This window comes from Phaseolus vulgaris, chromosome 6, assembly GCF_000499845.2.
Source record: "Phaseolus vulgaris cultivar G19833 chromosome 6, P. vulgaris v2.0, whole genome shotgun sequence".
In the NCBI taxonomy this organism is placed as follows: domain Eukaryota; kingdom Viridiplantae; phylum Streptophyta; class Magnoliopsida; order Fabales; family Fabaceae; genus Phaseolus; species Phaseolus vulgaris.
The window spans coordinates 2,107,638-2,179,726 of record NC_023754.2 but is presented as its reverse complement, the minus strand read 5'-3'; the positions used below and the strand labels follow the sequence as shown (position 1 = coordinate 2,179,726).

At 39.6% G+C, this 72,089-nt stretch overlaps 2 protein-coding genes across 2 annotated transcripts; both read right to left on the bottom strand.

Annotated features, from left to right (window-relative positions):
• Positions 1-30,149: 30,149 nt before the first annotated feature.
• On the bottom strand, positions 30,150-30,729 carry LOC137833200 (uncharacterized). Its single transcript, XM_068641562.1, has 2 exons — positions 30,599-30,729; positions 30,150-30,456 (listed from the first exon to the last, which is right to left on the bottom strand). Exons 1-2 carry the CDS (start codon positions 30,727-30,729, stop codon positions 30,150-30,152), a joined length of 438 nt encoding a protein of 145 aa, XP_068497663.1.
• A 20,606-nt stretch (positions 30,730-51,335) lies between these two features.
• Positions 51,336-53,071, bottom strand: LOC137833004 (transcription factor MYC4-like). Its single transcript, XM_068641403.1, has one exon. It carries the CDS (start codon positions 52,769-52,771, stop codon positions 51,557-51,559), a length of 1,215 nt encoding a protein of 404 aa, XP_068497504.1. The 5' UTR covers positions 52,772-53,071; the 3' UTR covers positions 51,336-51,556.
• Positions 53,072-72,089: the final 19,018 nt, after the last annotated feature.

The following is a 72,089-nucleotide window of genomic DNA, read 5'->3' as shown; positions in this document are numbered from 1 at the left end:
CAAATTCAAGAGGGTGGTGGTGAGAGTCAGCACCAGGCTCCTTCAGCACCTCCACCAACAGCAGCTGCAAGCCTTCCCCCCTTGGTCAAAGAAGTCTGGGGGCCTTTCACAGCTAAGCTAAAGATGATGGCAGAGGACCTTCCCTCAATCATAACAAAGGCTGTGAAGAGCTCCAACAAAAAGCTTCAGGACGAGATCTCCACACTCCAGGAGGAGAATCGCCTGATAAGGATCGAGGCGGAAAAGCTGTCTTGCAACCTGATGATGGCAGAGATCGATCACTCAAGGGTGGAGGACGCCATGAGTGCCGAGTTGAGGGTTGCGCGCAAGGAGGCCTCCGATCTGCGCCAGAAACTGCACCTCCTAGCTCAAGAGAAAATCGAGTTGGAGAGCAAGCTGGTTCCCTATAGGCTTAAGGTGGCCAACTTGGAGGCATCGATGAAAGCGGATGCAGCCAAGGTAGAGAACCTTGAAAAGAGGTCGGCTGATCGGGAGGTTCTCCTTGGAAAGGTCGAGAAGGAGAGGGACGACGTCGTGGACGAGCTCGCCAAGGCTCGAGAGGAAAACGAGAAAATTGCTGCAGAGCTGGCCCAGGCGCGAGGCGAAGGCAAGAAGGTTGCTGATGACCTTGCTCAGGCTCGTGGGGAAACTGAAGAACTGAAGAAAGGAGCTGACGAGCTGAAGCAGCAAACCGAGGGGCTCAAATAACAAAACGAAGAGCTCGAACTAAGCTCCGCCCAAGTCCTTGCCGCCGGATTCGACGCCGCTCTAGAGCAAGTCGCCTGCCAGTACCCCGAGCTCGACCTCTCCATGGTGTCGATATGTAATGAAGTGGTGGATGGGAAGATCGTGCCTTCCGAAGATTAGTCGTCTCCCTCCATCACTTATTCCCTGGGAACTAATGCTTGTTCCTTTTTGCACAAACTTTACCTGTAATAATTTTTTCTTTTCTTCTTATGCATTCGAACTGATACCACCTTTATTATAACTTCTCCCGCTTCTGCACATGGTCTCTCTGTTTACTTTGCTTTTCCTTGTAAAAACCGCTTAAACAAATTAACTTAGCGATTCTGCGGGCTCAATCGTTTACTTACTGCTTCAAACTCGAGCAAACTATCAACTCTCAAACGATGGCATTTTAATAACTTGTGAACTTAAGGCAACTAACTTCAGCGTGGAACTACTTTCTAAACAGCAAGTTTCAATCCAACTGATAGTTTAAGATATAGTTCACCTGATCTGCTCCATCAAAATGGGCCCTTACTCTTGCCATCGCCTGGACTTCTTCTGATCGCCATAGGGTCCCGGCGATGTAAGCTTCCTTTTGCCTTCATAACTTGGCTATTGTTCCCTCATCTGGGGGTAGAGGCGCCTTTCGGATCCTTTTCTACCTCCTTGAGTTTCAGAACAATAAGCCGGATAGCTAGGCGTTCTCTTTGAACCTACCTTAGCCATCCTTTAAACTTCTTCCACCCTCCACACCATACCTGAACTCGTTCGAGACGAGAAGGATTTTATCTTGCCTGAACTCGCTCGACGGCGAGAAGGTCTTTATCTTGCCTGAACTCGCTCGACGGCGAGAAGGTCTTTATCTGGTGCCTCTACTTTGCCCAGGGATTACATCTCCTCTTCCCTGGATGCACTGAGGACTTTTAACTTGTTCTCGCCTGCACTCGCACAAAGTTGAGGAGGACTTTAATCTCTTTCTCGCCTCAGGACGCGCGAGGGCATTGAAGTCTTTTAAACGTTGCTGGTGCCTCCGATCGCCGAAAGACGATGAGGACTTTTAACTTTAACTGATGCCGCCAATCGCCGAAAAGCGATAGGGACTTTAAAACTTTTAGAAAGCATGCAGCATATCTTCAAACTTGCCTTAAATCACATACGAGTGACAAGGTCTTTTTCTAAAACTTTCGAAACAACAAGCATGCAATCTTAGAAACTTTAAACTTTGAAAACTCTTCTTTATCGGGTGGCCTCATTAAAAACCCTCCTTAGGGAAAAAAGAGTGCCCCCTTCAAATTGTTTTAACAGAAAGCTTGCAAATCTCTTCGTGTTTGTTTTTACTTACAAAGCTTCAATTGTAATATAACTTGAGGTGTGTGGCGTTCCAAGTGCGAGGAATTGCCCCTCCTTCCAATGTTTCTAAGCGGTAGGCGCCATTCCCGAGCGCCTCGGTTATTCTGAACGATCCCGTCCACTTAGGCGACAACTTGTTTTCCATCTCGTACTGGTGGGCCTTCCTCATCACCAGGTCGCCTTCTTTAAACTGCCTCGGCATCACCTTCGAGTTATACCTTCGTTCAATCCTCCTTTTCACTACCTCGGCTTTTACTCTCGCCTCCTCCCTGACCTCATCCAGTAAATCCAGATTCAACCTTCTTTCCTCATTCGAGTCTTTCGCTACAAAGTTCTGGAATCTCGGCGAGCTCTCCTGGATTTCCACTGGAATCATTGCGTCGCATCCATAGACCAGGCTAAACGGGGTCTCATGGGTTCCTGACTGCTCGGTGGTGTGGTATGCCCAAACTATGCGGGGTACCTCCTCAGCCCACAATCCCTTGGCTTTCTCCAGCCTCCTCTTCAAGCCTCTTAGCAATACCCGATTGGCGGACTCTACTTGGCCATTTGTCTGAGAGTGCTCGACGGATGCAAATACTTGTTGAATTCTCACCTCTTCGCACAGCTTCTTCAACAGGTGACTTGCAAACTGAGTCCCGTTGTCTGACACCAGGCGCTTAGGCACACCAAACCGGCACACGATGTTCTTCCACACAAAGCTCTCGATCTTGTGTGCGGTGATCTGGGCTACTGGTTCTGCTTCGATCCACTTGGTGAAATATTCAATTGCCACCACCAAGTACTTCATGTGCCTGATCGCCAATGGGAAAGGTCCCAGGATGTCGATTCCCCACGTATGAAACGGCCAAGGGCTGTAAATCGAATTTAACTCTTCTGGAGGCGCTTTGTGCCAATCGGTGTGCTGCTGACATTGCTTGCAACACTGTGCATACTTCTTGCAGTCCTCCCTCATTGTTGGCCAGTAGTAACCTGCACGGAGGGTTCTTGCGGCCAGAGCTCGACCCCCGATGTGAGTTCCGCATATCCCTTCATGGAGCTCGGCCATAATTCTTGTACATTTCTTTCCGTGCACACATTCCAGGAGTGGGTGTGTGAACCCAAACCTATACAACTCGCCATCAATCATTGTGAACTTGCTGGAGTTCTTCTTTATCTTCCTAGCTTCTGTCGGATCCAGCGGGAGAAGGCCATCTGCCAGGCATCGCTGGTATTGTGTTATCCATGTGTTTGGCTCATGCGTAGTGCAGACCTGTGTCATGTTCACCCTCTCCCCCCGACATGCTCTTATTCTCGGCGATCTCAAGGTTTCCTGAGTCAAAGACCTGTGACTCCTCACTGCTTTCTCCGTCGACTTGCTTATTTGAAGGACCATGTGGTCTGCCACAAATGCTCTAGGCGTCTTCAGAGTTTCTTGGATCACCGTCCTCTGCCTACCCCCCTTGCCCGAACTGGCGAGCTTAGCTAGCAAGTCTGCTCGGGCATTCTGCTCTCTGGGCACATGCACCACTTCAAAGGAGACAAAGGAAACCTTCAATTCCTGCACGTACGCTAAGTAAGCCGCCATTTGTGGATCCTTGGCCTGGAACTCGCCTGTTACTTGTCTCGTGACCAACAGCGAGTCACTCTTAGCCATCAGCACCCTAGCTCCCATCTCCTTGGCCAGCAAGATTCCAACGATCAGCGCCTCATATTCTGCTTGATTGTTGCTAGCTTTGAAGGCAAACCTCAGGGACTGTTCAATCAGCACACCGTTGGGCCCTTCCAGGATGACTCCAGCACCGCTACCCTGCTGGTTCGACGATCCGTCCACCGAGAGCACCCAACGAAAACCATCCCCTTCAACTCGTGCTGCCTCCGACGAGAGCTCGACCACGAAATCGGCGAAAACTTGCCCCTTGATCGGTCCTCGGGGCTCATACTTGATGTCGAACTCCGATAGCTCCACTGCCCATTTCACCATCCTCCCAGCTACATCAGGCTTCTTCAGGACTTTCTGGATGGGCAAGTCGGTCATCACCAGTACTGTAAAACTGTGAAAATAGAGGTGCAACCTCCTCGCCGAAAACACCACAGCCAGTGCAGCTTTCTCCAAGGCCTGATACCTCACCTCCGGGCCCTGCAACACCTTGCTGACGAAATAAATAGGCTTCTGAGCCTGGTCTTGGTCTTGGGCGAGCACCGCACTCACCGCCCTCTCAGTCACAGCAAAATACAACCTGAGAGGGGTTCCCACCAACGGTTTGCACAAAACCGGCGGGCTCGCCAGGTACTCTTTAAGCTTGACGAAGGCCTCTTCACACTCCCTCGTCTAGGCAAACTTATTGTTTCGCCTTAAACACTGGAAGTACGGATGGCCTTTCTCTTCGCTAGCCGACACGAAACGAGACAGGGCGGCCATCCGACCTGTAAGCTGCTGCACCTCCTTCACAGTAGCCGGACTCCTCATCGCCAAGATGGCAGCACACTTATCAGGATTTGCCTCTATTCCTCTTTCAGTTAAGAGGAATCCCAAGAACTTCCCTGCCTCCACACCAAAAATGCACTTCTCGGGATTCAGCTTTAACCTGAACTTGGCGATTGTGGTGAACAACTCCTCCAGGTCCGCAACGTGCTTGATCGTTTCCGGCGAGATCACGACCATATCATCCACATACGCTTGCACATTCCTTCCCAGCATTGGTGCAAGTACCCTATCCATCAATCTTTGGTACGTGGCCCCCGTGTTCTTCAGCCCAAAGGGCATCACTTTGTAGCAATAGCACGATCTCTCGGTCATGAAGGCGGTCTTCTCTTCGTCCATAGGATGCATTTTTATCTGGTTGTACCCCGAGAAGGCGTCCAGGAAACTCAGCAACTTACACCCTGCAGCACTGTCGACCAGGGCATCTATGCTTGGCAAAGGATACGAGTCCTTTGGGCAAGCCTTGTTCAGATCAGTGAAGTCGACGCACATGCGCCACTTCCCATTGCTTTTCTTCACCAGCACGACATTGGCCAACCACTCAGGGTATTGAACTTCCCTGATATGGCCTGCGGCGAGGAGCTTCTGTGTTTCATCCCTGATCGCCTGCCTCCTCTCCTCGTTAAACTTCCTTCTTCTCTGCCGCACTGGTCTGACCTGGTTGTCCATTGCTAGGCGATGGCACAAGAAGTCGGGGTCGATTCCCGGCATGTCTGAAGCAGACCATGCGAAAGCATCCAGATGCCGCTCTATCACCTTGGTGATCTGGTCTTGGAGTTCAGCCTCCAAAGATCTTCCCAGCTTGAATACTTTTCCCCCGATCTCCCTCTCGAGCCACTCCTCGACGGGTTTGGGTCGGGTTTCCCTGGCGATCACCGCCTTGGCGATTTCCAGTTCCCTCGCTTCCTCTGGGCGGTTCCTCGCCTCTTCTTCCTGATCGGCGTTCTCCCCCTTGCTTCAGCATCTATCATGACGACATCGCTACCTGCGGTCGCCTCCACCACCGTCGACCTGGGCTTCACACCGGGAGGCGGGGTGGTAGTGATGTAACTTACTAACCTCTTATTTTTCAGGCTATTCTCATAGCACTTCTTCGCTTCCTTCTGGTCAGATTTGATGGTGATCACCACCCCCTCCATAGACGGCAACTTCACCTTCATGTGCCTGGTCGAGGTCACAACTCCTATTCTGTTGAGTGTTGGTCTTCCCAACAGAATGTTATATGCTGAGGGAGCATTCACGACGAGGTACTTGATTTTCTCCGTCCTCGAGCCCGCCTCATCTGTGAAATTGGTTATGTGACCTGTAGGCAGGCTCACAAACCATTCCAGCGCTGTTCCCTAGAGCGTGCTCACAAACATTTTGCAATACACAGCATCCGAGCCTCCTGACAGCATCATCTGCGTGTGGAACGTGGTGAGATGTGCCTCAGGATCCTCCACGCCGGTGAAAGTAGCCTTCACGGGTACCACGCTCGCAGGGATAGGCGTGTCTGTGATCGCCTGAGCAAATGGCATAGAGAAAACGCGAGGTCGCGACGACAGTGCGACCTCTTCAGCGACTGGGCGGCCTCTCTGCTCCTGAAGAGCTTGGCGCAACTCCTCAGTCACTTTGTTGAGCTCTTCATTCCTGGCCTGAGAGGCAACTAGGTCCTCATGCATCTTTGCCTGCTCTACGCGCGAGGCCTCGATGTTCGCCTGTAGTGCACGCATGATCTCCATCATCTGCGCCATGGTCATGGCGCTTTCAGCAGCAATTGGCACAACTGGACTTGAACGGTTGCTTCTCATCTTTCTCATGAAAACTCAGCAAACCAAAGTTCGACGAACAAAATCTCCTTTAGCAACGATCGATCCAACGAACAACCGGCTAGAAGTCCCCAAACTCCCTAAGGCCTTCGCAAACACAACTACAACAACACGCCGATAGATTCGGACGTCGAAACCTTCGCAGAAACTTGCAACTTCACCTCAGATCCTCCACTTCTTCAACAAGCCCCCGATTCCCACCAGAAACGCAATCAAACAGAAACACACCGAACGGCCGATTGAACACCGCGCGAACGGCAAGAAACTCCAAGAAAAATGATCGAAAGCTTGAATGAACGGTGGAAAACCTCACTCCACCGATTAAAACTCAAACAACGGTAAAAACCTCGAATTCACCGGACAAGACTCAAAACGAGCGGTGAAAGACACGAGTTTACCGAACAACAACTTGAACGAACGGCGGAAAATGGTTGCACCAGCACACAACCACACAGAAACTACCGAAACTTCAAGAACTCACGCTGTGGATGGGGACAGGTTTTACACGGTCCCACGGTGAGCGCCTGTTGATCCTGCTTGTTGACCAGAACGCAAGAGCCTTGCCTCGTCAAATCTGGATCGACTTTGCACCGTGCTAGCTTCCGTCGTTCGCCTTGATTCACCTCAGGAACCTGCAAAAGACAGAACGGCGCCGCTGCGGCCGATCACACTTCGACGCCCAAGTCAGCGACTGAACCACCAAAATACTAAGAGAAAACTAAGAACTTCAGGAACCGTGCAATATTCTTTCTCAGCGTACTCCAGTTCTCGCAAGCGTAAAAGAAGTATTCTAAAACGCGCGTCCCTCAGAAGTTCGTTAGGATTCCTTATATACCTGTGCATTTTCTCTCTCCTAACAGTTACACATCTGGACACGTGGCTCGCATCCAGCTGTACACGTGTCACCATCTGGAGCATCATTGACTTGAGCGTCACCTCTTACTCTTCAGGCTTTTCGACTAAGTTACTTATGCAGGAAGCAACTCAGCGTATAACTGCCTTGGAGCGCGATCTCTTCTGCGTGGCGAGTACGGGTGTCTTCATACACACCTTCCCTGTGGTCTCGCCGGCCGCCATTATATTTTACTTTACTTACTTCACTGTGCATGCTCGGGTAAGCTGTTCCCCGACCTCAACCTCTGGCCAGCTAGGGAATGACCATCTGACGACTTCATCCTTTGCTTCGAAAGCCTGGAACAAGCTTTCCTGATCCTTCGGCGATGTCATCCTCTCGGCAATCTCCGATCGCCTTGTCACCTGGGTTCGCACCCGGCGACTACAACACAAACTTGGTGACCGCCATTTTAGGTATGCTAGAGATCGGGGCACGCCAACTTAACGACTGGCGATCACACGAGCCTCCCGATGTCCTTCCCTTCTACCAGCCAGGTGTCCCGTTCAACACGCCTATACTATTGCTTGCGGCCACGTCATCAATTCCGACTACCTGGGCGGTACATAAGGAAGCACATGAACTTAGCTCACTTGAACTGCATGAATCATCATCATCATCCTGAGCAACTAAGCAAATGTTGGCATTTTCATCTTCACTTGATGAAGAACTTGATGATGACACTTCATTTTCATCCCAAGCTATGTAGGCTCTTTTTGTTTTGCCTTTCTTCTCCTTGTAGCTTGTCTTTTTCTCTTTACTCTTGTTGGGACAATTAGCCTTTATGTGACCTTGCTCACCACAACCAAAACAAGTATAGTTATTTGAATTAAATTCATTGGGTTTCTTGTTTCCATACCTATCCTTGTTGTTGTCTTTGTTGCGGCTTCTCTTGAGGAATTTGCTGAATTTTCTTGATAGCAAACTTAGATTTTCCTCATCACTATCATCACTTGAATCTTGCTTTCCCTTATGTTTGGATGCTTTCAAGGCTATGCTCCTTGTGTGCTTATCTTCACTTTCTTGAACATTGAGTCTATTCATCTCTAGCTCATGTTCCCTAAGCTTTCCAAACAAAGAGGCAACACTTAATGATGTTAGATCTTTAGATTCAAAAATAGCAGTTACCTTTGGTTGCCATGCTCTATCAAGACATTTTAAGATCTTGATGTTCAGCTCCTCTTTATCAAACGTCTTGTCAAGGCTCATAAGGTGATTGATGATGTGTGTAAACCTTTTCTGCACTTCAGCTATGGTTTCACCTTTCAGCATTCTAAACATCTCATACTCTTGGATGAGAGCATGCTTTCTAGCCCTTTTCACCTCATTTGTTCCTTCATGAGTGACGTCCAAAGCATCCCACATTTCTTTTGATGATTTGCATTGTGAGACCCTGAAAAACTCATCAGAATTTAATGCAGAGGTTATAATACTTTTGGAAATGCAATCGAATTTGGCCTTTCTACTTTCTGCTTCAGTCCATTGAGACCATGGCTTCTCAATGACAGAACCATATTTTTCAAATGTTAGAATAAAAGGACCATTTTCAATTGCATCCCAAATTCCTTTGTCAAGAGATTCCATAAATATTTTCATTCTAACTTTCCAAAACTGGTAATTCAAACCACAAAACAAGGGTGGTCTGTTTATTGAGGTGATCCGATCGGTCATCGGTAGTCGATGACGTCAGCAGCAGAGAACCACGTGGACCACTCGCAGGGTGACATGTGGACCAGGTGGCAGAGAGGTCAAGGAGACGATCGCCAAGAGCGGTGATCGGTGGTCAGTGACCAAGTGACCACTGACAGATCAGGCGGAAGAGAGGTCGGGGGACAAATCATCCAGAATGGTGATCGGTGGTCAGTAGCCAAGTGGCCATCAACAGACCAGTTCTCAGACTAACGCCTGAAGGCAGAACGCGAGAAGCAAATAAACACTGATCAGTCATCGGGTGTATTGTCATCGGGGTCTCGTGTTACACGCAATTAAACTGGGACTGAGATTCCCAGCGAGAGCATTACGCATGGATCTCGCATGAGCACACCTCAGGGAATCATGCACGAGAGTGGCCTGAGGGAACTAGTAAACCAGTCAGTGATTGGTGATTCCCTCAACCCATTACGTGCGTGGCATCGTGAAGGGTGAGTCGCTTACGCAGAGAGCAACGTTTGGTGAGTGTGCCTAGACCAGCCACACCCGACGTTCTCCTAAGAGTATTCGATTTACCCAGATGAGAGAAAATATCCTAAGTTACTCCGCAAGGGCGTAACTTAGGCACACAAAGAGAAGCGCTAGAGCCCTTCCAGTAAATGACACGTGTGCGGTTAGATGTGAGTTGCAGGCCTCCACGTGTCACCATCTGAGAGGGGTGCGGTCCAGACAAAAGTGCACTCCGTACCATTAAGGGTACAGACAGGCGCAACCAAGCGCAGAGACGCGCAGACATGCACAGACTCTCACGCTCCCACTGCTGATTCTGAAGGTACACTTTCTCTGAAAAGCATCACAGGGTTCTGACATGTGCCAGAAAAGCATAACAGAATTCTGTTATGCCCAGAAGCAGGGAAAGAGACATAAGAGGGAGAATCAGGGTGAGAGTGGGGGAGGACGAAAAAACAGAGAGCAAGAGTTTTACACACACGCTACTAGTTTTCTCATTTGGTGGTTCTGTGGACTAACTTGATCGTCGGAGTGCAAACGGCCACCAGAGGCGCCGTCTGTGTGTTTTGCAGGGCACATTTGAAGATCCAAGAGAAGGCTCTGAGGGTGATTCTGCAGAAGACGCAGTCGCATAGGCAGGGCAGAGAGTGCTACGAAGCGATTCCTCCACGTTCGAGTTGCTGGCAGGATCATGAGGCATGATAGCTGTCGTTTTGCTGTCAAATTAATATGATTCTAGCGTAGACTTGTCTAACACTAGAGAGATGATAGTATAATTGTGGACAAATGTCCCCAAGTCGTCTCCCAACGAATCCAATAGTAAAATCAATTGATCAGAGTTTAAAATCTATCTGCAGGCAATAAAAGTTAGCAATAACAATAAAGATAAAAAGGGGGTTTGAGATAGTTGTGCAAAAAATATAAAAGAGATTAAAATAGCAAATAAAAAGCGGTTGATCCCTAGTTCTTCCACCATTGAATTCTTCACAGGTTCTCTAAAGATTAATCTTTTCTCAATCCTCCAACAGAGTTAAACCAGATTGAACATGCGCCAATCTGATTCAACTGAAACTCACCAGTAAAGCATGCGCCTACTAGTTTAATCAATACCCATTTTGTTCCATGCGTATACTCCATGGGAATGCTTACCTCCTCTCTCTTGAATCATGCGCCCAAGAAATTAATTAGAACAATGCGAACTAACTAAGAAACCAAAGTTTAAGATAAGGAAGACTCTCAATCATGCGTTCAAGTACAACCTCTCACAAAAACCAGTTTTCCAGGAGATTAGACAATAAAAGAAACTGCTATAGAGAATTAAAAATCGAAACTTTTATTGAACAAAACCTCAGAACTCAATGGGGAATTACAAAAGAATCAACCAAAAAGGTTTAGCCTTCCATGCGGAGGCAAAACAAAAGAATTACTAAGAAGAAAATAAACTAAGAAAACCCTATGAAGCTCTCTCTTTTCTCCTTTATGCTTGTGTCCTTTTATAGGCTTTTCTGCTCCAAGGATCTTGAGAGAATATTGTAGTTTATATTTTGTTAACCGTTTCCAAGTTTCTATCTTTCCAGAATTCTTGTATTTTGCAGAAGATTTGCTTCCAATTCTGTTTCTGAGATATTGTAGATTTTATTTTCTCTTTCTTCTCCTCAAAATTTGTTTTCTGTTTTGGTTCTAGAAGCAACTTGGACTTTTGCATATTTGGCCCATTCACAAAGGTAGATGCTTCCTCTGGATAATTTACTCTAAAAACACAAAATTAACAATAATAATAGTTAAGGCCCAAATAAACTCAATTATAAGAATATTAATTAAAACAATGGATTTATTATTATTATAGTCCAATAATCTATGAATAAGGCTAATAAGTGTGAATAAATATATGCTCATCAAGGCACCTTCCCCAAAAGGTAGTCTATCAGCCATTTTGAAAGATTTTAGGATCAACTTGATTGACTTACAAGAACCAAGCTCTTGATGCCAATTGTTAGAAAAGATGGCTTTAAACTAGAGGGCGGGGGAATGGTTTAAAGGGGTTTTCGCAAAATTTTCAAAGCTAGAATGAACTTATTTCAGAAACCAATTGATTCAGCAATTCAGTTAGCCAAAACAGCAAGCAAAACTGTAATACCAGAAAAAAACAATCGGTTGTTTATACCAGCAAACAACAAACAAACTGAAATTAAAGAGTTAGGGATAGAAAGATTGTACACAGCTGTTTATACTTGTTCACTCCAACCCAGAGCTACATCCAGTCTTCTCAGAAACCCTGAGGAAATCCACTAAGCAATCACCACTTGATCACCTACACCACAACCAAGAGAATGACCTTGAACACCTCAAGAAACACACTCTCCTTGGCCAACACTAAGATTGCTGATCTTGAACACCTCAAGAACACACAACCAATCTCAGCAACACACACAAACGAATTGTTCAGCAGTTTACAAAGATTACACTTGTTACAGATGAAAATATGAAATCAATACAAGAGAATCCTATTCAGCACCTTGATCAATCTCTCAACTTTTTTTTTGCAATCTCAGAATATTTTGAAAAACTCTTCTTGGATGAAAACTTTGTTTCAAGATTCTTAATATATCAAAAACTGTTTTCAGAATATATCTAAGAATATAGTTTTCTATCAAATCTTAACAAACTCTTAATTGCATTTAAAATAGATTGGTTAAAGCATTTAATGACTGGAGCGTATTCAGTTAAAGCATTTAAAGCTCAGTCAAAGAAAACAGTTTTTCTGTTATGGTTTTAAAACAAACAATTGATTGTTTCTTCGAATCAATCGGTTGTTTTGTTACTTAACAAAAACACCATTCAAAAACAGTTTTCAAACTTTCTCAAAACACCTAAGTGTAAACAATCGGTTGTTTCGAAAAAACAATCGGTTGTTTCAACTTAGTTTGAAAAACATTTTGCTTTGTTAAAATTGAGATGCTAATTGCTTTGAGATTTAATCTAAGTGTTGATTACAACATTGAACTACCCCAGAACAAGGCTAAAACAGCACAATAGCATCAAACACAGCTGAGGCTTCATCATCCTTCAAAGGGTTTGGATTCTTCAAAACATTGAACACCACTTGGTTCAACATATTCTGCTTCAGTGGTGGACAAAGCCGCAATGGCTTGAAGTGAAGAATATCAGCTGATAGCAGACCCACATGGGGTAAAAATGTAGGCTGAAAGTGACCTTCTCCGATCTAAATCACCACCATAGTCAGCATCAACATAGCCAACTGTTCCTCCGGGATCGGCTCTATGTTGATCAAATACCAAACCAGGATCTGGAGAACCTTTCAGATAACGAAGTATCCATTTAACGGCTTCCCAGTGTGCCTGGCCTGGATTATGCATGAACCTGCTAACAATGCTAACCGCATAAGCTAAATCAGGTCCAGTACATACCATAACATACATGAGACTTCCAATTGCGTTTGAATACGAGACATGTGACATGCGCCTTTTGTCCTCATCTGATTTTGGACACTGATCTGATGACAACTTGAAGTGGGCGGCAATTGGAGTATTAACATCTTTGCAATCTCGCATTCCAAATTTGTCAAGCATCTTAAGAACATACTTCTTTTGTGATAAAAAGAGTTTTCCAGCTTGACGATCTCTGTTGATCTCTATTCCTAAAATTTTCTTGGCAGGACCTAAGTTCTTCATATCAAATTCACTACTAAGCTGGGCCTTTAACTTCTTAACTAAATATTTTTCTATTGCGGAAATCAACATGTCATCAACATATAACAACAAGTATATAAATGACCCATCAGATGTCTTTTGAAAATAGACACAATTATCATAGCTACTTCTGGAGTAGCCATGTCCAACCATGAAAGAATCAAACCTCTTATACCATTGTCTTGGTGATTGCTTCAAGCCGTAGAGAGATTTCTTCAAACGACATACATGGTCCTCCTTTCTAGGAACAACGAAGCCCTCAGGCTGCTGGATGTAAATCTCTTCCTCAAGATTACCATGAAGAAAAACAGTTTTCACATCTAACTGTTCCAGCTCCAAATCATACAAGGCAACTAAAGCAAGTAATATATGTATTGAAGTATGACGAACAACAAGAGAAAATACTTCATTAAAGTCAATACCTTTCTCTTGATCAAAACCTCTTACAACAAATCTTGCTTTATTCCTTGTACTCTCAACACCAGGGATCCCTTCTTTTCTCTTAAAGATCCACTTGCAACTAATGACTCATTTTCCTTCTGGTAACTTCACCAATTCCCATGTTTCGTTTTTTAGAAGACTCTCAACTTCTTCTTGCATAGCAGCAATCCACTTTGTTGAGTCGTCAGTAGAGATAGCTTCAGAGTAATTCTTGGGTTCACCTTCTTCACCCATCTCTTATGCAATAGTTAAAGCATAAGCAATATTGGCAGATTCTGCAATTAATCTTTGAGTCGGTTTTCTTGGTCTCTGTTGTGGAAGTTCTTGAGCCATAGACCACGGTTGTGGTAACCCTCGTTGTTGAGGTGGACATTGCTCATGTGAACTCAAATGTTCATTTGTACCATCAATAACAGTGACTTGATCATCTTGAGTACTGGAGGAATTGGGAACGTTTTCCTCATGAGCGGGTGTTTTAATCTCAAACTCCACCTTCTCTCGAGCATATTCCTGGTCACCTGTATCAATTGAGGAAATAACAATATCTTTTACAGAAGAGAGCATAGCATTTTCATTAAAGGTCACATTCCGACTGTGAATTACTTTGTGAGATTCTGGGTCATATAAACGATAACCTTTAACCCCTGAGCCATAACCCAAGAAAATGCACTTCTTAGCACGATGTTCTAATTTTCCCTCGTTTACATGAGAATAAGCAGGGCAACCAAATATTTTAAGATTAGAATAATCAAAAGGGTTACCTGACCAAACTTCTTCTGGAATGTTGCAATCAATTGATCTGTTAGGAGAACGGTTTATCAGATAACATGTCGTTGAAGCCGCTTCAGCCCAAAAAGATTTGCTCAAACCAGAATGGGAGAGCATGCAAAAAACTCTCTCCAAGATAGTTCTATTCATTCTTTCTGCAACCCCGTTCTGTTGTGGAGTCCTTGGGATGGTGAGGTGTCTGGAAATGCCTTCCTTCTTGCAGAAATCATTGAATTCATTCGAACAAAACTCAAGGCCATTGTCTGTCCTTAACCTCTTTATCTTCTTGCCAGTCTGATTCTCAATCAATAATTTCCACTCTTTAAAAGTGGAAAATGCTTCATTCTTATGTTTGAGAAAATACACCCACAATTTTCGTGAGAAATCATCAATAGTTGTCATCATATGATGACATTTACCTCTGGAGGGAACTTTTGACGGACCCTAAAGATCCAAATGAATATAATCCAAAGTACCTTTGGTTCTGTGTATGGCTTTAGAAAAACTAACCTTTTTCTGCTTACCAAAAATGCAATGTTCACATAAATCAACCTTTCCAGTACAGTGGTTACCAAGGTGACCCTTCTTCTTGAGGATTAGAATTACCTTCTCACTCATGTGGCCTAATCTCATATGCCACAACTTGGTGTTGTCTTTGTTGGGTGAGGCAACAGCTGCAGAACCTGTAACTGTAGAACCCTGCAGCACATACAAACTATCACATCGAATTGCCTTTAGTAACACAAGAGCTCCTTTAGACACTTTTAAAACTCCACCTTCAACTGAGTATCTACACCCATGAGATTCAAGGGTGCCTAAGGAAATGAGATTGTGTGTCAACTCAGGGACATATCTGACACCTGTTAAAGTTCTAACAATTCCATCATGTGTCTTGATTTTGATTGTTCCTTCACCAACAACTTTGCATTAAGCATCGTTTCTCATCAAAACAAGACCATTATAAACTGGTTCATATGTGGTAAACCAATCTCTATTGTGAGACATGTGAAAAGTACAATCAGAATCAAGAATCCATTCATTTTTAGACCTTTGTTCGGTGTTGGAAGCTACAAAACAATCCCCATCAGATTTAGTTTCAACAATACTAGCTTCGGCAAATTTTTCTGGTTGTTTACCATTTCCCTTATCTTCTTTATCTTGCTTATTTTTCAATTTATAACATTCAGAGATCTCATGTCCCTTTTTCTTGCAATAACGACAATATTTGGAGTTCTTGCCTCTAGATTTTGACCTAGATTTATACTTATTGTTCCTACCTTTCTCTTGGTTTCCCCCTCTAACTACTAATCCTTCACCAGAACTTTCAGAATGAATTTGAGTATCAAATTTTTCTTTGGCTAGTAAATTAGTCTTGACATCATCAAAGCTTAAGGTAAGATAATTACCGTATAACATATTTTCTTTGAATTGTCGATGCGAGGGTGGTAGAGAAACAATAAGTAGAACGACTTTATCCTCATCATCAATTTTAACATCCAAATTTTCCAAATCAATTATGATGGAATTAAATTCATCAAGGTGAGATTGGATGGGAGTACCTTCGGACATTCGGAGTGTAAAGAGTCGCTCCTTTAACCGAAGTTTGTTTGCAAGACTTTTGGTCATGTATAGAGACTCCAATTTACTCCATATGTCTACTGTAGTTTTCTCATTGATGACCTCATGCAACACCTCACGGGACAAGCATAACTGGATTGCAGACAATGCCTTTTCATCCATCTCATCCCACTGCTCCTCCGTCATAGTGGTTGGCCTTGTCATTTTACCTGCCAGAACTTTCTTTAAACCATTCTGGGTGAGAACAACTAGCATCTAGACTCGCCAGATAGCAAAGCTGATTTTACCATCAAATTCCTCAATATCGAATTTCGACAGTGTTGAACAAAAGATCCTGGTTGAATTATCAAAAAAGCTCTGATGCCAATTTGTAGGGATATCGTGTGCGGAAGCGTGATAATTTCAACCAAAGATTATGAGAAATTAAAGTAACAAGGAAAAATGAGAATGATACCAGAAATTTTTAGGTGGAAAACCCCTTTGAATAGAGGTAAAAAATCACCGGCGAGAGAGCCAAAACTCCCACTATAATGGTACTGGGAGTACAATGAATTCCTCTCTAGCTAATAGATAAATAACCCCAAAACAAATTCTCTCTATATGGGTTAAACACTTACACCCAAGAGAATAAATAGAGAGTATATGAAAAGAGAGAGGAAACAAGTGTGTGTTGTTGTTTTGTTGTGTGTTACATTGCTTGAAGGAAGCCACTATATATAGTGGTTCTAGGAGACAACAATAATAAAGACAGTTAGTAGTAAGAAACCTCTATTTGATTACAATTAATTATGGCAAGTAACCTCCCAATTATGTCAAGAAAACGGAAAGGTGAGTCATAACCCACAACTCTGAAAGTACTTCCTCTATCTTAACTATTTTTTCTCTCAAAACAACTTCTCATATTGTTCATGTGTTATTCGTGTCTAACGTAAAGTTGAAAACTGATGTTTATGGCCGTATAGAGTGGTCTCCTAGTGTGAACAAAAATTATAGAAAGAAAATCATAATATGTTACTGATCAACCCATTTTATTTGCATTTCTAACTTAATTACTTAACTTTATTTATTATGCTCTTTTACGCCGTGTTTGGATTGGAGTAGGAATTTGTGGGGAGGGGAGGGAGAGGATTAGAGGGGATGTGTGAGGTTGTTTGGATTGAAGAATGGTAGAATGAATTTGTGAGGATTGTTTATTGAAATTTGTGAGTGGTGTGATAGTTAGGATATAATTTAGAAATTATTTTAAAAATGTAAAATGTAAATTTACAAATTTATCATTGTCAATAAAAATTATTTTAATAATGAGTTAGGTATATTTTTTTTAAGTTTGAGTTAATTTTTTTTCTAATATATAATATTCATAATTACTCTTATTTTGTAATAAAAAATAATTTTGTGTTAAATTCAAATAAATTTATTAAATATATTAAAATTTATAAAAATAATATTTATTATTATATATTTGTTATTTTATATAATTATATATGTTTGGTTGATATTATCATTTTATTTTATTATTTTTATTATTTATAATTATATGTTGTTAGTAATAGTATAATTAAATATATTTGAAATTATTAAATAAATTTATCTAATATTTAAATTTGTATATTGTATATTGTATGTATATAATTATATTAATAGTAATAAAATAAATAATATTATTAATATTTTGAATAATTATATATTTTAAAAATAATGTACAATTTAAACATAGTATCACGATAAAATTCACATATTTTCATAAATATTATGAAATATTGACTAACAACATGAAAAAAACTATATTTTATTTTTTATGTATAATTTTTTCTTATAATTTGTATCTAATAAAATAAAGAAAATAAAATAACAACTTTCGCTTATCATTAATAAACATTAGATGAAAATGAAATAGTTGGTGATTGCAATAAATGAAATCAATAAATTAGAATCCTAAATGATGTTGAGTCATGGGAATTTTAAAAAATTACAAACATAATAATGTTCAATCACGCATTAAATTTAACTGACAATCAAAATAAGTTCAACATAAACAATAATAATAACACAATAAAAATATAATTAATGTTCTTCATTGAGTTGAAGCTGGTGAAGTGTATCTTCAATTAAGTCCAAATGTGTGTGGATAGTGTTGATATTTTCCTTATATTTTGAATTCCCCCCAAATTTGTGTTAACATCATCGAATCATGGGGGATTTCGGGTTGAGGATGACCGCCTGCAACATGTTCTTGGGGCAATGGAATGTCTTCGTGTTCTTGTTCATGTTCGTCGTCAGACCTTCCAAGTTGCCACACACTATTTACCTCAAATATATTCATTTTCTTCATGGTTTTTTTCTCCGAAGAAGTTATTCCGCCCTAACGTGATTGATGACTCTCCCATCAAGTTTATGCCATATAGTAACATGAGATGTGTGATTAAACAACCATATGGAATAGGCATATCATTGTCACGACATTTTATCATATGTTGCATGATATAATGAGGTCAATTAATCATTACATTACTTTTTAGGCACCATAACATGAAAACATCTTCATGAACCAACTATGAGAAGTTGCTCCCCCGAGGACACAACATGTGCACCCATGTGATTGATGACTCTCCCATCAAGTTTATGCCATATAGTAACATGAGATGTGTGATTAAACAACCATATGGAATAGGCATATCATTGTCACAACATTTTATCATATGTTGCATGATATAATGAGGTCAATTAATCATTACATTACTTTTTAGGCACCATAACATGAAAACATCTTCATGAACCAACTATGAGAAGTTGCTCCCCCGAGGACACAACATGTGCACCCATGTGTAATGAAGTAGTCTGTCATTCATAGTCAAACTACTTGCATTTCTTATATTTTGACCGTGCACCTCTTCTTTTGTCATGGTTAATAGGGCTTGTTGACGATCAAAATGTATGTTCTCAAGGATGGTACCAGGGGTTAACAAGAGACCATCACATTTCAGATTCGCCACGTTCATCCAATCTCTATGTCTAATTATAATATTGTGGGTGCCGATCTGAGTAGCAAGGTAACCCTGTGACATTATATGGAGATTTGAATAAAATTCCTAACCATATCCTCATAATATGGTAGTCTTATACTAAGAAAGTGTTGCAATCCTAGGAAGTTCAAATATTCTTGAAACTGAAAACCACATATGGCAAAAAATGGGAAATCTAAGACTTTTGGAGGTATGACTAATCTTCCATGAAATTTTTCCTCAAATGCAACCATCTGACGTTTTGTTTGGAAATACCAAGAATAATCTAAAACACCCTCCCTCCTTTGTAGTGAGATCATAGGAACTTCATCATCATTTCGTTTGCTTTAACCCTTACCCTTAGGCATTTTTTGCCTCTTCGTGGATGAAGATGTCATCGATAAAGAAATTAAAACCTATGATGAAAATGTTACGAAACAATGATAAAATAATAGTATATTAGAAAATATCCTCGCACATAAATTTCAAATGAAAAATAGTTCAACAATAATAATATTAGAAGTCAAATAAAAAGTACAATGTTTGTCTTGAATTAAAAGTAGATGCAATTAAATTACAAATTGAACAACATAAAAATATAATTAAACATAATTTATTGACACCGAGTTATGATGTTAAACAATTTTGCCATTCTTTGCTCTTTCGGCATACCAAATACTCGCATCGCAATAGCTGGATTTTCACAGAGAAAGTTGTAGCATTTGTCCATGATTGCTTCATCCTGAATATTTAGATCAAATAGCATGGAACAAATATCCAAGGCGAGTATTGATATGAACTCTTACGACGATCATTTTGTATGTGTTTACCATAATAGTCATTTCGCTGTTTGATTTCTGTAGCGATTTCTTATGATGAAGTGGCTTATACATGAGCAATGGCTAATACCTCATCAAAGGCATCGTTACCACGGTTCATGGAAGCGCACAATTTTGCAGGTTCATATTCAACATATTGAACTGATTCTTAATTACATCCACCATGGGACCTTTTCTCTTTGATCCCCTAGATGATGATGTCCTACCGGATGGTTGAAAGGGTGCAAATGGAGAATTACTTGGATTGTCTGTTGATTGAACATGTGCTACAGGTGAGCATGGAAGTTCGTGATTAATAGCATGAAACTCTGGTGGCTCAGGTATGTAATCCATGTTATGATCGCCTAGGTCCACACTTAAATTTTTTGTGTGCACCTGTCTAGATGCCAATCGGGTTGTCCTTTGACCACTTCCAGTGGCCCTGTCGTTTGACCACAACTCCTCCATAGGATCATAGTGCCGAATGGATTTGGCACGCCACTTATCAGTAGATGGTTTTGCCTACAAAAATCGGGTGTTATTATAATTACAAATTATGGGATATTGCCATCTTTAATTATGGGATATTGTCATCTTTAATTACTTTACTTGAATCAAGTTTTCCCAGACTTCGTCCTCGACCTTGAAAAGTTTTGTGGATTGGTTCTAACCAAAACCACTAAGACCACTAAATAGGTCGTGGACCTCCCTCCACCTGTCCTTCAAACATTTTTATCGATTCTTGAAATTATTTTTCGTAATGGTAGGGAGTCCAGCCTCGTGTAATGCAAGTACAATGTTATTATATCCTTGAGTCGTCCAACTGCCATCGATTCTTGACCCTTGTCGTGCCTCGTCCACCATGGCATTAAGCAAGATAAAATCCATATCCGTGGTCGACTTTGTTGTCTATGTGAACCCAGTAGATGAACTTAGTTGAACACTTTTACTCTGATCCATCTAAGCAAGCATTATGAAAGTTAGGACCAAATAGAGTAAGCATAATATAAAACAACATTTATTACAATATCAATTTTTTACATAATCTTGCCACATTTCATTCGTTATAGTATCCCTAATGTGTGAACCTAGTCTATGATCATTGTTACGGACTTGAGAAGTTGAAACTTGTATATCTTGTTGCAACAATTCACGATCCACTTCTTTTATTAAAGAGTCATCATTGTCCACCCCGTGAAGAAAGTTATGCAAAATACAACAAGCTAAAATAATATTTGTCATAATATGCAAATCATAATGTGGCTCGGTCCCTCTAGCTATAATTGGGAAACGTTTTTTCATGACACCAAATGTCCTTTCAATTACATTTCTATGCGACGAATGACGATGATTAAACAATTCTCTCTTATCCTGTGGTCCTCTTCGAGAATACTCTTTCAAGTGGTATCTAACCCCATGATAAAGTGTTAATATTTGTGGTTTTAACATAAAACCTGCATCGCCAAGATAGTATTTTCTTACAAACATTCCAAGGAAACATCCATTAGTTATTTATATTATCACCTTTGTATCTATTGTTATGAATTCTCAAACACCTTAAACTTGCCTTCTAGAATAACCAAAGGATCCTCTCCTATGAAAGCCTCCTTCAATATCCTGGAATCTGAGGTTGTTCCTTCCCACCTGGCGAGAACATATATGAATTTCATATCCAAATCACAAGCTACAAATACGTTTTGAGTTGGCCAATCTTTTCTTCCTCGAAAACAAGGTGCATCAGCACGTGAGACCTTCACACGGGCATGTGTGCCATCACTGACCCCTAAACAATCCTAATGGTACCAAAATTTAAGGTCTAAAGAAATAGAAATACAAAAGACATTATGAGAACTGTAAAGGAAAATTGTAATAAACAAACCTTAAAGTATGGGAAAAATCGGTTGTTGTGTAAGATTTGGGGTTGGACATCAATACCATCTGCTTGCTTTATGAATTTTCCTTCCAACATCAAAATTGCATTTAATATGTTGTGAAAGTGACGAGAAATTGTTTCTCCATGTTGAATCAAATGTGATCAAAAGCTTTGAAGAATCCAAATCCTAGTGTTTGATGGAAGGCTGAAGTTGCTGTTGTATTTAGGATAGGATCTGGGTAGTTTATCTGTGTAATCCACTCTTTGTTGAATCTAAAGCTAAAGTGTTTTCAAATCTTTTAAGTTTAAAGTGTTTTTTAAACTAAGTGAAAACAACCTATTGTTTTGTCGAAACAACCGATTGTTTTACTCTTAGGTGTTTTTGAAAAGGTTGAAAACTGTTTTGGTTGGTTGACTGGCTGTTAAACCAAAACAATCGATTGTTTCGTGCTTTCAATCGATTGTTTGTTTGAAAATTCTAACATAATCTGTTTTGTTAGTAGAGTGTGCTTTAAATGATTTTCAAACTGAATGCGCTCCTGTTTTAAATGCTTTGACCAATCATTGAAAGCTATAAATAGTTTATGTTTTATAACAAACAAGAAAAGAGAAAAACATATTTGAGTTTTTCAATTTGAGAGAGATTGCTTTCAAGATTTGAACATTCACTATTCAACTTTGATTTTCTCAAGAGAGAGGAATATGATTACATCTGTATTGATTTCAGTTCATTCTGTAACAAGTGTAATTCGTTCTGAATACTTTGTAAATTCTGGTGTTGTAAGCCAAGGAGTGTTGTGTGCTCTTGAGGTTGTCAAGATCAACATTCTTGGTGTGTGCTGTGCCAAAGGAAGTGTGTTTCTTGAGGGGTTCAAGGTCACTTCTTTGGTGGTTTTGTGTGTAATTTGTATTTGATAACCTTTGCAGTATCGAACCGTGTTGTAAACGGTCAAATCGTTCCAAGGATTCTTCCTTAGCTTGTATTTGGTTGTCCGACAAGCAATTTATTATCCGCTTGTAACTTTACTTTCTCGAACATATAGTTGCTTTTATTTCCTTAAACCGAAAACTGCTCTTTAACTCGCTCAACTGCTAACTCGTGGTGCCTGGCACCGTGATGCTTCTTCTAGCATTCTTTGATACGCTATCTTCACTCAAGAGGGGAGGTGTTCTCTCACGAACCTACCTCTCCGCTCACAAGACTTCTAACGCAAGGGAAACATGTTCTTAACTGACCTCGGCTTCGCTTGAGGGCGAGGAGGATTTATCTCGCGAACTATTTCGTTTAACCTTGGCGCTTTCACTCAAGAGGGGAGATTTTCTCTCATGAACCTACCTCTCCGCTCACAAGACTTCTAATGCAAGGGAAACATGTTCTTAACTGAACTCGGCTTCGCTCGAGGGCGAGGAGGATTTATCTCACAAACTATTTCGTTTAACCTTGGCGCTTTCACTCAAGAGGGGAGGTGTTCTCTCACGAACCTACCTCTCCGCTCACAAGACTTCTAACGCAAGGGAAACATGTTCTTAACTGACCTCAGCTTCGCTCGAGGGCGAGGAGGATTTATTTCGCGAACTATTTTGTTTAACCTTGGCGCTTTCATTCAAGAGGGGAGGTGTTCTCTCACGAACCTACCTCTCCACTCACAAGACTTCTAACGCAAGGGAAACATGTTCTTAACTGACATCGGCTTCGCTCGAGGGCGAGGAGGATTTATCTCGCGAACTATTTCGTTTAACCTTGGCGCTTTCACTCAAGAGGGGAGGTGTTCTCTCACGAACCTACCTCTTCACTCACAAGACTTCTAATGCAAGGGAAACATGTTCTTTAACTGAATCATACATCACTCGAGAAAATATTTCAATCGAAATTTATTTGGTGACCTCGTTAAAAAACCTTTATAAGGGGAAAAGAGTGTCCCCTAATACCATGTACAACGTTACTGCTTAACTGAAATAAAACTTGAAGGCGGTCGCATTCCATGTGCGAGGAATCGGGCCTCGCTTCAGCGTCTCAAGTCTGCATGCTTCGTCTCCGAGGACCTTTGTTACTTTGAAAGAAACAATCCATACAGGGGAGACCTGTTGTGAAACCAATGGGGTTGCCTTCTCCGGTACCTGGTGTCTTTCTTCGGGTCCTTGGCATACTCTGCCCACCATGTGTATGAGTTTTCGAAATTGGTCCTGTTTTTGCACAAGGACTGAATTGATCACCTGATCGATCATCACTAGATACAAACTAAATGATGTGTTTGGTGGTGGTTTGCACAGGACTGAAGGGTTGGCTAAGTATTCCTTTAACCTGATGAACGCCTCTCTACACTCTTGGTAAGGGAGGCCGTCCCTTCTTCCAACTGGTGCAAATCCAGACAAGAAAGACATGCGCCTTTTTGGGTTTGTCACCATACCACACTCAGTGAGCAAGGAACCTAGAAACTTCCTTGATTCTATCCCGAACACACACTTCTCGGGGTCCGGTTTCAGCTTGTACTCAACTATCTTTTCAACCAGACTTTGCGCCATTTGACCAGGGGTGTCGCTAATCTTGGAGACCTTCCCTCCAGTCTCTCTTTCCCCAGAGTCACCAAACGGATCATGTATGCTCTCTTGGGCTATCTTCCCGCGGGCAATTTCTACTACTGTCCTGGCGGGTTCGGTGCGACTGACCTCGGGCAGGGGGACCTCCTTTGTGTACGGTGGTCTAGTAGTGACCATGAATACCCCTCTCTTTGTTTTGAGGTTGTTCTCGTAACATCTCTTGGCCTCCTTCTTATCTGACTTGATTGCAATCACCTTTCCTGCCAAGTCTGGTAGCTTCATCTTTATATGCCTTGTCGACGGCACCGGCCCTAACCTATTTAGCGTAGGTCTACCCAACAACATGTTGTAAGCAGAGGAGGCATTGACGACAAGGTACCTGATGCTCTCCGTACAGGACGCGGTAGCATCCGTGAAGGTGGTCCTCAGCTCTAAGTGTCTGCGCACCTCTACCTGGTCTCCTGCGAAACCGTACAGACAACCACCATACGACCTCAGCATGTCTTGGGATAGTTGCAGTTTGTTGAAAGTCGTCAGAACATTACGTCTACCGAGCTTCCTTGATCTACTAGCACACGGTGCACCTTCCTTCCTGCGGTTACCATTGAGATCACTACCAGGTCGTTGTCATGGTCACATGGGGAATAACATCCTGAAGGTCGGCCTTGGTGAAGACAAGGTCGACGTCGAAGGCGTCGTCGGTCCTTTGCGCTTCTATCGACATCACCGATCGAGCGTATCTCCTCCACTGAGAAGCAGTACAACCTCCTCCCAAGAACCCTCTTGCAATGGTGTGAACCTCACCATGCACGGGAACTTCGTGCCCCGGGCCACCCCCTGTCGCCACCACGTCCTCAATCCCCTATTTTTCTTGCAAGTAATCCCTCAAGAGACCGTTCTTCACCAACTCATCTAGCTGGTGTCCCAGTGCCAAGCAGTTGCGTATGGGATGGTCGAATGCTTGGTGGAACTCACACCAGGCATTCTTGTTGGGCCTGAGCCTCTTGTCGGTCTTGGGAGGTACCTTCAGCCTCTCCGCTATGTTTGGGATAACGATGAGGTTCTTTAATTCTGCCACGAAGTCGTGCCTTGGTGGCACGTTCTCCTTCTCGCGTCCCCTGGTTTGAGGCTTCCTTGGTTGATAGGGTTGTTGCTTTAGAGGGGTCTTCTTCTCTGTCGTTGCCTCATGCACCCTTAGGGTTTGAAGGCAACCTGTTCTCGCTAACTTCTTCTTCCGCCGCAATATGAGCCACCGCGCAGCGCCTTATCTCGGCGAAGGTCTTAGGGTGGTTTCGGATGAGTGACTCGCTGAAAGGTCATGGCACAATGCCCTTCCTGAACGCGTGCACCGTCATCCTTTCGTCTTTGAGGTTCAACCTCACCACCTATGCTCCAAAGCAGTGGAGGAATTCCTTCAAAGACTCTCCTTGATATTGTCTTACATCAAAGAGATCATAAGAGACAAACGGGGGAGCCCGATTCGCGATGTATTGTGCCCTGAACAGCTTTGTAAGTTGTGGGAACGGCGTTACATGGCCATCAGGGAGGCTGATGAACCAGTCCATCGCTGTTCCCGCCAGGGTGCTCATGAACAGCTTGCATCTCACCGCATCGGAGCCCCCAACCAGCATCATCTGTGTATGGAAAGCCGTGAGGTGGGCCTCCGGGCCCTCTGTACCAGTGAAGGTCACCTTGCGCCCTACGAGCGTGGGTGGTATCGCGACATCCACGATTTCTTGCGAGAACGACATCGGGAATTCCTTGGGCGATGTCACAGGCTCTTGATCTGCACCCTCGCGCTCGTTTGCACGAGTTTGCAGATCTCTGCACAGTTCCTCATTCGAACGGCGCAGTTCTTCGCTCATCGCTTGTGAAGCCACCAAGTCAGCCTAGATACGCTCTTGGTTTGCTCTCGACGCGACCATCTCTTCCTGAAGGGCTCACATCGTCTTCATAACCTGTTGCAGGGTGAGGCCCTCACCCCCGTTTGGTGCAACAGGTCCCTGCCTCGTACTTCTCTTCTCCTGGATCTTCCTGGTTCTTGCTGGTGGGACAATGTTTTGTATCGTACCCCACGGTGGGCACCAAATGTTCCTGCTGGTTGCACCAAATCTTCGTGCGCCTACGTCTCTCTTACGTCTAGAATCCGTGCGTTGCACGTGCCTTTACTGTGATGAATGCTTGAAAACACAAAGACAAAGGGCGCCCTAGAGGTCGTTTGCACTCCAACGCTCAAGTTAGTATTAGGTATAGGATACACCAAACTATATAACTGTCGTTGTGTGTGTGTTAAGCGGCACAAAGGAATAGCGTACCTTGCCAAGTTTGTTACCTTACTATTTATAGACTGAAACTAGGATTTCCTCTTTACCCGAAATGGGCCTTTCTCATGGGCGGGCCCAACATTGTTGTTACCCTTTAGGATAACCTAGTGCGTGGGTTCCCTAACTGGAGTGCAACCTCTGGCGGGGTGACCACCTGGGTGCCTCCTCGTGCACCTGATCTCTGGGGTCACCCACCTCTGGGAGTGCCCTAGTTGTTCATGTGCCATGCATGCAGCTCATCTCTGGAACACGACCCTCACAGGTCACATCTTTCTAGTGGCCTTATACTTGTGTTATGCCTACACGCGTCATCCACTCTACACGCATGGACCCTCGTGACCTAGGCTTATCCCTTACTGATAACTAGTGTGTGGTCTGAGATCCACCTCTCATGGCCTAGCTCTACTGTTCGGGTCCCGATGTCCGACCTCTCCACACTGTCTAGTGGCACGTCGGTACATCCTAGCGACCGATATCTGACCACTCTTTGAATCCTTGGCGAACGTGTTTCGCGAGATACTGGCCCACACCGCTCGTGGGACCCCGCTTACGTGGCACCAACATTACCAATGGTCAACAACGCCCAAGGACTGGTCGGTACAGGGAACATTGGTGTGGTGGAGGAATTTAACAAAATTCAGTTTTACAAGAATTGCTTGAAGAATCCTCAAGCAAAAGTGAGAAATTTTTTAGTAGGAGGTCTAAAATTGAATGAAAGGTTAATTGCCTTAATTGTGACGTGGATGCTCACACCTTAGGGGAGCAATCACTCTATGCTTACTGAGGAGGATCTTGTCTACATGTATTGCATTATGAACAAGGTCAAGATCAATTGGATCCACATCATCAAGGAACACATGCAGAAATCAATGAGGTTAAGTGACTATCATTATCCATATGTTGTATTGATTTCTAAATTCTTGAATTATTTTGAATTGGACCTTGAGGAAAAACAGACTGAAGTTGTGAAATCATCACTTGAAGTGAACAATGGTTCACTTAGTAAGATGGGTTTCACCAAGATTGGTGGAAGATGGGTGAGCAAAGATGGTGATCAAGGTGGTTCCTCAGGTGGTGTGCAAGCTGGACAAGAAGAGGAAGAACATGATGCTGCTGAAGATGCTGGAGTTGATGCTCAAGAGGAGTATCCTGCTACTGATATAGGTGATGGAACAAGTACTGGAAATCAAGGATATAGGATTCTCTCAATGTCTCCTTTTGAGAGGTTTATGGTAAATAGGATGGACAGCTTTGCTGAGAATCAAAGGAATCTTCATGAATTTTGTGCTACAAATTTTCAGAACTTTGGTGACAGATTCCAGAGCATGGATACATGTTTCCAGAACCTGGGTGAACAAATTGAAGTTGTTCAAAACCAACTTTTTGAGCTTCAATGTGGAAAGGAAGATTGAAGCCAAGTTTAATTGTTGTTTATGCTTATCTTGCTTTAATTTCTGGACAATTTCTTTATAATTTTGTTTTTATGCCTTTCTTCATTCTATTTGTGAAGACAAATAGGGGGAGAAGGCGTTGGTTTATGTGTTGTGTATGCTGCAACTACAAAACTCTGATTTAAAGTTTTAAAACTGTTTCTGCTGCTGCCTATTGCTACCCTCACTGGTTTGGCACTGTTTTTAGCTTATTTTATGCTCTTTTGGTAATGCAAAAAACTAGTTTGTGTGCCTCGGTAACCTACTATTATATATGCTCTGTGTTTGCATAGTTTCTGTTTTGTAGGTGTTGGTTTAGATTCAAACAGATCAACACAAGCAACCAGGGATTTGTCTTCATCAAATAGGGGGAGATTGTTGATCAAGGATGATCTTGAAGCCTTGATGTCTCCAAATCCATGTTGTTTGATGGAAGGCTGAAGTTGTTGTTTGTGTGGTAGGATCTGGGTAGATTAATGTGTAATCCACTCTTCGTTTGAATCTAAAATCGTTTGGAATCAAATCCTTTTTTGGAAAAGATTGCTTTATAAAGAAGTGGAAAAACAACCTGTTGTTTTATCGATTCAATCGATTGTTTGACACTTAGTAGTTTTTGAAAAGGGTTTGAAGTTGTTTGACTTGGTTGACTTTGCTGTCAAACCAATTCAATCGGTTGTTTCGAGAATTCAACCGATTATTTGTTGAAAATCCATAACAGAATTTCTGTTATGTTTGCAAATCAGCTTTAAATGTTTTTTAACTGAATAGGCACTTGTTTTAAATGTTTTAAACATCTTTTGGAGTATTTTTTAAAAAAATAAGGTTGTTATACTCTCTTAAAGATTGATAATAGTTTTTAGACATTTGTGAAAGTGAGAAAACAGATTTGAGTTTTCAAGATTTGCATTCAAGCTTTTGGATTTTCTCAAAGAAGTGGAATAGGATTGTTGTAATCTTTTGATTTGATCTTCATCAGGTGTAATCCTTTTTTTATCTCTTGTACTTCTGAATACTGGTGTGTAAGTGCAGAATCAGAGGGTGTTCTAAATTCTGTGGTGTTTGTGTGCCAAAGGAAGTGTGTGACTTGAGGTGTTCAAGGTCACTTCTTTGGTGGTGTGTTTGTAATCTGGATTTTGATTGCATAGTAGATACCCAGTGGTTTCTGGGGACTGGATGTAGCTCTTGGGATAAGAGCGAACCAGTATAAATTGCTTGTGTGCTTTTCTCTTGCCCCGAACTCATTGAAATCCTGCTTTTAAGTTGTTTTTAACTCTGCTGATAAAAACAACTGGTTGAATCGCAAAAACAACCGGTTGATTTTCTGTTAATCAACTTAAATAGTTTTTGATTGATTGCTTTCTAGATTTCTATATCTGTGATTCTACATTGAACTTCATTACACCTTTAAAGTTTGCGAAAATCTTTCATAAACAATTCACCCTTCTTCCTCCCTCTTGTTTAAGGCCATATATTCTAACAACACCGAGGCAAAAATCTGTTTAATTCCGAGCTCCATGCATATTTTCCCGAGTTGTCGGCTGGCGAATTGGGTCCCATTATCGGACACCAGGTGCTTGGGAACCCCAAAACGACATACAATATTCTTCCATACAAAAGGTTGGACTTTGTAAGTGGTTATCTACGTTAGTGGCTCAGCTTCGATCCACTTAGTTAAATATTCAATGGCGACGTTGAGGTTTTTTATTTAGCGTAGAGCTAACGAAAAAAGGGCCAAAAATATCTATTCCCCAAGTATGGAAAGGCCATGGGCTAGAGATTAAGCGCAGCTCCTCAGGTGGTGAGTGACTCCAATCGACATGCTTCTAACACTGTTCACACCTCCTAACATACTTCCCACAATCCTCCTTTATTGTCGGCCAGTAGTACCCTGCTCGGATAGCCTTTAAAGAGAGGGCTTGCCCGCCGATGTGACTGCCACAAATGCCCTCGTGGAGATCGAACATTACTCGCATGCATTGGTCCCCACTTACACAAGTGAGGAGTAGATGCGTGTAACCGTAACGGAGAAGACGAACATCCACCAGGGTGTACCGCCTCGCATTCTTCTTGATGATCTTGGCTTCCAAGGGCTCAGAGGGGAGCAATCCATCAACAAGATACTGTATACGGTGTCAGCCAAGTATCCGCCGAGCTGATTTTTATAATCTCAAGGTGGTCATCCTCAGGGAGCCCCTAGGCGGTCATCCTCGGCGATTTCAAGGTTCCCTGGCCAACCTGGATAGTAGGTCTGCCCAAGAGTTTTGTTATCTAGGGACATGAACAAGGTCAAAAATATAGAAAGCATCTTTTAGGATCTTCATACACATGAGATATAAGGCTAGTTGTGGGTCTTTAGCTTGATACTCGTCAGTCACCTGCCCTATTACCAATACTGAGTCACTCTTTGCAAACAGGTGGTGAGCTCTCAATTCCTTTGTCAACAACATTCCTGCTATTGGGGCTTCATATTTGGCATGGTTGTTACTTTCCTTAAACGCAAACCTAAGAGCTTGCTCGATTAAGACCCCATTTGGTCCCTCCAAAATGACATCAACCCCACTCCCTTGTAAGCTGGAGGACCCATTGGAAATTTATCGGATCAGGTTCGAAACCTTCGGGGGAGAGTTTTGTCATGAATTCGGCATATACATGGCCCTTGATTGGTCCTTGCGGATCATAGTGTATGTAAAATTCAAATAACTCAACCACCCACCGCACCATCCTTCCTGCAATATCGAGTTTCTGGAGGACCTTCCGAATGGGTAGGTCGGTCATTACAACTACGGTAAAACTTTGGAAGTAGTAGCGAAGTCGTCGAGCTGTGAATACCACTGCCAAACCCATCTTCTCGATAGCTTGATACCTAACCTATGCCCCCTACTACACTTTGCTTACGAAGTATATCAATTTTTGTACCTTTCCTCCTCCTGCAAGATGACTGAGCTGATGGCCCGGTCAGTCACTGAGAACTACAAACGAATAGGAATTCCCAAAGTAGGCTTGCCGAGAACGAGTGGATTAGCCAAGTACTCCTTTAACTTGACAAAGCCTTTTCACACTCTTCGGTCCAGATAAAACGATCATTCTTCTTGAGGCATTGGAAATAAGGATACCCCATATCGCCACTGGCCGATAAGAAGTGTGATAGGGCACCCATGCGCCCAATTAAACGTTGCACCTCTTTAACGTTGGTCATGCTTCCCATCTCCATGATCGTTGCGCACTTATCAGGGTTTGCTTCTATTCCTCTTTCAGTTAATAGGAAACCAAGGAAATTCCCCGCCAGGACACCGATAACACATTTATTGGGGTTGAACTTCAAGTTGTACCTTGCTATACTGGCGAACAACTCCTCCAAGTCGGTGACATGATGATTCGCCTTTACTGAGGTGACAACCATGTCTTCTACGCATGCTTGAACATTACGACCGAGCATTGGAGACATGATCCGATCCATGAGTCTCTAGTAAGTCTCCCCCGCATTCTTCAGTCCAAAAGGCATAACCTTGTAACAATAACTGGTGGCTTTGGCCACGAAAGTCGTCTTACTCTCATCCTTCGGGTGCATACTGATGGAAAAACGCTCTTCTTCTATTAGAGATCTTTGTAATTTCTTCTTTGGATGAATGACGAAGGAGATATGATGAGCGGAAGCATTAAAGAAACTCAAGAGGAGTTTCCATGGATTGAAGTGGAATTAGGAATTTGTGAGAGTGAGAGGTGAGGCCAACTCACTAGGAAAGAGTCTAGGCTAAGTCTTGAAGGAGACTAACCTAGGGAGAACTTAAGAACAAGTAGAATGGCCAAAAATAGGCAGCATTTCATTACTAATTCCAAGTTAAAGAAATACATGTATAAGAGACTCCTATTTATAGGAGAAAGTCTCTCAAAAACTCTCAAATGAGAGTGTGACAAGTGTCACAACCTTATTGGCGCAAATCCTCTCCATTAAGGAGAAGACATGTGGAGACTCATGCCTTCCTTGCCTACATTTCTATTTGCACCCCTCTTTTACTATTTTATACATTACTTTGTTTTCTATTTACATTTTTCTCTACTTTGGCCCAAAATACAAGGCCCAAAACTTCCTAACTACTCTATACAACTTTTACAAGGCTAAGAAGAAGAAAAAGACTCTACAAACTCTTCATTAAAGCTTCATCTTCGTCTATCTTCTTGGCCGAAAGTTTCGAGGCTGGACGATTTCCATCACATACGAATCTGGTTGTACCCTGAAAAAGCATCTAGGAATCTTAACAGACCACAACCTGGGGCATTTTCTACCAGGGACTCTATGCTCGATAGAGGGTAAGCATCTTTGGGACAAGCCTTATTTAAAACGGTGAAGTCGACGCACATCCTTCACTTTCCATTTGCCTTATTCACCAATACCACATTTTCTAACCATTCAGGATATTGGATTTCCCTTATCTGGCCCGCAACGAGGAGTTTTTGAGTTTCCTCCCTCACGGCGAGGCGCTTTTCCTCATTGAATTTTCTTTGTCTCTGAACTACATTTCTCGTCCATGGTGAGATAATGACAGTCTGGTTCAATCCCCAGAATGTCGATGGATGACCGGGCGAAAGCGCCCATATTCTTTGAAATGACCTCAATAACTTCATTCTCCAACTCCTTGCAAAGTGAGGAACCGAGATTGAACCTTTTTCTATTTATCTACAACTACCGAACTTCCCAGTAGGTTCAGGTCGCCTTTCGTTGCAGGGGTCGGCTTTGGCCATCCATCCTAGTTCTACTGACTGGGTAGTGATTGTGTAGGTTCCCCTACGATTTTGCAGGTTGCTCTCATAACATTTTCGTGCCATCTTCTAGTCGGCCTTCATCGTGATTTTATTTCCTTCGAGCGTGGGCATTTTCATCTTCATGTGGATAGTAGAGGCCACCACGCCTAACCTATTCAAGGAGGGTCGCCCTAGAAGTAGGTGGTATGCGGAAGGTGTATTAACAACAATGTATTTCACAATGATTGTTCTGGTTGCGCTTTCATAAGAAAAGGTCGTCCTTAACTCCACGTATCCTCCTACCTCAACCTAATCACCTGCGAACCAGACAAGACAATTGTCGTAAGACCTCAACTGGTCAGGGGAGATTTGTAAATATACAAATGTCACCCAAAACATCACATCAGTTAAGCTTCCTTGGTCGATGAGAACCATGTGCACCTTTCGTCCTACGATGATAACTGATATTACCAAAGGATCATCTTCGTGGTGAAATACGTCTTCCAAGTCGGATATAGTAAAACACAGGGAGGGTTCGACGAACCTCTAAGATTTCTTGACATCCAGGGATATCACTGAACTGGCATAGCGTTTACGGATAGACGCCGAGCTTCCACCTCTAGAGAATCCTCACGCAATCGTATTTAGGTCTCCAAGAACTGGAGTTTCATGTTTTAGCTCCTGGGGTGCGGTCTCCCCTTTCGGTTCCTCTTGGTGATCCTCGAGGTACTCTGTCAAGAATCGCTCTTTTACTAGCTTCGAAAGTTGATAACCTAGGCAATGCATCGTTCGACCTTGTTCCCCCACGCCCTGTGAAAATCACATTAGCACTCCCTTCGCGACCCCACGAATCGATTTGACTTTTGTGAAAATTTCAGTCTATCCACCACCCCGGCCATGCCCATAAGTTCCTTGTAGGATATTCGGAACCTTGGCCTGATTATTATCTCCTCGCTGGCTTGAGTCTTCGACTCGTCTTTCTTTGCAATGTACGAGACGTACCTCTGGTTTGTTCTCTTGCCTATGGACCTTTGACCATGAGCTGTCATTTTTCCTAAGCACAGCTTCCTCTGCCTTGATATGAGCTGTAGCTCGTTCCTATACCTCGGATAATGTTTTCATCTTATTTCGGACTAATGAGTTGCTGAATGGGATTTCTGTCATCCCTTTAATGAAACTGGTGACCACTATTTCCTCATTCGGAGTCTGAAGCCTCACAGAGGCTGCGCATAAACGATTTAAGTACTCTTTGAGCAACTCTCCTTCCCTTTGTTTGACATCGAATAGATCATGCAACTACGGGGGGTCAACTTTATTAGCCGAGAACTGCTCCTTAAACATTCTGAAGAATTGAGGGAAAAAGGTAATATGGTCGTCCAGGATCCACTGAACCATTGCAGAGTCATTCCTATGAATGTGCCCATGAGCATCTTCCTTTTGACGGCATCTGACCCCCTAGAGATGATCATTTGAGCCTTGAAGGCCTTTAAGTGACTCTCATGATCCTCCACACCGAAGAAAAGGCAATCTTGAGCGTGATAAAGTGAGGCAGTATGGGCTCTTCCATGATTTACTAAGAGAACGGTTTCAGGTCATCTCTCGAGGATATGTCCGGGGAATGTTCTCGGGTGGGGCATCGGCCATGGTAGTGCATGTTCCTCCACAATTCCTCATTTGCTTTGCACAACTCCTTGTTGGCTTGTGCATGCTCTTCCATAGTCCTTTGGGAGGCCTCGATTTCCGCCATAAGACGCGTTTGATTCAGTCGTGTTCATCCCGAAGAGGATCTTGGTCGGCTCGGGCCTCTGCTAGCAGCCGTTCTTGCTCGGCCCAGGCTTCTTCCTGAAACTGCTTTTGCTCACGTTGATTTTTTGTTATCAGCAATAAAATAAATTAAATTTAGTGGGATACTTCAGGGGTATCCCAACCCGTATACACCAACCATAAAGATACTTCTCCGTAGGGCATGGATAGAGCAACCAAAAAATGGCTTCACCTACCTGAACACACCCAACAGACAAGTAGTCAACATCAGCACATAGTGGGTACCTAATCCCACCAACTCACACATTTAAAAGGAAGCAAAGACATCACGAAAGGTGCAACTAACGTGATAAAACCACCAAGTAGATGTGGTATGACTATAGAAACCCTAACTTCTTTTCTGCATCACTATATGAGACCACAAAAAACACTCCTACATCCTTCTAGCCTCAACCAGCCTTCCCCTTACCAACATCTGGGCCGCAGGACACTTAGTTGCCCCTACATATGACTTTAGCACCTTCACACCACCTCCGTCCAACACCTACACTTACAACTTTTACCATTCCATAGCGACCGCACCAAGCCTTATGTACATTCTATCCACGTCAAAACCAACCAAGATGATGTTGCCTTTTGAAATGTTCTTTGTACCATGAACACCACTCTCCACTGCCAGCACAATAGCCACTACAGGTTCAGCACAGTCAGAATATATTTGCCCAGTGCTTGCTCTCGACCATGCGAAGTGACTCCAGCATCAAAAACCTTGCCATCCCGGGATCAAACCCAAGACTCCATAGCCACCAAGTTCACTACCTGCAACTGCACCCCAAGCAAACTAGGGATACCCTCGGGACTCCCTCTTCCATCATCTTCCAAAGTCACCTTCATCAGAGTCATCAGCAAACTCATTCTGATATTCCAATTGGCGAACTGCAACCAGCATTGGAATCACAACACCAACCTTCCTTCCAATGAGCACGCCATTCCTATACCGCCAAAACTGACCCTATTAAGCAGAGAACTACACCTCCAACCAGCCATCAGCTTAACTTACCCATCCAAGCCAGGAGAAAACTTTTAGTCCTTTCTTTGAAAACTAGCTTCTGCAGTGCCTGAGGTGCTTCCACACAACTCCAGCATATTCACACCTGTGACCTTAAGATGCTTACACCTACAAGGTCCTAAAACAGAACCAAACAGAGAACAGGGGAATAAGAGTTATATCTAACCAGTCTCAACACGAAAAAAGCACCTTCCACAGACCTCAACTCATACCGCCAGCAAGGTCCCTGCTCCAAAACCAACCACCTACTATACCCACAACCATCCTCTGTACAACATGTAGGTTCACCAATAATCTAACCCCCTTCCTTCCTCTGTTCCACCGCCAACCAACAAACTTCAAACATTCCATAGCAGCACATATACTACTTATAGCTACTAATACATATCATTGGGTTCAACACCCAATTAGAAAAAGAGTAGGTAAACTTATTCCCCTTGTGTTTTAACCATAACCATGACTTTAGCTGGGCCTTTTGAAAGACTTCTTCCAAATCTACAACACCTTGATTAAAAGTTACTGAATTCCTATGGTTCCACAAGCACCATATAAAGGTAGCCCATACCCCTTTCCAAATCTGATTTTGTTTGCTACTGCTCTGGGTCAAAATAAAGCTTTCAAAATGGTTCCTAACATCATTATGTTGGACGCAAAGAATTCCAATCCATCTAAGGCATAGATTCCATACACGACTAGCAACCTTACACTCAAGGAAGAGATGTTGGCAGGACTCTTCCTTAACCTCTCAAAGAACACATACAGAGGTGTCCAGTAAAACCCCTCTCCTTCTCAAGCACATCCTTGTTGGGATTCTGTTGAACAGCACCGTCCAGGCTGTGAACATAACATTGGGGAATGTCTTCGTCTTCCAAAGGTGTTTGAATACATCAATTTGAGGGCCCCTAGTCGTCTTGACTAGGCACTCATACGCGGAGCTCACTGTGAAGCACCCATTAGCTTCACTTCTCCACTCGAGAGCATCCTTTTCATCATTCTTTACTCTGACCCTGGATATGAGGCCTTCCAGCTCAGCTTCTATTAAGGTTTCCCACTCAAATCTACCTCTCCTCCATCTTAAGGAACACCTCCATATCGAGCCTTCCCATTCTCCTACTTCTTCCAACTTGTGGCCTTGGTTTAACGACAAAGAGTACAATCTCGGGAACAAAGTTTTTAGCTTTGAATTTCCTACCCACACATCCTCCCAGAAACGGATTTTATCTCCACTCCCTATTTTCCATCCAACTTCGTCTTCGAACCACCCGTCTCCTCCTCCCTCCCTATAGATGCTCGTCAAATCCCTCCACCACCATGACTGATATTTGATAGGCAAAGAGCCACTGTTAATAACCATACCATACTTCGATTCGAGCACTTCCTTCCACCTCCCTTTCTCGTCAGAGCTATACCACCACATCCACTTTGCCATAAGTGCATAATTAAACTTCCGGATGTCTCTGATTCCCAATCCACCTTCCTCTTTTGTTCTGCACAAGTCTTTCCAGCTTACCCAAGATATAGACATCTTCTCCTTTCCCCACCCCCATAAGAACCTCCTTTGAATACTAATGATGCTTTTACAGACCACCTCTGGTACTTTGAAGAGAGACAGGTAGTAGAGCGGTGTAGCAGATAAAACAGATTTGATTAAACACTATCTACCTGCCATTGAGAGAAACCTCCCTTTCCACACACTAAGCCTTGACTTTAGTTTGTTCAGGACAGGTTCCCATAACTTTTTCTTCCTCGGATTACCCCCCACTTTTGCTCACGTTGATATTCTTCATTTGCCTGTTGGAGAGCCATGATTTGTTGCAAGGCTGGGACCTCATCCCCTTCAGGTCCCTGCGCCCCTTGCCTAGTATTCCTCATCATGTCGGGTTGCTTAGCTGTAAACGTTGGTGGGATTTAGTTTTTATCGGGCCCCATGATGGTCGCCAAATGTTCTCGCCGGTTGACCTGGATCAGACCTTGGTGGTGGACTCCGAGCTAACTTTTCTTTTTTGCTGTTGTTGCTTTGGGATCATAACAATTCAAGTGAGGGGAGCTCCACCTATTGACTAAACTCTGACGGTCAAGGATGGGTGTAGTATCACCAGATTGAAACTTACCTTTGCTTAGGGTCTTGAAGCTCTTTTATAGTATTCGTAGATCTCCCTTCAGAAGTTTAACAAACATAAAGATATCTCGTTAATATATCCCTTTATTCTATGAGTACAGGTAGAACATTATCTCTAACTATTTATTTTCATTGAATTTTACAATAATTTTTGTGCTTAACTAATTCGGTTATTCCTTATGTTATTTTTACTTTAATTATATTTTTAATATGGGCTTCCAGCTGCCTGGACCGATCTCTTGACATATCATTGGCCTTACCATTTATCTTGGACCGAGCTAAGTACTTCCTCCGCATTAACTTGACCAGCCAAGTTAACACACTTAAGTACTCAGGTCGGACCTGATGGAGATCAAGCTCAAAAGGACATGGAGGCCAATCAACAAGGTCAAGAAGAGGTGGAGGCACAAATGGAGGACGCCCATGGAGGTCAAAGTCCACCTCAAAGGATTACAAGAAGCATGTTCAAAGCTTTGGGAGCTAGAGGACATTTATTTTCTCTTTTTGTAATTTCTTTAGTTGGAGGTGCTTAGAGGGAAACATTAGAAACCTCTTTTGTTTTAGCATCTTTTAGGCTTTAGTTAGGAGCTTTAGGAGGGGGGGTGTATTAGTAGATAGGTGTAGGAGTAAATAAGGAGGTGCCAAAGTGAGAGAAGGGATCACACCTTCCTCATGCTTTGTTTTAGGCGCAAATTCTAGAAGCTTTTTAGGAGGGAGTTTTTGAATTCTCTTAGCTTTGTTTTTCAGCACCTTAGGCTATAAATAGAGGTGCTCTCTTTGTATTTTTCAGATTGGAATTAATCTAAGAAAACTCTACTCAAATTTTGAGTGAACTTTGGAGAGCTTTTGGAGCCTTCTTCTCTAGTCTTATCTTGATGGATCATTGGAGTCCTCAAGTGGCGGCATCACTCTCATCTAGGAGCATTCCACACTTCTAGTGGCGAGATCATCCAACATTCTTCCATCTTCATGAGCATTCTCTTCTCCTTCCTTTCTTCTCTTTCAATTGTTCATGTTGTCTTGTGTTCTTGAGTTGTTTGGTTCAGTTTTTTCTGTTTTTCCAGCACCTATATTCTGTTCTTGTCTTTTAATTTCAATTCTGTTTGGTTCCTTTTAGTTTCTCCTCTTTTTTGGTTCAATTTGACTAAAATTGGTTCATCCAAATGAGTTTGGGATTTGGTACTAGTTTTTGGTGAGTTCTTGTCTTAGAACAAATGATCCAACTCTAAGAAAAGTGCCTCTATATTGTCCAACTCAAGGTGATTCCTAAGAAGGTCAAGAACCTTTCTCTATATGGCTAGTGGAATCACATCATGTGGTATCATGAGTCTTAGGTTCATTCTTTTTTAATTGATGAGTTGTGTGCACTTTTTTTCAAGAGCTCTTTAATTCAAGTTGTTTACCATTCTGTTTTAGGCTTTATTTTGAGTTTCATTGCTGTTTTTCTTTTTGTTACACCAAGTGTTTGTGAAAAGGTTTATGGCACTCATTATTCATATGAGTATGGTTGCTCTTTTGGAATGGCATTCTCCTTCCTAGAGCTGACCTTAAGCTTCCTTTCACTTGTTGATACATCTTGTGATATGTCTTTTAATTTTGTAATCATGTCAAGTTTTGTCTTAGTCATGTTATTCCATAATTGTCATTACTTCTTGTAGTACTTTTATTGCTTTGATTGTTTCTTGCTTTGGTTTACTTTCTGTTTTGAGTTTATTGCTTGATCCTTTGTGCATTTTCATTTTTAGATTTGAGTTCATGCTTGTATTCTAGTTCTATACAAGTTCCTTTACACAATTTCCATTATGTCTTTGCTAGTTCATAATTCTGTTTTTTGTTCCTATTAGGATTCCTCTGTTTCTGAAAAAAAGTGCTTACTGTTTTTCCTTATTGCAATTGATTTAATTACTGGAAAATTTTGAAATTCTGGATTTGAGATATTCAAAGTGTTAGAAAAGAATAGAAAAAAGAATCATTCAAAAATACGAAGTACACAAAAAATGATAAATAAAATAAAAAAAGTGTACAATTCTGCCGAAAAAAATACGGTAATCTGGCAGCGATTTTGAAAATTTTATTTCTCTCAATTGGCTTACTGTTTTTAATTGATTCCAGTGCCATTATTGAGTTAACATCTTGAAGTTTCTGTGGTTTAAATTTCATAATCCAGTTCGCTCTACATCATTCCAGTTAAATCAGTGAATATCAAGCACAGTTTGCATTAAAAAAAAAATTCCAGTAGCTAAATTTTTTTGTTTTCTTCATCTACTCTAGTGCTTTTCCTTAAGTATTCTTTTGTGTGCCTACTTTTCTCATTGAGTTCTTTATTTTCTTGATTGTCTTTCATTCTTACTCTTTGAGTTTGTCTTACATATAGTATTCCTTTTGCAATTACCTTTCCTTGCTTATACCTTTTCTTGTTTGTCTTTATTGTTTCTTTGGTTTTGTGGTGGTTTGCTCTTAAGATTGGTGTGCTTGCTTTGACATATTTCATTTGAGCATTCCAAGGCCTCAAGATCAGATTGGTGCAAGAACATTATTTCTTTGAGAGTGATCTCTTTTTTTCAGCCTCATTTCACTTAGGCAGTTTCATTGCCAAGCTCACTGTTTTTGCTAATTTTTTAACTTGTTTGCTGTTTTGTGTGTTTGCTGTTTTTAATTACAAATGGCTGGATTTTCAAGTGATGCATCCTACAAGCAGAATTCTCCTTCCAAAGCTTCAATTCTTGGTGAATTACATGAAGCTCAAAGAACAATTAGACGGTTGGAGGAGAAAATGCAAAAGATGGAGGTCCAACAAGCTAGACCATCTCCTTCTATCCATGATGGACATCATTCTCATAGACCATCTTCAAGAGCTTCTTCAAATGATGTTGGCCGTGAAGATGAGCATAGGAGAAGGAGACCTCCACCCCAAGTCCATGGACAAAGACATCATCACCAAGGGGAAAGAATTCACTACGGCAATGGCTTCTATCATGATGCAAAGTCCAAGCTTCCTTCGGTCAAGTTACCTTGTTTTAATGGTTCTAGTGATCCAAATGTATATTTAGATTGGGAGGCTAAGTGTGAACAAATTTTTGAGATCCATGAGATCCAAGATGAGCATAAGCTCAAGCTAGCCACCCTAGAGTTTAGTGATTATGCCATGAAATGGTGGCATGGAATTGTAAAGGACATTATCTATCACAAGGGTCCTCCCGTGGACTCTTGGAACTCTTTAAAGGATCATATGCGCGCTAGGTTTGTGCCCCCACATTTTAGGAAAGACCTTATGTTGAGACTCCAACGGTTTCAACAAGGCACGCTAAATGTGGATGAATATTATAAGGAGCTTGAGACGCTTGTGCTTAAAATTGAATTAGAAGAAAGTGAAGAAGCCATGGTTGCTAGGTTTGTGAGTGGTCTTAGGAAGGATATTCAAGACATTGTTGAGTTACAAGAGTATTCATCATTGGGCTCTTTAGTTCATCTTGCAATGAAGGTGGAAGCCCAACTTGCTAAGAAAAACTCTTTTAAAAATGCTTCCAATGATGGATACTACTCCAAGTCTTGGAGAAACAAAACTTCTTTTTCTAAACATCCTTCCAAAGATTCTTCTTTCAAACCCAAGGAATCTAAGCCATCAACTTCTAGACCTAAGTCTCCCACTAGAACATCTAATACTAAATGCTTTAAATGTATGGGTTATGGTCATATTGCTGCAAATTGTCCTTCCAAACGAAGTATGTACATGCATGAGGGCATTGTAGTTAGTGAGCATGATTCGGATTCTCCTAAGCATTCATTGCATTCTCATGCATCTAGTGAGGAAGAGAGTGAATGTCCACTTGAAGGGGACTTGTTAGTTGTGAGAAGACTTCTTGGACAAGTTTCACAACCTTTTGATGAAAGTCAAAGGGAAAATATTTTCCATACAAGATGTCTTATTCAAAACAACATTTGTTCCTTGATAGTGGATGGGGGTAGTTGTGCAAATGTGGCTAGTACAAGAGTAGTAGATAAGCTTGGATTGCCTACTATCTCTCATACAAAGCCCTACAAATTACAATGGCTTAGTGAAGTAGGAGAAATAATTGTTAATAAACAAGTCCTCATCCATTTCTCCATTGGAAAATACAAAGATGAGGTATTATGTGATGTTGTGCCCATGGAAGCCACTCATGTTCTTTTGGGAAGGCCTTGGCAATTTGATAGAAAAGTTTTACATGATGGCTTTACCAACAAACTATCTTTTGAATTCCATGGTCACAAGGTTACTTTAAAATCTCTCTCTCCAAGAGAAGTCCATGAGGACCAAGTTATCATGAAGAAAAAGAGGGAGAGTGAAAAAGATAAAAAAGATAAGAGTTCTAAGCCTACACTCCCTGTGTCTAGGCGTGAAATTGAAAGGGAAATAGTGGCTCATCATCCTCTTTTTTTAGCCATCCCTAGAACTCTTAGAGTAGAATCACTTGTTGATAGTTCTCATTGCTTGGAAAATTTGGTAGAAGAGTTCCAAGATGTGTTTCAAGATCCTCCAAATGGACTTCCACCTTTGAGAGGGATTGAGCACCAAATTGATTTGATACCGGGCTCTTCTTTACCAAATCATCCAGCATATAGGACCAATCCAAGTGAAACCAAGGAAATTCGCCAACAAGTTGAGGCTTTGATTGAGAAAGGGTGGGTGCAAGATAGCATGAGTCCTTGTGCTATGCCTATCATCTTAGTGCCAAAAAAGGATGGCACATGGCGAATGTGTTCGGATTGTAGGGCCATAAATAACATAACCATTAAGTATAGGCATCCCATACCTAGACTAGATGATTTGTTGGATGAATTACATGGTTCTAAAATCTTTTCAAAGATTAATCTTAAAAGCGGCTACAATCAAATCCGTATCAAACCGGGTGATGAATGGAAGACGGCTTTTAAGACCAACTTTGGTTTATATGAGTGGTTAGTTATGCCTTTTGGTTTAACTAATGCACCAAGTACCTTCATGCGCCTCATGCATCATGTTCTTAGACCTTTCATTGGTAAGTTTGTTGTGGTTTACTTTGATGACATTCTCATTTATAGCTTATCTTTGAATGACCATAGGTTGCATGTTAGGCAAGTTTTGGAAACCCTTAGGAAGGAACATTTGTATGCTAACCTTGCTAAATGTATGTTTGCTCTTGATCATATAGAATTCCTAGGGTTTGTTGTGAGTTGTAAAGGGGTCCATGTGGGCAAAACAAAGGTGGTGGCCATTCAAAATTGGCCTACACCGAAATCTTTGAATGAGGTCCGAAGTTTTCATGGGCTTGCTTCTTTCTATAGAAGATTTGTCCCAAACTTTGGTACCATTGCCGCACCACTCAATGACATAGTGAAAAAGGATGTGGTCTTTCATTGGGGAGAAGCACAACAAAATGCTTTTGATACTTTGAAAGAAAAATTGACTAATGCTCCCATCTTGGCCCTTCCTAATTTCACTAAGACATTTAAGATTGAGTGTGATGCTTCAAGCATAGGTATTGGGGCTGTTCTCCTTCAAGAGGGCCACCCCATAGCCTATTTTAGTGAGAAATTGAAGGGAAGTCATCTCAACTATTCCACCTATGATAAGGAATTATATGCACTTGTTAGGGCTTTGTTTACTTGGCAACACTATCTTTTTCCCAAAGAGTTTGTGATACATAGTGATCATGAATCTCTTAAATATTTGAAAAGCCAAAACAAACTTAACAAGAGGCATGCTAAGTGGGTGGAATTCATTGAGCAATTTCCTTATGTGATCAAACACAAGCAAGGCAAAATAAATATTGTGGCGGATGCTCTTTCTAGAAGATACACCTTGCTAAATCTTTTAACCTCTCAATATCTTGGTTTTGATCACATTAAGGAACTTTATCATGATGACCTTGATTTTTCTCCCATCTATCAAGAGTGTCTTAAAGGAGGACACAAAGACTTTTTTATTCAAGATGGCTTTCTTTTTAAAGGAAAACGTCTTTGTGTTCCCCAAAGCTCTATTAGATTATCTCTTGTTAGAGAAGCTCGTGAGGGGGGTTTAATGGGACATTTTGGGGTTGCAAAAACTTTGGATGTGTTGCATGAACATTTCTTTTGGCCACATATGCATAAACATGTTCATAGTTTGTGTGATAAATGCATAGCTTGCCGCAAAGCTAAGTCTAAAATGCATCCCCATGGTCTTTATACTCCTCTTCCTATCCCTTCAATGCCTTGGGTAGATATATCTATGGATTTCATCTTAGGCTTACCCAAGACATCAAAGGGAAAGGACTCCATTTTTGTGGTAGTGGATCGTTTTTCAAAGATGGCTCACTTTATTCCTTGCCACAAAGTGGATGATGCATGCCACATAGCAAACCTCTTCTTCCAAGAAGTGGTTCGCTTGCATGGGATTCCTAGGTCTATAGTGTCCGATAGAGATCCTAAGTTCTTGAGTCACTTTTGGAAGACCTTGTGGGGCAAGCTTGGAACTAAGCTTTTATTTTCTACCACTTGCCACCCACAAACTGATGGTCAAACCGAGGTGGTGAATAGAACTTTGGGACAACTATTGAGATGCTTTATTTCAGGGAATCCTAGAGTGTGGGAGAATTTACTACCCCATGTTGAGTTTGCATATAACCGAGTAGTAAATTCTACCACCTCCCATTCTCCTTTTGAGGTGGTCTATGGGTTTAATCCCCTAACACCTCTTGATCTTCTTCCTATTCCCCTTCTTGGAGATGTCTTGTGCAAAGATGGGGATGAAAAGGCTTCTTTTGTGAAAACTTTGCATAAAGACATCAAGAAGAAAATTGAGAAGAAGGTTGGCAAGTATGTTGAACTTGCCAATAAAAGGAGAAAAGCATTGTTGTTTGATGAAGGCGATTGGGTTTGGCTTCACTTGAGGAAGGATCGTTTTCCTACCCAAAGGAAGTCCAAACTAATGCCTCGAGGGGATGGACCTTTCCAAGTCCTCAAGAGGATTAATGACAATGCTTATGAGTTAGATATGCCTGATACATTCTTAGGTAGTCATACTTTTAATGTCAGCGATCTAACTCCCTTTTCTGTAGGTCTCCAGAATTCGTGGTCGAATTCTCTCCAACTCGGGGAGTATGATGGAGATCAAGCTCAAGAGGACATGGAGGCCAATCAACAAGGTCAAGAAGAGGTGGAGGCACAAATGGAGGACGCCCATGGAGGTCAAAGTCCACCTCAAAGGATTACAAGAAGCATGTTCAAAGCTTTGGGAGCTAGAGGACATTTATTTTCTCTTTTTGTAATTTCTTTAGTTGGAGGTGCTTAGAGGGAAACATTAGAAACCTCTTTTGTTTTAGCATCTTTTAGGCTTTAGTTAGGAGCTTTAGGAGGGGGGGTGTATTAGTAGATAGGTGTAGGAGTAAATAAGGAGGTGCCAAAGTGAGAGAAGGGATCACACCTTCCTCATGCTTTGTTTTAGGCGCAAATTCTAGAAGCTTTTTAGGAGGGAGTTTTTGAATTCTCTTAGCTTTGTTTTTCAGCACCTTAGGCTATAAATAGAGGTGCTCTCTTTGTATTTTTCAGATTGGAATTAATCTAAGAAAACTCTACTCAAATTTTGAGTGAACTTTGGAGAGCTTTTGGAGCCTTCTTCTCTAGTCTTATCTTGATGGATCATTGGAGTCCTCAAGTGGCGGCATCACTCTCATCTAGGAGCATTCCACACTTCTAGTGGCGAGATCATCCAACATTCTTCCATCTTCATGAGCATTCTCTTCTCCTTCCTTTCTTCTCTTTCAATTGTTCATGTTGTCTTGTGTTCTTGAGTTGTTTGGTTCAGTTTTTTCTGTTTTTCCAGCACCTATATTCTGTTCTTGTCTTTTAATTTCAATTCTGTTTGGTTCCTTTTAGTTTCTCCTCTTTTTTGGTTCAATTTGACTAAAATTGGTTCATCCAAATGAGTTTGGGATTTGGTACTAGTTTTTGGTGAGTTCTTGTCTTAGAACAAATGATCCAACTCTAAGAAAAGTGCCTCTATATTGTCCAACTCAAGGTGATTCCTAAGAAGGTCAAGAACCTTTCTCTATATGGCTAGTGGAATCACATCAGGACCCGAGCACGTCCGACCAGTACACACACGCACACACACATGGCGCGCACGCACACACACAAGCACACACACATGCACACACACGCACACATACACATGCACACACACATGCTCTCTCACACACACACTTATATATATATACACACTATGAATAGGAGTTTGTATATGGATATAATTTTAGGTTTTTATTTTAGAATCGACTCAGAATTCCATTTTCTTTCGTTTCTCTAGTTCTTAGTGAAGCTTTCATATAGTACTATATATTTGTGCAACATTTGAGTTTCTACTATTTAAACCTTAGGGTTTTCCTTTCCACTTTCATTATTTTGTCTCTTTCTAATTATGCAATTTAATTTTCTAGACTCTATTGCTTTTTTTTATAACTTTTTAATTTTCTATGTTAATTTTTTGCTTTTATTCTTGATTCATTACTTGAGAACTGATTTTCTATGGTTGTAAATGTGTGTATTTCAATGTTCTTGATGTATAATTGAATTTATTGAGCTTAATTGTCTAAATTACTTCATGAATTGGGTTGTGGAAGGAGATTCTAAAGTCTAAGCATGGAAGTTGGAGATGTTTAAAAGAGTAGAGGTTAAACAACTTTGATTCGCTATGGTGGAGAAACCTGAAGAAGATTTGGATGTTGGAGGACTGGGGAAGGACTTTTGAAGACCGCTTTAAATGGGAAGTTGATAATGGAAGGAAGTTTTCTTCTGGGAAGATAATTAGGTGGGTTATGGGGATCTGAAAAGTAGATTCCTAAGGCTTTTTCTCTCTGTTTGTGGTTAAATACGCTAAGCTTTATCGTGTGGGGATTGAGTTAATAACATTTGGATGTGGAATTTAAATTAGTGAATGGGTCTTTTCGAGTGGAAGAAGAACTAGGTTTGTCAGCTTCTTGACGAGGCGCACGATTTGAGTCTCGCTTTGGAAAATAAGGATAAATGGGTTTGGAAGGTTGGCGAGTCTATTGAGTATTATGTTAATTCTATCTACTGTTTTTTAAAGGGAGAGGAAGAAGGGGAAGTTAAGCGGTTGTATAGTTCTTTTTAGAAGATAAAAGTTTTTACCTCAACCCATGTCATTGCTTGGAGGGTGCTAGAAAATATGTTAGCTACTAAGTTCAACTTGGAGAGACGAGGGGTCGTGTTAGAAAGTTTTTATGTTGCCTGTGTGGGACGAATGAGGAGACAACAGGTAATTTTTTTCTTTAGCTATAGAATTGTTTGGCTAGTTTGGAACCTTTGCTTCAAGTGGTTAGGGTTAGGGTTGATCTCGATTGTTCATCTTGCTTCTGTCTCACATTTCCTACTGTTTAATATACACGAAACACTTACTTCTGTTAATTTAATTTTGGAAAGTGTTTGGATCGCAGTGGTAAGTGAGATTTGGAGGCATAAGAATAGACACATCTTTAAGCGTGGAGTGATTGATCATTCTGAAATTTTCTCCATGGCACAATTAAAAGCCTGGTCCTGGGTAACTTCTAAAGTCCCTTCAACTTGTTTTTCCTTTTTTCACTGGTATCGTGACCCCCATGGTTTGCATGTATTCGATCAAATATAAGTGATTTATATTAGGTAAATTAGACTTTTTTGGATTTTTTATTGGGGGTTTGTTTTAGTTATTTGTTTTGAGAGACAAGTGGTTTTCGGTCTTTGGAAGTCTATTTTCTAGTAATTGTTCTAAAAGAAAGTTAATGGCAAACCTTTGGAGGAGGTGTTGTTCGTTTTTGTGATGTTTTGTACATGGGTTGGATCACCCCTAAAATGGTTCTTATTTATTTATTATTGCTGATAAAAAAATTACACAATTTGCTTTACTTGAATTAAATTCATAATTTTACTTAAAATTGAATATAGTGGATAAATTCTAATTAGCTATTTAGAATTTGAATGTTTAGAAACTTAAATAGATATTGTTTTGTGGTTACAAATAAACTAAGAATTCAATGACATATAATAAACTAAGGATAAAATTAGACAATTAACCCTTTTTTATATAGAATTTAATCACAAACTATAGAATTGTGAAATTTCATAAAAATGTTACTATGTTGAAACAGGAAACTACGAATTTCAAAGAGTGGTTAATATATATGAATTACACTAGCTTATTTTAATACGCTTATTTGTTAAAAGTGAACTTGTGCGAAAAACTAATTAAGTTAGTGCAATAAAGATATGATGATGTCATCTATTCTCTTAGAGTTTGTGGTTTGATTTAAAGAGCTGATTATATTTGTTTTATACATACATACCTATAGAAACTTGTACATAACATGTGACTTTGTGATGGAAACCAAGTAGAGGACGCTCAAGTCCATGAAGCTCAATCCCAACAAGGGGCCCAAGCCCAACGAATCACTAGGAGCATGGCAAGAGCTTTGGGACAAGAGTATCAAAAAATGACTCTTCTTATTTCTATTGTGTAGAGTAGGGGTGCGGATATTAATAAATAGGTGTGAACATAGTAAGGGATGCTAGGGGGAGTGTAGATATGAGTTAGGAGGTGCCAAACTAGGAAGGAAAGTCACACTTCCTTCATGCACTAGTTGGCGCCGAATTTGAATGTCATTAGGAGCACATTTAGCTTTGCATTTCAGCACCTTATAGGCTATAAATAAAGGTGTTGCCCTTGTACAAATCAGATTTGGAAATTAGAAGTAGAGAAACTATACTCAAGTTTAGAGAGAAATTGTGAGTCTTGTTGTCTTCTTCTTCCTTTGCCTTATCTTGTGTGCCAATGGTGAGCTTCAAGTGGCGACAACCTTTCACTTATCTTGGAACAAGACTCCAAGTGGCGTGAATGCAGTTCCAAATTCTCAAATCCAGCAAGCTTCATTCAATAAGTGTTCATTCTTTCATCTCTTGCAATTTCAATCGGTAGTTTCCAATGTTTTAGTGTTCTTCATCCTTTTCACCGTTTGAATTTGTGTTTCTTAGCATTTTCTTCAATTTCTGTTCGGTAGTTTTCTGTTTTTGGCTGAGTTCAATTGTGTTTTCTTCCATTCTTGTTGCTTGATTCAATTTGACAATATATGGACTTCCATGTGAGTTTTGGTTCGGTGCAAAGTCTTGGTGAGTTCTTGAATTAGAACATTGATCCAATTCTAATTAAAGTGTCAATTCATGACCAACTCAAGTTGTTCCTAAGAATGTCAAAGAATCTTGTATTCTTGCTATTGCATTCACATCACATTGGTAAATCAACATTTTTGTTCTTTGCAAGTCCGAAAAGAAACTATTTAAGTTGTCATATTTGGAAAAGAATTAAACTGTGTGAGAAAATATGGTTTTCCATATTAAAATTGTTCATTGGAGTTGGATGATATACTCTAATTGGAGAAGGATAATTATTGTGTAATATGTTATCTATTGGTGTTGATGAATAAAATACAGGAAGATATTTTATTATCTTTCCTATCAATTACATTTATAGTATTTGCAGTAATTGACTCTTAAATGATTTTGTGAGAGTTACTTAGAAATATTTATTCAACAACTAAAATGAAGAATAAAATATCACGTGCACTTATGTGCATTTAATTACAAAAAACACAATATCCAACACTCCTCCTTGATTTTTTTCAACTACAAATTCTAATCTCGTGTCTTAAGAACTCAAACTTGTTGGCTAGAAGTGACTTGGTAAACAAATTTGCAATTTTTTTTCCATCCTCGCTTTGCTTAATCTCCATTCAACACCTTTTGATTTGACATAAAGTGCACATTCTAAAAGACTTTTGTCAAAGTCTAAACTGATAAGATAATCATCAATTCGGTTATACCATGTTTTGGGAACCTCTTTTAAGCCATAAATAGCTTTAGACAACTTATAAACTTTGTCTTCTTTTCCTTCCACAATGAAACCTTTAGGTTGCTCAACAAAAATTTCCTCTTCAAGAAATCCATTTAGGAATGTTGACTTGACATTCATTTGATGTACCTTTCTATCTCGAGGTATGTCAACAAGCTCCCGAGTTTTGTTCTTCTCAATCATATACACCTCTTCCTCCATTGCCTTTTTCCACTTTGGGTCATTGATAACTTCTTTGTGATCAATACGTTCTTTGTGATCAGCGGGTTCACATATTGCAACGTTACATGTATGATATATGTCAAAGAGTAATTGATTGCCTTTAATTGGTGAATCATCTTCCATTTCAAATTTTTGTATCTTGAGAAGCTCTTGACCAGTCTGCTCCTCCTGAAATAGATCTAATGAGAAACTTTTGCCTCTCATTTGTACCTTGATGAAACAGTGGTTATCTTAAAAAAAACCACCTTGAAGCCTTTTTGTAGCAACTGACCAACACTCAATAAATTTTGGTCTATGTTAGATACATATAACACATCAGTAATAATTTTAGTACTTGAATGTGTTGCTACAACAATGGTTCCTATTCCTTTTACTGAAATGTGATCCCCATGACCTATCTTGACCTTTGAAATTTTTGAAGGCTTCAACTCCCTGAAAAGTTCTTTGTCATAAGTCATGTGATTTGTGCATCCACTATCAATTAGTCAAGATGCACTTGAAATATTGTCGGAGAAACCAGTTGCAACGAAAAGTACATCCTCCTCCTCATTTTCAATTTGAGCATCTACATCTTGTTGCTCACTTTGGTTTACATCTTGTTGCTCACTTTGGTGTCTACAAATGACTGCTTCATGCCCAAGTTGATTGCACTTGTTGCACACTTAGCATCAGGTCTTTTCCAACACTTAAACAGTGTATGACCTAACTTGTTGCAATGCTTACAAGGAGGGTAATTTCTCCTTTTGTTGTTATTGTGTGCAGCAACTTCTCCATTTTCTTGCTGGTTCTGCTTGATCTTGCTACCTTTGTTTCTCCAGCCACCTTCATGTTTGGCTGGTAAGGTTCATTCTATTGCTCCATCTTGTCTCATGGCTATTATTTGTTCTTGTGCTTGTAAAACATTTAAGAGCTCTACAAGAGAAATTTTGTATAGGTCCTTTCTGTTCTCTAGGGTTGTTATGGTGGCTTCAAACTTCTCTGAAACCGTTACACACAGTTTTTTCACAATTCTTGAATCATTTAACATAGATCCAAGTAACCTCACTTTATTGGCAATGCTTAAAAGTATGTCAGAGTACTCTTTTACGGATTTTGACTCCTTCATTCTCTACAGTTCAAACTCCCTGATTAGATTGAGCACTTGCATTCCACGAATCCTCTCATCACCTTCATATTCTACCGTGAGGTAATCCCATATTGTTTTTGCTGACTTCAAGGACATTATCCTTGTGAATACCATAGGAGATACAACTGCAACTAGACTTGCTTTTGCCTTTGATATTTTCATCTTCTTTTCCTCCTGTGATTTTATTTGTGCCACAATAGGGTTTTCTGGAAGGGACTGAATTTCATAGTCCTCTTCTGCAGCTTCCCATAAATCCAATGCTTCTAGTTAGGTGTCCATTCGAACAACCCACATTTGATAATTGTCTCCATCAAAGACAGGTGGTGTCATTGCTGAAAAATTGAAACTTCTTTCAATTGATGCACTTTACTAACCTCACAAATCCCTCAAGAAAATAGTTTTGATACCAATTATTGGTGTTATGAATAAAATAGAACAACTAGCAATTACATTTATATTACTTGAAGTAACTAACTCTTAAATGATTTTATGAAAAATTAATTAGAAATACTAATTCAACAATTAAAATCAAAGAAAAAAATATCACTTGTACTTCAGCTAAAAAAAAACACAATATCCAACATTATCAAGTGATAGGCCCAACATAAGACAGCGAAGAGTTGTGACATCTGATTTGCTCTGTTTGAAGATGGAGAAGCATAATGATCTGGAAATGGAAAAAGTAAAAAGAAAAATATGATAATGAGTTTCCAAAACAAGTAAGGGACGAAGATGTCAGAGTCTGCGCATAATAGCAGTTTGGAGGGCCTCTTGGGTCATTAGGTCATGGGGAACCCTAACAACCACGTCTTGCAGCATCATCTCTTTGATGTTGGAGATTGTGGCATGCAGAATTTCCAAATTCACGTCCCTCAGAGCATCCATTAACCGAGCCCAGGGGTGGTTAATGTTCAGGCTCTGCACCCTTATCATGGCCTCCGACCCCAACATCTGGACTTCGACTCTCATGTCAGTAGTTGCAGAGGAGGGTTGTGCTTGTGTTTGTGCTTGTGCTTCTGGTTCTGCCTCCAACGCAGACTGCAGCTGGCTGATTTTGGCCTTCAGTTCATTGATATAATCAACGGCGTCCGAAAGCAGGGAGGCCTTGTCCATCTTAGAGACGTTAGGGACGGCGGAGCGAAGAGCGTAGAATCTCTGATTCAGCTTCTCTCGCCGCTGCCTCTCGGCCTCCACGTGATTTACGGGAAGCGTCTCACGTTCTCTCCCCGCCCTTCTCCCCATCATGGGAACGCTGTTGTTGGCTTCCACAAAGGCCAAAAGAGCCTCCGCATCATGATCAGAAGGCCCTGAGGAGTCCGTCGATGACCCCTCCAACTCTCTTCTCCTCTCTTTCTCTTTCTCCTTCCCCGGAACCACCATCCACCGCCTGCGCACCGGATTCTCACTCCCACACTCCCGCTCCTCAAACACCGATTTCACCATTTGCAGAACCCCATAATCCAGCTTCAGCACCTCATGCGAACCCAGCTCAAGGATCCCACGTGCCACCGACACGCACACTAAAGTCTGGATCCCGTGCCTTCGTGCTTCCCCCACTCTCTCGTCACACTCGTTCACTTCAAACTCGTTCACTCCGCTCAACCAAACATCCACCCCCGACCCGAAGGCACAGCCGACCACACCGTCCCCGGCGGCATAGGACCGAGTTTGCGACACCCTGTAGAACCATTCGATATCGTTCACGTGGTTCCTCGTTTGCTCCTCCGACATTCTGACTTCCGTTCCCTCTCTGCCCTTTGAGCCCATATAGAAGCCGTCGCCGTATTCTAGTGTGAGACGGGAGTCGCTTTCTTTGGTGGCTTGCCAGAATATGGCATACACCCACCACTCCGGACGGGTCTGTAGAATGAACTGAAGACGCTGCTGAAGTGCGTTTGAGAGCACCGATGAGGATGCTGAATCTATAAATTCTCTGCCCTTCCCTTTCATTTTGTCTAACTCAGTTTCTTCATACACTTTGCCGCCACTACCTTCTTATTATACTCGAGTTCTTCTCAATTCACTCAGAGACAATGATGTGGAAGGTTTCAGATGTAAAAAACAGAGTCGATCGACAAAGAAAAGCAACTAGAATAAATTTCCTTGTATTGTAGATGTGATGTGTGAATGAACCTTTCCTAGAGAAGATGAGCAATGGAAATTAAATGGAGGTTCTTTGAATACTTTAGCTACGCTGGAACTTGTCTTCGGTAACTATGCTGCACCAGTTTCACGTGTGCACACATAATTTGACTGCTAAAGTACTTGTCTCAGTTCGATGCATTCTACTCATTTCTCCCCTAAATATAAATCTTCATTCTCTTTCTTTCTGTTTCTGTCATGTAAAATGTTCATTTCATAACTTCACATTAAAAGCCACCACAACTAAAATTGGTCATGCAATTTCAAAATTCTCCATAAAAAAGTTATTTTTTTTCCAATAATAAATTATTTCTCTTTCCAGTATCTAGATTATCAAAATATCATCTCTATTTTGTTAAAGGGTAATAATATATCAACAACCTATTTTTTATATATAACCATATTATAACTTTAATAATATTATTTTAATATTTTTTATATTATTTAACTAAATTTATCTTTTATTATATATATATTTAAATTCATCACATCAAATTTATATAAACATATTATAACTCTAATAATATTATTTTAATATTTTTTATATTATTTAACTAAATTTATTTTTTATTATATATATATTTATTTAAATTCATCACATCAAAATTTGTATGAGTTGTGAATATATCATTTTCCTTATTAAAATTCATCGGTGGTGTTGTTGATATTTTGATTCTTTTAAGAGCGCAGGAACCGAGATCCAACGGTCAGTGATAGATGAATGAGATGAGCTGAAACTGGAACTTCGTTCTTGCCCACGCAGCTTAACTATGGTGAATATATGTAAGTTGGGTATTTGTCAAAAATATTCCCATCTAACCATTTTTACTTAACTATTAGGATGAAAAATAAATATATATTTCACATTTATCGGATTTATTAGATAAACTAAATTGTTTACTGAAGTGACTGATAATAGAAAAAGGATCTTTTGATACCTCTATTAAAAAAACATCTTTTTTGCTAATTACTTTACATAATAAAATAATAATTTATTTAAGGGTAAAATATCAAATACTGTTAGTTAGTGATGTGAAAGTATGCCCAATCATGACAATAACGACTATCACGATGATAACAAAATAATTATTATACAAGGAGAAAAAAACTGAGACGTAAGAGGGAATCTTTTAATGAGTATTATAAAGTAAATAAGAAAAAAAAAATTAAATGATATAATTTAGAAAGGGAAATGATTTATGCATGATATTAGTTATCCACCTTGATAATTTTGTTCTAAATTAGTAATTATTTATTGACATTGATAAAAGTCAAGTTGACCTTTTTATTTCAAGGTGAAATGTTTTATCTTATTAATTTACTATATTGTTATAAGATATTGTTTATTTTTTTTGCAGAAATGACTATTAAAATTTATAATTTACTTTTTTTTAAGTTAGGAGGTGAAATAGCTTTATCCAATTATAAATTTACAAGGTAAAATAACCATTATTAATTTATAATATTGAAAATGATTTCAAACTCTAATGTAAAAATAAATGAAATATTACGGATAAATGATTTTATACTAAATCTTCGCATTGTTATTCTGGTGGACCATAATAAATAATCATGGCACACAATAAACATTTCCTACATAGATAACAATGGTAAGCATACATAGATAACAGTGATAAGAATATGGTTCCTTGTTAATGATGATAGTGTTAGGAGAGAGAAGAAGCAAAGAGAAACAAAAGCAAACCATAACTCTATTATTAAAAATGTTATACTCCACCCTTAACATTAATAAATATTAATATTTTAATTATTTATAAAAATTTATAATTTTTTAATTTTAAAATATTTTGCATTTGGCTTGTAATTTTATTAAGAAAATGTTTTTTTTTTAAATTTTTTTATTATAAATATTAATATTTATTGTAGGTGTAGAGTGGAGTAAGAGGTGTCAAAATATCATAGTCCATTATTAAAAACCTAACTTTGAGATACACGAGAGAATCCTAAAAAACATAAATAGGTATGCATGCTTACAAACAACTTCATACATGCATATTAAAACCCATGCACATAGCAAACTAATGAACTACACTATCAAATATTATGAAAAAGATATTTTTTTTTTATATTCATTCAACGCATGCCTACTATTTATATACAATCAAATTAGAGAGATATGCTTCATATAATTTGCTACTCCATATGTTATGCCTATCTATCTATCAGCAATTACACCAAATTATTGTCTTATTTATATTGATACACTTTCAAAATACATCTATATGGAAAATATAATAATTCCAATACTCTCCCTCAAGTTGGTGAGTAAATATCATGGACTCCTAATTTGTTTCGCAAAATCATGAATAAATCTTTCCCAAGAGGCTTAGTAAATATATTTGCTAACTAACAATATGAAAAGACATGTGATGGACTTATCATCCCAACTTGAAGCTTTACCCGTACGAGGTGATAGTCTATCTTGATATGCTCATGAAATACATGATTTGCTACAATATGGAGTGTCACTTGGTTAACACAATACAAAGGTGTAACTCCAATACTCTCTCTCAAGTTGGTGAGTAAATATCATGGACTCCTAACTTGTTTCGCAAAATCATGAACAAATATTTCCCAAAAGGCTTAGTAAATATATTTGCTAACTGGCAATATGAAGAGACATGTAATGGACTTATCCTCCCAGCTTGAAACTTTACCCGCACGAGGTGATAGTTTATCTTGATATGCTCATGAAATACAGGATTTGCTGCAATATGAAGTGTCACTTGGTTAACACAATACAAAGGTGTAGGCATGCTAATTAGAACCTTGAGGTCTCGCAGGATACAATATAACCATGTTAGCTCCAGACAAGCATTTGCTTATGGCCCGATATTCTACTTCGGTAGAGGACCTTGACATGTTGGTTTGTTTCTTAGATTTCCAGGATACCAGTGAATTTCCCAGGGAAATGCAATATTTGTTGATTGATCTTTAAGTAATACGACATCCTCCCCAATCTGAATCACAATAGGCTTTCATCTTAAGTTCATTATTAGAGGGAAGTAATAATCCTCGCCCGGGTGATGTGAGTTGATTTTAGGATTGTTCATTTAGGTGACACTTTAGATTTATGATTGAGATTGTTAGACAATTAATAGTGAAAACCTAAGGAAAATCCCCACTGGACATTAACTTAACCAAGTGCTTAAGTAGATGCGAAGGCTCATTTCACAAAGGAAAAAGGAAAAAGGAAATTATATAGTGAAGATGATGACAATTATAGGTGAGAAATTTAAGCATGGAAAGAAATAATGGAAGCAATGACCGAATAGACAAAAGGAAACCAAAAAGAAGAACATATTTATGAATTGAATGGAATGACAATGGAAGGAAAAGATGAAGTAAAAGGAAGCTTATGAGAAATGGAGTTTGAGATGATGAGCACATCACTTGGATGATGAAATGAATCCAAGATAAGTGTTGGAAGCCACCACTTGAGAGCTCTCAAATTCTCACAAGATAAGACTAAAAACTAAGAGGAACAAGCCTCACTAGCATCTTACACAAAATGTGCAGAGTAACTTTTCTCTGTTTCATTCAACTTGTAAAATACACTAGGTATGGCCTTAAATGAGAAGGGGGGGGGGTGAATTGTTTAAGAGGGATTTTCGCAAACTTTGAAGGTATAATGAAAATCAATGCTGAATTACATAGAAAAGAATCAAGGAAACAAATACCCAAAACTGTTTTAAGATGATATCGGAAAAACAATCGGTTATTTTTTCGAAACAATCGGTTGTTTTTATCAGCAGTTTATAAAAACAACTTAAAAACAAAATTTAAAGAGTTAAGGGTAAGAGATAAGCACACAAGCAATTTATACTGGTTCACTCTTACACCAAGAGCTACATCCAGTCCCCAGAAACCACTGGGTATTCCACTATGCAATCAAAACCAAATTACAAACACCACACACCAAAGTAGTGACCTTGAACCCCTCAAGAAACACACTACCTTTGGCAAACCACACCAAGAATGTTGATCTTGAACACCTCAAGAACACACAACACTCTTTGGCAACACAACTACAGAAATACAGTAATCAAGGAAGAAGGGAATAGAATACACCTGGGTATTACAAAGCTTAAAGTTCAGAATTACAATCCAATCCTATTCCACACACTTAAGAATGATCCAAAACTCTTTCAAATCTTGGAAAACTGTTTTGATAAACTCTTTATGTTACTCCAAGATTAGGAGCGTAAAACCACCTTTATATAGACCCACCAAGTGGTCAAAAGCATTTAATAAAGGAGCCAAGTTAGTTAGGATCATTTAAAACATATTAAAACCACTTAACAAAATTTTGTTAAGGTTTTCAGGAAAACAATCGGTTGTTTTGTCGAAACAATCGATTGTTTTGGTTTGACAGCAAAGTCAACCAAGTTTTTCAAAACCTTCTCAAAAACTGCTAAGGTACAACAACCTGTTGTTTTGAAAAAAACCTGTTGAATTTTTGACAGCTTTTTAGAAAACACATCTTTTCAAAAGGTTAAAAATTCAAATGAACTTGGATCTTCTTAAGGAGTGAATTAACAAGTTTCAAACAACTAGACAACACACACACCCAGCAGCAAGGTCTTCAAGCTTTCCTCTTGGATTTGGAGACATCAAAACATCTTGTTCAACAATCTCCCCCTATTTGATGAAGACAAATTCCTGGTTTGTTTGTGTTGTTGTTTTTGAACTTGAAAGGTCCTGCAAAACAGAATTTGTGCATATACAAAGCAAGTATACCAGCAGGATACCAAGGCACACAAAACCAGTTTTCTGCATAAGCTTTTAAGCAGAAAAACCAGTCAAATAACCATAAAAATCAGTGCCAAAATGAGACGTGTGTGCAGCAGAACTATGGTGAATAATAGCATGGCAGCAACAGAATTTAAACCATGATAAAACCAGATAACACCAAAGTGTATCAGCAGCACTACAACACATAAAACCACACCATTCTCCCCCTATTTTTCTTTTCAAATAGAATGAAAGAAGGGATAAAAACAGCAGAATTTCAAGCATTGAAAATCAACATATAACAACAACATAATAAACCAGAAAACCAGTGTGTGTAGCAGCACCGTTGCAACAACAAACCTGTGATACCATATCAAATTTGCAGCAAAGATCTATGGTGTATCAGAGTTATGACAACAGTAGAATCAAAGTACCATAGACACCAAAAATTTCAGCAAGGAGACCACAATTTCTCCCCCTATCTTTTCTTCATGCAGCAATTCAAGTTGGTTAAATGATTGCTCAAGAGGCGGATTTGGTAGAAATATTCTCTCTTCTGTTAAGAGCAAACCTTCCAGATGTTCCAAAGATACATTCACAAATATTTATCAACCCAAAGATCATCAATGTGGTTGTCATCCATAAAAAGCTTTGAATTTCAAGGAAAACAAATAATATATCTCTTTATGATCTAATTCAGAGGCACAAAGAATGCATATTTGACTCATAATGGGTTATGAAAGAAAATAAACAGTTTTAATCATGCATAAGAAATCACAACAACTTTATTCAAATGTGTCAAAGGTAAAACAATCGGTTGTTTCGTGAAAACAATTGGTTGTTTTTCTGAGACAGCAAGAAAATGTTATTTTTCAAAGCAAATCATCTTTCAAAGTGATGAGAAATGCATAATGAAATACATTCATACCTTTGCATTACCTCAAGCATGTTTAGAATCTCATTTGGTCTTATGAAGCCAAAAGCATAGGATGAACATATACAACTTACTTTACATAGGTCATGAATTTTGACTTGTCAAGAATTTGAGTAAGGTGTATGCTCTTGAACCAGAAGCATCACTTTGATCATTCTTCATCATAGCACTTGTACTTGAAGGGTCTTGTAACACAGAATTGATGCATATACAAAACAAGTATAGCAACAAGATAACAAGACACACACAAACCAATTTTCTGCATATACAACATTAGCAAAAAAACCAGAAAAATTGAAGTACTCAAGTGCTTTCAAGTGCAGAGAAGCAACAACATAATGCATCATATTTAAAGCTAACTATACAACCAAATCAAGCATACACTTCTCCCCCTATTTGATCTACAAATAGAGAATGAGAAGGGTTGTACAAAGCAGAAATCAGAATGATAACACAGTAGTTTGACAGTACAAACAATTTTGACATTTCAATAATAGAACATCTCATAGAGCTTTCAAGAAAACAAGTGGATATAATCTTTTATTATCAGATTCCGAGGCACATTCAATGTATATTTGTCCAAACGCAAGATTTGAAAAAGAGGAATGGTTTAATCATGCATAAGCAAACTTGACAGCATTATACAAAGATGCCAGAGGAAAAACAATCGGTTGTTTCGAAAAAACAAACGGTTGTTTTACTGTGACAGCAAAAAAGACATTTTTCATAACCAGATGAAAATGCAGTATGCAATTTGTTCATACCTTTGCATAGAGAACCCCAATAGATTCACCCAAAAAGAAGACTTTGAGATGTTCATATGGTCACAAGGCAAACTTACATAAAATGAGAAACGAAAACACACATACTCTCTTTATTCTTGAAGTTTCTCTTTTAAGCACCCATTATGCATGTGCCAAGATGTCTCTTGACTTTCAAAGAACCTTGCAAGACATATATAATTGAAGGTGTAGGTACAAAGATTGACTTTACTCTTGTCGCTTTTCCCTTTGACAGTCATTCTTCAAGTCCAAAAATGATTCTTGGCTGCCAAGGATACCTACAAGAAAAGATTAAGAAACAAGATTTGGTCCCCTTATGAATTTGGGTCTTATGTTGTTAGTAGGAGTCTTAGGAACCTTAGAAACCTTAGGAACCCATTTCAAAATACCTTTAGGAACAGAAAACGTTCTTACTCTGCAGAATCTAATAGTGTGGCCCCTTTTCATGCAGTAATGACAAATTTCAACCGGTTGTTTCGATAACAGGTTGTTTTTCAAAGAAACTTGAAAAGGGTTTTGAAACAGATCTGTTATTGCTGTTTGGATTAAACCCCAACCCAGCCTTGCCAAAAACACATTTTTTAGAAGCAAGAATAGTTTCAAGATTGGATTCGCCTTTGGAAAACTTGTCCATGGTTTTTAAAAGATAGTGGACCTTCTTTTGAAGAGATTCACAATTTTCACAAGAACTTGAATCAACACACTTACAAGAAGAGTTTTGGTAAATCATTTCCAAATCTTCAAAATCAGTTTTTGAATTGTTCAACTCTTCTTCCAAGATCTTGACTCTATTTTCCAACGAGTTGTTTAAACCTTTCAACCGTTTGTTCAAAAGGGTCAACCTATTAGCTTCTTCATGAGTCTCATTGAAGGCCTCAAGAAGTTGACTATAATTCTCAAAATTAATAGAAGTGCTTGAACTTACACTGCTTGTGTCACTTTCTTGTCTTGTCATTAGACATAAATTTCCTTCTTCTTCATCACTTGAAGAGGAGCTTGATGAGTCATCATTATAAGCTCTTCTTGATTTTCCTTTCTTCTCATGCTTCTTGAAGTTTTTCCTCTCTTTGTTGGGACATTCAATTTTAATATGACCTTGTTCACCACATCCAAAGCATGTATATTTGTTAGTGTTAAACTCAGTAGGTTTCTTGTTATCATACCTGTTGGATGAGTCACTTTTGTTGTTTCTCTTCTTTAGGAACTTGCTGAATTTCTTAAACAGCAACCTAAATGTTTCCTCTTCTCTCTCATCACTTGAGTATTGATAGTTTTTGTTCCCAGCAGCTTGACTTGATCTAGATTCTTCTTTTGTCATAAGACAAACCTCCTTTCTGGATTCTGAAGAGAAAGATTCAGTAGAAGATTCTTCTTTGTCCATCAAGGCACTCCTTGGATTCTTGTGATACTCTTCAAGGGTATTCCACATTTCTTTGGAAGAACTACAATCTGAAACCTTGCACAATTCAATAGAATCAAGTGCAGATGCAATGATGTTCATAGCTACACAATCAAGATGTTCTCTTTCAGAAAAAACATTTTCAGATATAGGCATGAGATAGTTATTTGTAATAACATTCCAGATTTTTCTATCTATAGATTCAACAAAGAATTTCGTTCTTATGCACCACAATTCATAGTTCATACCACAAAACAAAGGTGGTTTGTTTAAACAGGCACCTTCCCCAAATGAAAACTTTTCAGCCATTTAAAAAAGATTTAGGATCAAAACTTGAATATCTTTCAAGAACCAAGCTCTTGATGCCAATTGTTAGAATATATGGCCTTAAACGAGAGGGGGGTGAATTGTTTAAGAGGGATTTTCGCAAACTTTGAAGGTATAATGAAATTCAACGCTGAATTACAGAGAAAAGAATCAAGGAAACAAAGAACCAAAACTGTTTTAAGATGATATCGGAAAAACAATCGATTGTTTTGTCGAAACAATCGGTTGTTTTGTCGAAACAAACGGTTGTTTTGTCGAAACAAACGGTTGTTTTTATTAGCAGTTTATAAAAACAACTTAAAAACAAAATTTAAAGAGTTAAGGGTAAGAGATAAGCACACAAGCAATTTATACTGGTTCACTCTTACACCAAGAGCTACATCCAGTCCCCAAAAACCACTGGGTATTCCACTATGCAATCAAAACCAAATTACAAACACCACACACCAAAGTAGTGATCTTGAACCCCTCAAGAAACACACTACCTTTGGCAAACCACACCAAAAATGTTGATCTTGAACACCTCAAGAACACACAACACTCTTTGGCAACACAACTACAGAAATACAGTAATCAAGGAAGAAGGGAATAGAATACACCTGGGTATTACAAAGCTTAAAGTTCAGAATTACAACCCAATCCTATTCCACACACTTAAGAATGATTCAAGACTCTTTCAAATCTTGAAAAAACTGTTTTGATAAACTCTTTATGTTACTCCAAGATTAGGAGCCTAAAACCACCTTTATATAGACCCACCAAGTGGTCAAAAGCATTTAATAAAGGAGCCAAGTTAGTTAGAATCATTTAAAACATATTAAAACCACTTAACAAAATTTTGTTAAGGTTTTTAGGAAAACAATCGGTTGTTTTGTCGAAACAATCGATTGTTTTGGTTTGATAGCAAAGCCAACCAAGTTTTTCAAAACCTTTTCAAAAACTGGTAAGGTAAAACAACCTGTTGTTTTGAAAAACAACCTGTTGAATTTTTGACAGCTTTTAGAAAACACATCTTTTCAAAAGGTTAAAGATTCAAATGAACTTGGATCTTCTTAAGGAGTGAATTAACAAGTTTCAAACAACTAGACAACACACACACACCCAGCAGCAAGGTCTTCAAGCTTTCCTCTTGGATTTGGAGACATCAAAACATCTTGTTCAACACTATTTATAGGTGAAGGAGCCTTGGAGAACAAGTTAAAGGGGTAGGATGGGAAAAGGGAAAAAATGGGCAGCCTTAGGGTTTGACTAAGTCAATCGCACATCCTAGGCTTGTCCTTCTAGAAACTAGGTCAAAATGTCTTCCAAAAGAGCTAGGAACAAGCTAAAATGCTACCCACACCCCTATTATGCTAATGGTACCTTATTCTAGCATGTCTTTGTTATTTGGATCTCTCAAGTGAGCCCAACTTATTTATAGCATTTTCTAATCATTAGAAAGACAAGTAGGAAGAACTTTAGATGCTCTGGTCTATATCCAATTCTCCCTCTGGTGAGCTCTCCACTTTGAGATGACTTTTCATTGTGTAAATTAGTATCCTTGGGAATCTCCTTGTTGACTTGATTTGCATCATCGGGTGTCTCCTTAATGTACTCCATAACTCATAATGATGCATCCCAGTGTGGCTTGCGAGGCTTTTGCATAAATTGGCTTAAAGTTCTAACTGAGTATACAATATTTGGCATTGTGACGGTAAGGTAAATGAGTCTTCCAACTAACCTGCAATATTTAGTTGGGTCATGTAATAAATCACCATCAGTAAGAGTGAGTTTTAAATTTTGCTCCATGGGGAACTTCTTCGGTTTTGCCAAAGTTAGACATGTATCGTCCAAAATGTCCAACGCATGTTTTCTTTAAGACATAAAAATACCATGTTTAGACCAAGAAAATGAAATCCCATAAAATATTTTAAGGTGCCAAGATCCTTGATTCGAAAATGTTGGAGTAAAAATTCCTTGAGATGTTTGATTTCGACATCATCATTTCATGTTAAAATTATATCATCGACATAGAGCAAGACAGTTGTGAAAGATGATACAAGAGTCTTGGTAAATAAAGAATAGTTTGATTTTGATTGAATATTTCATGCCTTTTGAATAACCTTAGAGAAAGTAGCTGATGGAGATCAAGCTCAAGAGGAAATAGAGGCCGAAGATCAAGGACAAAAGGAGGTAGAGGCCGAAGTTGAAGAAGCTCAAGGAGACACTACCTTACCTCAAAGGCTTACAAGGAGCAAGTTTAAGGAATTAGGAAGTAGTGGTAGATTGTTTTCTCTTTTTATAGTGTCTCTTCTATAAAAACTATAAATGTTTAAATACATAGTCTTTAGGAAGGGGCTTAGAGGGAAACATTAGACACCTCTTTTGTAAAAGCATCTTTAGGCCTTAGCTTAAAAAATTCTAGAAGCTTAGGCGTTAGCTTAGGAGAGGCGTTAGCTTAGGAGACTCTTGACTAGCTTAGGATACAAGCTTTGTAAAGATAATGACCGGCCCTTGCTCCTATAAAAGGATGGCTTGGGTCCTTCATAATTCAGAATTGGAATTTGTAGTATCAAAACTCTCCCAAATTGGTGATTGAGTGTAGTGAGAACTTATCTTCTCCTCTTCCTAGTCTCGTCTTGAGTACCTTGGTTCTCTCAAGTGGCGGCATTTCACACTTATCTTGGAGCATTCACACTTCAAGTGGCATGTTCATCAACCAAGAACTACAACCACATAAGTCTTCTTTCTTCCCCATCTTCTCCTTCCATTTTCGTGCTCATATGAACTCCTAAACATGTCTTAGGTTCTTTTCTTGCATTTTCATTCGGTGCTTTAGCTTTAGTTCATGTTTTGTTCGGTTCATCTTCTCTTTTGCTGGATTCAATTGGTTCTTCTTCATTTCCTATTGATTTGTTCGGTGCATTTCAATTTCTAAGCAATTTAAACGGTTCATTTGATTTCTTACCTCTTTTAATCGGTTCAATTGACAAGAAATGGGTCTTCCATGTGAGCTTTGGTGTTTGGCGCAAGTTTTGGTGAGTTCTTGAAACATAGAACATTGATCCATTTCTATAAAAGTTCTTATTCAATCTCCAACTCAAGATGATTCCATAAAATGTCAAAGAATCATCTATATCTTGCTATTGGAATCATATCATGTGGTATCTAGAGTTTAGGTTTGTTCTTGTTTGATTTTGAGTCGTTTTGCACTTTTAATTCAAGAACTCTATATTCTTGTTGTTTCCTTTCTGATTTTAGGTTATTTTTTTAGTTTTCTTGTAGTTTTCTTTTTTATATTACATTGTGTTTGTGTCATTTTAAATTTTTGAATCCTTATAAGTTTTGTCATAGTCATGTTTTTCCAAGAATGTCATCACTTCTTTGTAGTCCTTTTGTTGTAATTTTTGTTTCTTGATTTTGTGTTAAGAACAGTTTTTTGTGTTTGCTTCTTGATCCTTTGATGCATTTTCATTTTAGTATTGAGTTCATACTTGTATTTTAGATCTATATAAGTTCTTATACATCACTTCTATTATGTCTTTGTTAGTTCTTAATTATGTTTTTCATTCCTGTTAGGATTCCTCTGTTTTCTGCAAATGTGCTGACTGTTTTGCCTTATAGCAATTGATTTACTTACTGGAAATTTCTGAAATTCTGGATTTGTGTTCGTCCAAGTGTTATAAAAGAGTAGAAAAAAGAAGTACTTCAAAATTCAAAGTACAAAAAAAAATGATAAATAAAAAACAAACAGTGTGTAATTCTGCAAAAAAAAATACGGTAATCTGGCAGTGATTTTAGAAAATTTATCTCAATTAATTGGCTTACTGTTTTTGAGTAATTCCAGTGCCATTGTTGAGCTAAGATCTTGAACTTTCTGTGGTTACAATTTCATAATCCAGTTCGCTTTATATCATTCCAGATAAATCTGTAAACATCACGCACAGTTTGCACAAAAATATTTTCCAGTAGTTCTGTTTTTTTTTTTCTTCATCTACTCTAGTACTTTTCTTTAGGTCTCTTTTGTGTGCCTTCTTTTTCATTGAGTACCTTATTTTCTTGCTTGTCTTTTATTCACTAATCTTTGAGTTTGTCATACATCTTGTTTTCCTTTTGATATAGCCTTTTATTGTTTATACCTTTTCTTGTTTGTCCTTCATTGTTTCTTTGGTTTTGTGGTGATTAGCTTTGAGATTGTGTGCTCTTGCTTTGACATCTTTCATTTGAGGATACTAAAGGCCTCAAGATCAGATTGGTAAAGGGAAGTATTCTTTCTTTGGAGTGATTTAAGTGACACTTCACTTCGGCATTTGTCTACAATTTGTGTTTGCTAACATTGTTTCTTAACATTGGTGTGCTATTTTGTTTGCTGTTTTCTTTCATAAATGGCTTCATATTCCAGCAGTGATTCTTCCAAAGAGCATTCTCCTAGAAAATCTTCTGTTCTTGATGAATTAAAAAAACAAAACGAACTATTACTCTCAAAGATGAAGCTATAAGAAGGTTGGAGGAAAGATAACAAAGAGTTGACATGAAGCAACCTAGGTCCTCTAATTTTATCAATGAAGAGCGTCATTCTCATAGACCTTCATCTAGAGGTTCTTCCAATGATCATGGCCGTGAAGAGGAACATAGAAGAAGGAGACATCATCACCATTTTCATGGATATAGACCTCACGCTCATGGAGATAGACATTACTGTGAAGATGGATATCACCAAGAGGCCAAGGCTAAAATTCCTTTTGTCAAAGTCCCTAGTTTTAGTGGTGATAGTGATCCTAATGTTTACCTAGATTGGAAGGCTAAATGTGAACAAATCTTTGATGTCCATGAGGTCCATGAAGACCAAAAAGTTAAGATAGCCTCCTTAGAATTCATTGATTATGCCATGAAATGGTGGCATAGTGTTGTAAAGGACATTATCTATAACAAGGGTCCTCCCGTGGACTCTTGGAACACTTTAAAGCAACGCATGCGCCTTAGATTTGTGCCACCACACTTTAGGAAAGACCTCATGTTGAAGCTCCAACGGTTTCAACAAGGCACGCTAAGTGTGGATGCTTATTTCAAAGAATTAGAAATGCTTTTGCTTAAGGTAGATATGCATGAGAGTGAGGAAGCTATGATAGCTAGGTTTGTGAGTGGTCTAAGGAAGGATATTCAAGATATTGTTGAGCTTCAAGAGTATTCATCACTGAGTTCTTTGGTTCATCTTGCAATGAAGGTGGAAGCCCAACTTGCAAAGAAAAATGCTTTTAAAAATGCTCCCAATGATGGTTACTACAACAATTCTTGGAAAAATAAAAAGTCTTTTTCAAAATTTCCTTCTAAAGATACTTCTTTCAAACCTAAGGAATCTAAGCCTTCTACTTCTATTCCTAAATCTCCAATTAAATCGTCTAGTAAGAAATGCTTTAAGTGTATGGGTTATGGTCACATTGCGGCTAATTGTCCTTCTAAGAGGAATATGTTTGTGCATAATGGCATTGTGATGAGTGAGCATGATTCGGATTCACCTAGGCATTCTTCACATTCTAGATCATCTAGTGAGCATGAGAGTGAGAGTCCACTTGAAGGAGATTTGTTGGTTGTGAGAAGACTTCTTGGACAAGTTTTACAACCTTTTGATGAAAGTCAAAGGGAAAATATTTTTCATACAAGATGTTTTATTCAAAACAACATTTGTTCTTTAATAGTGGATGGGGGTAGTTGTGCTAATGTGGCTAGTACAAGAGTAGTAGATAAGCTTGGATTGCCTACTATCTCTCATACAAAGCCCTACAAATTGCAATGGCTTAGTGAAGTAGGCGAAATCATTGTGAATAAGCAAGTCCTCATTCATTTCTCTATTGGAAAATACAAGGATGAGGTATTATGTGATGTTGTGCCCATGGAAGCAACACATGTTCTTTTGGGAAGGCCTTGGCAATAAGATAGAAAAGTTTTTCATGATGGCTTTACCAATAAACTCTCTTTTGATTTCCATGGTCACAAGGTCATTTTAAAATCTCTCTCTCCAAGAGAAGTCCATGAGGACCAAATTCTTATGAAGAAAAAGAGGGAGAGTGAAAAAGAAAAGAGTCATAAGCATTCGCTCTTCATTTCTAGGCATGAGGTTCAAAGGGATATAGTGGCTCACAATCCTATCTTCTTAGCTATTCCTAGACCTCATAAGTTAGAACCACTTGTAGATAGTCCTCATTGTTTGGAAAATTTGGTAAAGGAGTTTCATGATGTGTTTCAAGATCCTCCAAAATGCCTTCCACCTTTGATTGAGCACGAAATTGATTTAATTTCGGGATCTTCTTTACCCAATCGCCTGGCCTATAGGACAAATCGAAGTGAGACTAAGGAAATTCGCCAACAAGTTGATGATTTAATTGCTAAAGGTTGGGTTCAAGATAGCATGAGCCCTTATGCTATGCCTATTATCCTTGTCCCTAAGAAAGATGGCACATGGAGGATGTGTTCGGATTGTAGGGCTATAAATAACATCACAATTAAGTATAGACATCCCATACCTAGGCTTGATGATTTGTTGGATGAATTGCATGGTTCAAATTTTTTTACAAAGATTGATCTTAAAAGTGGCTACAATCAAATCCGTATAAAACCGGGTGATGAATGGAAGACGGCTTTTAAGACCAACTTTGGTTTATATGAGTGGTTGGTTATGCCCTTTGGCTTAACTAATGCTCCTAGTACTTTCATGCGTCTCATGGATCATGTTTTAAGACCATTCATTGGCAAGTTTATTGTTGTTTATTTTGATGATATACTCATTTATAGCTTGTCTTTGTATGACCATAGGATGCATGTTAGACAAGTCTTGGAAACCCTTAGGAAGGAACATTTGTATGCTAACCTTGCTAAATGTATGTTTGCACTTGATCATATAGAATTCCTAGGGTTTGTTGTGAGTAGTAAAGGGGTCCATGTGGATCAAGCTAAGGTTGTGGTAATTCAAAATTGGCCTACGCCTACAAATGTGAATGAGGTCCGAAGTTTTCATGGTCTTGCTTCTTTTTATAGAAGATTTGTACCCAACTTCGGTACCATAGCTGCACCTCTCAATGATATAGTGAAAAAGGATGTGGTTTTTAAATGGGGAGAAGCACAACAAAATGCTTTTGATGTTTTGAAAGAAAAATTGACTAATGCTCCTATCTTAGCCCTTTCTAATTTTGCTAAAACACTTGAGATTGAGTGTGATGCTTAAAGTATAGGCATTGGGGCTGTTCTCCTTCAAGAGGGCCACCCCATAGCTTATTTTAGTGAGAAATTGAAAGGAAGTCATCTCAACTATTCCACTTATGATAAAGAGTTTTATACACTTGTTAGAGCTTTGTTTACTTGGCAACATTATCTTTTTCCTAAAGAGTTTGTGATTCATAGTGATCATGAATCTCTTAAATATTTGAAAAGCCAAAACAAACTTAACAAGAGGCATGCTAAGTGGGTGGAATTCCTTGAGCAATTTCCTTATGTGATCAAGCATAAGCAAGGCAAAAATAATGTTGTGGCCGATGCACTTTTTAGACGCTATGCCTTGCTAAATCTTTTGGGTTCTCAATTTCTTGGCTTTGATCACATTAAGGATCTTTATCATGATGACTTTGATTTTTCTCTTATCTATCAAGAGTGTATCAAAGGAGGACACAAAGATTTTTTTATTCAAGATGGCTTTCTTTTTAAAGGAAAACGTCTTTGTGTTCCTCAATGCTCCATTAGATTATCGCTTGTTAGAGAAGCACATGAGGGAGGCTTAATGGGTCACTTTGGGGTTGCAAAAACTTTGGATGTGTTGCATGAACATTTCTTTTGGCCTCATATGCATAAACATGTTCATAGTTTGTGTGAAAAATGCATAGCTTGCCGTAAAGCTAAATCTAGATTGCATCCCCATGGTTTATATACTCCTCTTCCTATCCCTTCAATGCCTTGGGTTGACATTTCTATGGATTTCATCTTAGGATTACCCAAGACATCAAAGGGAAAGGATTCCATTTTTGTGGTAGTGGATCGTTTTTCAAAGATGGCTCACTTTATTCCTTGCCACAAAGTGGATGATGCATGTCATATTGCAAACCTCTTCTTTCAAGAAGTGGTTCATTTGCATGGGATTCCTAGAACTATTGTGTCCGATAGGGATTCCAAGTTCTTGAGTCACTTTTGGAAGACCTTGTGGGGTAAGCTTGGTACTAAACTTTTATTTTCTACCACTTGTCACCCACAAACCGATGGTCAAACCGAAGTGGTAAATAGAACTTTGGGACAAATGTTGCGATGCTTTATTTCTGGGAATCCTAGAGTGTGGGAGAATTTACTACCCCATGTTGAATTTGCTTATAATCGTGTAGTAAATTCTACCACCTCACATTCTCATTTTGAGGTTGTCTATGGGTTTAATCCCTTAACACCTCTTGATCTTCTTCCTATTCCCATACTTGATGATGTCTTATGCAAAGATTGGGATGAAAAAGCTTCTATTGTTAAAAATTTGCATAAAGACATCAAGTTGAGAATTGAGAAGAAGGTTAGCAAGTATGCTGAACTTGTCAATAAAAGGAGAAAAACATTGTTATTTGATGAAGGTGATTGGGTTTGGCTTCACTTGAGGAAAGATTGTTTTCCTACTCAAAGGAAGTCCAAACTAATGCCTCGTGGTGATGGACCTTTTCAAGTCCTAAAGAGGATTAATGACAATGCTTATGAGTTAGATATGCCTGATACATACCTTGGTAGTCATACATTTAATATCAGTGATCTAACTCCTTTTTCTATAGGTCTCCAGAATTCGTGGTCGAATTCTCTCCAACTCGGGGAGTATGACGGAGATCAAGCTCAAGAGGAAATAGAGGCCGAAGATCAAGGACAAAAGGAGGTAGAGGCCGAAGTTGAAGAAGCTCAAGGAGACACTACCTTACCTCAAAGGCTTACAAGGAGCAAGTTTAAGGAATTAGGAAGTAGTGGTAGATTGTTTTCTCTTTTTATAGTGTCTCTTGTATAAAAACTAGAATGTTTAAATACATAGTCTTTAGGAAGGTGCTTAGAGGAAAACATTAGACACCTCTTTTGTAAAAGCATCTTTAGGCCTTAGCTTAGAAAATTCTAGAAGCTTAGGCGTTAGCTTAGGAGAGGTGTTAGCTTAGGAGACTCTTGAGTAGCTTAGGATACAAGCTTTGTAAAGATAATGACCGGCCCTTGCTCCTATAAAAGGAGGGCTTGGGTCCTTCATAATTCAGAATTGGAATTTGTAGTATCAAAACTCTCCCAATTGGTGATTGAGTGTAGTGAGAACTTGTCTTCTCCTCTTCCTAGTCTCATCTTGAGTGCCTTGGTTCTCTCAAGTGGCGGCATTTCACACTTACCTTGGAGCATTCACACTTCAAGTGGCGTGTTCATCAACCAAGAACTACAACCACATAAGTATTCTTTCTTCTCCATCTTCTCCTTCCATTTCCGTGCTCATATGAACTCCTAAACATGTCTTAGGTTCTTTTCTTGCATTTTCATTCGGTGCTTTAGCTTTAGTTCATGTTTTGTTCGGTTCATCTTCTCTTTTGCTGGATTCAATTGGTTCTTCTTCATTTCCTATTGATTTGTTCGGTGCATTTCAATTTCTAAGCAATTTAAACGGTTCATTTGCTTTCTTACCTCTTTTAATCGGTTCAATTGGCAAGAAATGGGTCTTCCATGTGTGCTTTGGTGTTTGGCGCAAGTTTTGGTGAGTTCTTGAAACATAGAACATTGATCCATTTCTATAAAATTGCCTATTCAATCTCCAACTCAAGATGATTCCATAAAATGTCAAAGAATCATCTATATCTTGCTATTGGTATCATATCAGTAGCAAACCAGTTTTTGGGACGCTGAATTTAATCCGTATAAGGACTTATATAGCTGAAAAACTAAATTTTCTCCTTGTCGGCGAAGTCCGGGAGAAAGCTGCATGTAAACAGTTTCATGAAGGTCACCGTGCAAAAATGCATTTTTTTACGTCAAGTTAGTAGGTGAACTAGTTTCTATTATCTACAAATGTCAAAAGATAACGTAATGTTGTAAGTTTAGCAGTATCCACTTGCATGTAGCCTTTGGCAACTAAGTGCGCCTTATATCGTTCAATGCTGCTATCAGACCTGTATTTTGTTTTATAAATCCATCGACATCCTATGGGTTTGTGGCGAGCTAGTAATGAAACAATGCTCCAGGTGTTATTTTCAGTCAATGTTAATAATTCAGAATTCATGGCTTCCTTTTAGTGGGGAGAAATAATGACTTGATCACATGATGAAGACTCTTTGTGTTTAAAAATGTTAGCTAAAAAAGTGCAGTGAGTAGAAGATAAGTTGGAATAAGAAATAAAATGAGAAAGTGGGTATCGTGTACCTATAAGAGAACCTTGGCTAGGAGTGGAATGATTGGCGCTAGGTGGTAGCAAGTAATGTTTATGCCATGCAATAGGATGTTTGAGACGTGTAGAATGTCAAAGTGGTTGTGTAGAAATATCAGGGGATGAATTAGGCGCATGAGATTCAGGAATAGGCTCAATGGGCATGGATTCGGTAATGGGCTGACTGGATGAAGTTTGTGAAGCTCATTATGAGTTGGGTAGTGTGGTACAAAATGTAGAATTTTGACGGTCTAAGTCAATGACCAAATTTGGTAGGACAAAAGAGTGTGAGGGTGATGTTGTTTCATGAAAAGGAAAAATGATTTCGTGAAAAACCACGTCCCTACTGACAAAAACAATGTTGTCTTCAAGATCATATAATTTGTAGCGTTTATGATTAGGTGGATATCCAATATAAAAGCATCATCGAGCGTGTGGATCAAATTTGTGTTTGGGATGATTTACTGTTGCATAACATAGGCTGCCAAAAACACATAAATGTGTAACAGATGGAACTTGGCTGTATAATAGTTGAAAAAGTGTTTTATTTGACAGGG

Excerpts from the sequence above, each read along its gene's own strand:
- LOC137833200 (XM_068641562.1), bottom strand. The coding sequence starts at position 30,729 with ATGGGTTTGGCAGTGGTATTCACAGCTCGACGACTTCGCTACTACTTC. Across the intron at positions 30,457-30,598 it reads ATTGCAGGAAGGATGGTGCG|CTTACAAGGGAGTGGGGTTG; the intron begins GTGGGTGGTTGA and ends TGGGTCCTCCAG.
- LOC137833004 (XM_068641403.1), bottom strand. The coding sequence starts at position 52,771 with ATGAAAGGGAAGGGCAGAGAATTTATAGATTCAGCATCCTCATCGGTG.